The sequence below is a fragment of the Beta vulgaris genome, chromosome 5 (genome assembly GCF_026745355.1).
Source record: "Beta vulgaris subsp. vulgaris cultivar EL10 chromosome 5, EL10.2, whole genome shotgun sequence".
Classification (NCBI taxonomy): domain Eukaryota; kingdom Viridiplantae; phylum Streptophyta; class Magnoliopsida; order Caryophyllales; family Amaranthaceae; genus Beta; species Beta vulgaris.
In genome coordinates this window covers 63871197-63932024 of record NC_079206.1, presented here as the reverse complement: position 1 = coordinate 63932024, position 60828 = coordinate 63871197, and the positions used below count along the sequence as shown (strand labels likewise).

Genomic DNA, 60828 nt, shown 5'->3' with positions numbered 1-60828 from the left:
ATGATGAAAATTCTTAAATATTCAAAATTTAGAAGTTAGACAAGGAAAAAAAACTGAAATTGCATTATACTTTTCGGTTACAATTTTGGGATCATAGAGAAATTACTGAAATTCATATCAAAAACTATTATAAATTACAAAAATGAATAAAACCAACAAAAAAAAAGAACATGACGACATTTAGTAAAGAACATCATATTGATTATAAAAGAACATGTGCATATAAGACTTGAGAAACAAAAAACTATTTAAAATCACAAAAATGAATAACAACATAAAAAGAACATGGAAGAATCTTATTCACAAAATGAAGGTGAACTTAAATACTAACTTGCATTTTCAATTTGTCTACTAAGTAGTATTAGGCCTAAAAATATCATCGCACGCATCGCGTGCACAAAAGGCTAGTGTAAGTAGAATCGAAGAGTGATAGTAAAATTTTTTTGTTTATTTAAAGAAATGTTGTATGGGAAGAGATGATTTTAGGAGAGAGAATGGAGAATAATTGGTGAAAGAGCATTAATTGTAACATTTTGGTTGAATAAACAAAGGAAAAAACAAAATTCAAGAAGCAAAAAAATGATGGGACACGGTTTTTCTAGACAAATTACGGAAAAATGTGGAACTAAATATGAAAATGAAAACTATATTTTAGGACACCCAAAATAAAAATGAAAACTATATTTTGAAACGGATGGAGTATTTAAAATAAAACATAGGAGAAGTATAAAAAAAAAAAAAAAAAACAAGAAAGGAGCAAGAATTAAAGGTGGATGTGTCATGCAACCACCATCAAAGTGCTCAACCCTAGAATGGAACATGCAGTCATGCAGATGCAGTGTTCTCAGACAATGTCAATGACTCAATGTGCAACTACCTTTTATTCTCAAACCTCATTAACCAACCACATTTTTGACTGGACTTACTACTCTTATACAGGCTCTAAATGGTTGTTTTTATGAGACCTAACACAAACAACCACCCAACTGTAAAAACTTAACATGAAACCGACTAATCACATTTTTTAGTTAATGTTGAGGTGAAAATGTTGTATTACCGAGACATGAATTATTACATTGTGTTAGAGTGAACTAGTGAAACTGTCTTATCTAAAATTAGTTAATTTCACAGTTAAATATGAGACTGTCTCACCCAAAACTTGCTCAATACAACGATTTTTTTTAAGTTGAACATCTAGTAATGCAATTTCATCCTATCTAAACAATTATGTAGGAAGAGGTAAATAAACTAAGATGATTATAGGTCAACTTACTGTGTAATTCTATAATTTAAATAGGTAAATATCAACGAATACATGCATAAGATTCTGAAGATACACTTGTAGGAAGGGAACAACTCCTTTTGATTTCTGACACATTTAAAAATTGGAAGAGTTGATCCATGATCATGTGCAACTTCATACAGCTGATACACTTGGTTAACTTATGAATAAATCAAAGGTATAAGAAAGTGGTTCTGTTATATTGTTTTTGCAGATACATCATACATGTGAATGATATCAGAAGCATCACATATTTTACAGTAAGACAAATCATTTTATGATGGCATACATAAGCTTCTGTAGCCTGCTGTATCCAGTTAGGAGTAGTATTGTTCGTATAAAAGTAGTGTTTCAATTGTTCTCACACTTGCTAACTTGCAAAGCCTTTGCATCCTTACGCTCTAAGATATGACGTGCTTCCTCTTCAGTGGCTACTACGACGTTGCGAATGCTAACTTTGTTTTTCTCAGCCTTCGCTTCTGAACAGATGGTGAATGTGAAGTAGAATGTGTTGGACACCTGTTTTACAGATAGCAAAAATATGGATTTAGCATGACATTGATGTACTTCATCTTGAGTTCATCCTAGGAGATGCAAGAGTGTAATGAGATCATTCCTCTACATGGAACGGAAAAAAGGAACGAGGTGTGCTTGCCCTCATGAAAGCACCTAAGTGATTATTTGATTCGCATGGGAAGTATGACTCAGTGTTACCAAATTCGCTATCTAATTCGCCTTTTGAATTCGCCAATTCGCCCAAAATGAGCCAAAACTGACTATAATCCGCTTTTCTCAATTCGCGATTTGCGGGGGAATTAGGGAATTAGGTAACACTATGACATGACTTCTCAAGAATAGACAACTCGGGAAGTTGTTGGGTAGACAAAAATACAGGAAGAAAGTTCCGATTCTCAAGAAGTACTACTCCCTAGGCAAGTTGAAATTCCAACATAAATTAACTTCTTGTAGTCGACCAACAATTTTTTATACATCTACTTTTGGGACTTGCAAGTCCCAATCAAACCACCACTAAGTCTAATATTTGATCATTGAACTATTCATGTCCTTCCCTGCTTAATCTACCTATATGAGTGAAGGGAAAATTATGCTAGTAAAAGATTATGAATCTATTCTTATATGGCTATATGAGTAAAGGGAATTTGTGTTATTTATAACATATTAACATATTGTGAAACTATTGACCGGTAACCCCCACCCCCATGTAACTAGTAAGATTGTTTGCAAACAGTTAAATTTATCAAATTGGCTCTTGATCCCCAATTAGAATCAATCGTGATCCACAATTCAAATCAATCGATCCCTGACTCGTAAGTCACTCCAGATGAGGGAATTCTAATATATCTGTGCAAGTGAAGGCTTACCTCACTTGACCTGATTTCAGGCCTAGTAACATGAGCTTCAACCTCAACATTTATCAAAGGATGTTCTGGATCTTCCAGTTCTGTGTAAAGAACGCATGATTTGAAACGCAAAAAGTCACCAACATCCACCTGAATAAAATAAAAATCAAATTAAAGAACTTGTTTAGTTATCCAAGGTAGAATTTCTCATAAAGAAGTATGAGTAAGTGTACAAGTAAAAATGACACTTATACAACTTGTCAAATACTAATGATAACGACCTATTGTTCACACGTCTAGATGTTCATAAACTACTTAGCATGTCAAGTAGTCAGCAAGTTGGTATCCTCTATGTAGGTCGCAGTCCCCAAAGAGAAACCTGATTGAAATTCTCTCAGTAGAATAACAGCTTTTTCACTGTTAGATTTAGAATTATTTGGAGGTCACAAAAGAAGGAAAGCATTAGCCTTCCTGTGTTCCAAAATAACCATCTCACTTCCACAAGTACCATGAAGAACTAAAAGTAAAGATGTCAACTAATAGGTAAGTGTGAATTCCTTGGGACTTCCACAATGAAAGAGCCAGGCAATTCAAATCCACAACCAGGAACTGAACTAAATGCAATATGATAAGATGATAAAAAGAAAAAGAAATTCGCTTACAGGTTTCAAGAAGTCAACATGATCAACTTCTAGAAAGGAAGGTCTGACACCAGCAAATGCATATGCTGTAGAGAAAGCAAGCTCAAATGCTCTGTGCATCAGAAACCCTCCAAAGATCCTACCGTGGATGTTTCTCTGCTGAGGTTGGCATATCAAAGAGTTTGCAAGACGGGTATCCCTCAAAAGAATGCTATTTCTATCCGCCAATGCTGGCATATCACAGAAGATGCGTCCCTCAGATAAAAGAGCTTCTAATCTATTTACTTCTCCATTGGCATGCTCCCTTGTGTTTTGCCCTCTTTTTCTTTTCCTAAATTTGCTTCTTGCTTCCGCATCGTCAAACAAGAGTTTTTCTATTTCAGATTCAGGAGAGATCCTGTTGACCGGAGCAGCTTTTCGTGTCTTTGAGTCCCGGGCCACAAATATGAAGTTAGCTGTAAGAGCAACTGAATCTGAAGCAGGTTAGTGTTGAATCAAAAACCACGGAAATGTTACAGGAGATTATAGTAAGTGCAGGTGATCCCATGCTTGGGGAGTAGTAATATGATACTATCAACTCGCTATTGAGTCTTAATATATCTGGGCAAGGATGTAATTAATTTAATTTTGGGTTTAAGAATAACCTAAGCAAGCAGAGATTCACATCAAAAAGAATTCCTCACAAAAATTTTACAGTTCGTTTTAAGTCATGAAAAGCAATGAAGTGAAGATTCACAGCATCAGTTTATCTTGGAGCCATTTTTTCATTCCTAAAGTGCACTTCAGAAGCAAAAATGAATAGATGCAAAATTTGTGTCAGTACCTTCAGCGGCCTGACTGACGTCCAGCTGAATCTCGATTGAGGACCAACCAACCCATATGACTGAGCCAGATATCCTCAAATCACTGTCTACGCTGATTGGCTTCTTCAAAACAATCCTGTCTACAGAAGCAGTAACGAGCAATAATGGTCTTGTAGTGTAGTCATCATCAGAACAATGCTGAACCAACAAAATGTGAAAAAGTCAGAGAAGTTTTTTATTTTGGGGGTGGGGGTATTAATCATGATTCCTTAAAACAGAGGGCAATGGACGAATTCAAGATGAATGAGGTTCTCTGACATAGGAAATGTAATCTAACATAACAAAGTTTTTCAGAAGAAGTCCCAACAACATTATTCATCAGTACTTTGAGACCCCAGAATATAAGTACTACAATTAAAGTGCATAACATTCTTTCAAGTTTCAACGACTGCTTCATTAGCAATCTTTGTTTACAGTTCAGTCATAATAACATCTTCTGTACAAAATATCTCAGGAAGTCTGTTAAAATCTGTCAGAGTTGGTTATAGCCAAGGCAGCATAAATAATAAGGGGAGAAAGGAGAAGTGTATCCAGAAAATTGTTGAGAGAAAAATTCACTTAGGAGATATCCACATTTTCTTGAATGAGTGCGGGATGTATTTGATTTTCTGCTAAATTAATACATCAATTATCTGGCTACTTATTTTGTTCTTGATTTATTTGCTTGATAATCCTAGTTCCTAGCAAACTTGGTCTTAGAGCAAGTTCAGTATGGAACCGAGAAAAAAAGGTGGGAGGTACCAATACTCAGAGAGAAAGCCACGAGCGAAGAAAGCATACCCTAGATAGACCAATAAAGATGTTTAAACAAGACAAATCCCCTTTCACCTATCTTAGCTTTGGCTCATCATCTATATAGACAATCTAAGCAATATTGGCTTGGTTGACCTTTGCCAATCAACATCCTAATTATATGTAGGCTCATCAAAGGGTATTGTCATCCGCTTCAGCCAAACAGAAATTAAATGTGAATAGAAAAATGCCATTCTTGTGCTTCTTCTTCCTTCAAGACATCTTGTAAGTTGTAAGGCCTTTCTACTCTGTCATCATAGAGTTTGACTCGACTGGATCCATTTTGTCAAGAATCAAGATATTGTAATTGAAGTCACTTAGAATTGGGACAAATATGGTCCAAACTAAATAAGGATATGTAAGGAAAGTAATTACGCTAAGTAAGTCCCCTTTTCCCATGACCTATTTCAAGTTTATCCTACTTTCCGAAAGAGATTAAAAAAAACCTTCCGTTTATGGAAAGATATATCCTCACATGTGGAAGCTTCCAGGAATTTAAATGAGACTGAATATAAATTAAGATTCATCGACCCCAACAAAAACCATAAATGCATAAGAGACTTCTCAAGACAATGGTGAAAAATCTCAAAAACACATTTAGATAAGCTTTCCTATCTTATAAACATCTTCCTAAAGCCCCCTTTGATTCACATAGATTATATATAAGTGACATTAAATCAATTTTGACTTTACGTAATTCCATTTAACTTGCGCTTAAGAGACTGACTGATGGTAAATTCTACTGAAAGTTAAAAGTGTACGAGAATCATACGGCATTAGCATCATGGATTACCCAAACTGATGAATTGTAGGAGTCTAGGAGATCCTCCACAATTTGGTGGATAATCTTGAGTGTATTGTAATTTGTTGGTAGTTTGAATACCTCTCAAACTTGTTGTACCGGTCTATTTTCACCACATGGAACATAGATTATATTATACCTAAAATCGTTAATAGAGCACCTTTTTATAGTCCCCTAATAAGCTACCACTAATATGTGAAAGAATTATCCTCAAATCTAACTATGGTAAGTGCTTGGCAGGACTCTAAATGAGACTAGATGGAACAATGATTATCCATACGAAAACCTACAAGTCATACCTGCATAATCCATTTCAAAACAAGCAGAAAATCCTGGAGAAGTCTCCCTCATGGGTCCCATATCGATAAAATAACAGTTGACATCGTTCTTAAGATTGTCTTAGTGAATGCCATAATCTTGAAGGCTATAACTTAAGCTTGATGAGCATTCAAGGATCTAAGGTAAAGCTTAATGGAAATAGGAAAGAGGCCACCTTATGTAGTCAATAGCCACTTGAATCAAGCATCATGAACTCAAGATAGATTGTTGCTGGGAAAGTCCTTCAGTCCTTTTTAAGTTACCCTTGGAAAGTTATTAAAGAAAAACAAAAAATAAGAAAGTCTTCACAACACTCGAGTATCAATCGAACTTTGAAAGGTAGCGAGGGTCTACATTGAGTTGGTATCTGCCACATGAACTATAAGCAATACAGCTCAAAATCAGCTCTATAAAGCGTACTTGGAAGGTTATAAATAAAAGTATGAAGAAGCATCCTCAAGTCTTAAAGGCTAGCAATTGAAGATGAGACTAGACCCAAGATTAATTCAACATGATCTAATAGATTGGCATAGGGGGAAGGGGCACTTTTGGTAATGCAGTTTAGTTTGTTATGAGTTATCTTGAGGAATAAGGCACTAAGTTAGTTAGAGAAGAGAGTAGGGAAAAATCTTCTATAAATAGAGGAGAGTAGGGAGAAGAAAAGCATGTTGAAAAATTTGGTAAAAGTGGTCAGTTAGATTAATTGGGAGAGTGTCATTCCTCTCGAAAGAGTGGCTAGGTTGTAATTGGTGATTTAATCATCTATTCAATCATTATTCTTCATTTGTTTCTTCCCTAAATCATTTTTCTCACTCCCCTAATCTTTCGTTTCTTCCATAATCTACTATTTTTGGTCTGTTGATGATGTTAGTTCATCACACATGACGAGAGCCAAAATAATTCCGGGAGACCTCTTTTAGTGTATGAGTGTGATATCTCAACCATTCCAGTTTGGTTATCTTGGCTCCTGAGGTTGTTTCTAATGAATCTAGTCTATATAAGCGATATGGACCATAAATGAAATTGTACCAGAAAGAATGGCCTCAACCCATCCTAACATTGAAGATTATTGCTCACGTTAATGAGACATGTCTCCACAATTAGATTGTTTTGCAAACGCCGTTAACTAAGAACAGATAGGGTAAGAGATTTTCTTTTTGGCAAATAAAAGATATTTTATATACAAAACATGAAACATTACAACCTAGCACCAGAACAAACAAAACCCAAGACACGCAAAGATCCTAGAGAAGCAGCAGTATTCAGACCTTCCCACCTTCTAGGAAGGGTGAAAGGCAGAACTCTTCATCTGCAGGACCTAAGTACAAACAGACCTCAGCTCAGAGGAATTTCTACAGCCAACTCTAAAACAAAATATTATGAATAACACTCTGAGAACTACCTAAGGTTCCTATTAATATCGTAGCATTTCCTCGAACCCATATAGCATATAAAATTTCACAAAACATAGCCCTCTAGATGATACTCCTAACAGTCTTCATGCGCAGCATTCTCCTGGCATGATCAGTCTCTCTGCTTAGACCTTCCACATATATGCTAGACAGTTTTTAAGGGTTACCACAGGACAATAGAGCATAGATGTTAGACAATCCAAAATGGATGTATTGAAGTCCACAAGAGTATTCTATTAGACTCTTCTATGGACAGATCGAAAATCACCATAGACACAAATGCAAAACTATCTCCTCAATTGCAAGTGTACATATATCTAAGACAAGATCTAAGATTGATAAACGTTAATAAAGGCTACAATACAATTGTTCATGAAACCATCTTCAAACTGGTGTACAATCACGAAAAGATATTGTTCCGAAGCTCCAGATCGTTGCTTGAGTGAATACTAACAATTTGAACCATAGATGACATCGAACCCAATTTTACCTCAATGGATCCCCGTTTAAAGGTTATATATCATACTCATGACCATTTAAGGATCTATAATATATCTTAATAGCAATGATAGGATAGTAGATTCCACATTGTGGACCAATAATAAGTTAAATGTAACCCGAAATCACCTTAGTCAAGTCAATATTAAAGGTCTTAAGTCCGCCTATGACAATATTGGGTTTCTTAAAGGCTAGCAAAATAGTAAATGAGATTGGACACAGATTTGTCAATCCCAAACTCCTTTTATAAGTTGGTGGCAAATCTTGAAGAGAACTCTTCTTAGCTCACAGGTATCAGAAGAGGGTTGTGTGAGGCCATATCAACAATATGAACTATAGATGATATAGTATTGGAGATCACCTCAAACATTTTTAAAGGCTATAACTCATGCCCTAGATCTCTCTTTAACCTAGCTAAAGTCAAAGAAGTTTCTTCAAGTGGCTTAAACCATGCCATGGGTTGAAAACTGCAAAGACCATAGTCCTAGTCTACATCATGGTGGAATTTATTGTAAAGTGTTATATATATGTCTCTAAAACTTCTCAGCAACCTAATAATCATGTGCAGGCAGCGCCTATCCAATTCCTAATTTGCTGTGACTAACAAGGAAACTAAAATTGCTAAAACTAGCAAGTTCATAGTGTATTTTTAGCTAACTTGCAAGACCTTTAGAACATATATAAAAAATCCAACAAAAAGAAAAGAGAGTACCCTGAGGCCTCGTAATTACAGGTAGGATTGTATATACCAAATTAACTGAAGGCTATAAGTCATATAAGAGACCCCTGGTTGACATCGGTTAAGAACAAGAAAGGGAAATGGAGAAGTACCTAATTTTTAAGCATCCTCCTGTGTCTGCTTTGAATGCATATGGAGAATTTTGAATCATATATGACATTCTACCAGAACTCGCACCAAGATAAAATTTATCTGTTAAAGGATGACCTTATGCTAATGATAGAAACATTAGCGGGCACAGTGTGAGTTAGAGTTTTACCGTCAACAATGAAAATGAGGCCTTCCATAACCAAAAGAAAAAAGATTCAAGAAAAATTTCAACTCAAAATAAACTGCCCAGCTGTAAGTAACTGAACTTCAATAGATTTTTTAACTTATCTTGTTCGGCATCAGAGTCTTGATCCATCCTTCGATGTACCTTTATACCAATGACTAGCATTATGGTATTCTTCATAAGAAAGAATCCAAGACTACTAGCTAGCTTAGAGTTGAGGGGGAGGGAGAACTAGGTGTTTTTTTTTTCAATAGAATTTCCTTGAGATATAAGGCTTGTTTATGAAGATCCGTGTCAGTTGTCAATCAGAAATAGGTCTGGAGAATCCTATTTTTTAGCTATTGATGGATTTGTTTCTAATGCATCCGTTCCTTACTCACTCTAAAGGCCTCATCCATTAATGATGGCTGTTACTGTCTACATAATGAAGGCGACCTTATATTACCTTGAATATGGAAAGGAGCAATATGACTGACTTCAACAAGAGCCAATGATTAATGAGAAAACATTTGCTCAGAGAAATAGTATTCAAGATCAGTCATAGTAGCAAAGTTGTTCAAGGGGTTGAAGTTTGCACTGTGATTAACTTATTTCCAACTATGGCAGTTCAGCACAGAAACAATACAATGAAATGGCAAAAGAGATTGCACAATCAAAAGTATGACCAGTGACTATGGAAACAATACATTAAACAATACTTCAGTAACTGGAAAGAAATAGAAGGAAGTCTGCGTGATATTCAAAGATAAAGTACATCAGAGCAGAAAGAGATGGAAATCTATTCAGCAAACATATCGCATCAAAAGATAACCAAAGATAAAACTGTGATTTGTGCTTCATTGGATGTAAATTGCATTGCCAAGTGGGTCAAGATCATGCAAAATATTCCCAATCAATATCATCAATCCAAGGATTTCCTTAAAACGATCTCCGGGTAACTTGGGTGTATCTATCAGTAAACATGAAAGGTGGAGAGAAATTTCGTCCAATATAAGTTAAAATTTTGATAAGTTCAAATTCAACACTAGAGAAAATCTTGTTAGTTTTGAAAGTGCAAAGATACCAAATTTCAAACTAATTTCACAACAGCTTCTTCCTAATGTGATAGAATCCCTGCTTACAATCAACAGGAAAAGGGTCAAATTACATGTAGCCTGTGTATCAGCAAACTTAGGGGTACATGGTTTGCATATCAATGGCTAAAGGCTATGATGTCTATTAAAGGCTATTAAATGTGCATTCTCTTCACCGAATTTATCTTAAAGGCAATTTATTAAAGGCTATATATCTTAAATGAACTTATTAGACCCGATCATCCTCAATTTTACCTTATATTCAAACATAATTTGTACCTGATCAGACCTAAAACTTTTTCTTACGGTGAAGAGAACACACCCTAGGTCATCTTCGACTTCAGCAAGAATAGTTTTTACAACATTACAGTGTGTCTCACGTTGATTGAACAACTATAGCATATACCAATCCATGGCTAATAGTAACACAAGCATTAACCCAAATATACAAACCTACATTTTCATACAACTAGCAGCTAGAAATGCAAACCAATTAAACAAGCAAAGTAGCACAAAACAACCATAGAATAACAAAGTATATAACTTGGTTAATGGGTTACCTTGACAGAGATAGTACCAGCAAGGGCATCAAGGTCTTCAAGCAATTTCCCAATCCTCATCTCATTCCAAGGATCCCTATACTGCTCTCTAAGAATAAAATCAGAGGAGAAATTGTAAAGAACAGTCATTCTAGATTGAGAAGGAGTTTTAGTAAGCAAATTAGTTTGTGGAGGATGATCAATTGATGGGTCATTCATGATCTCAAACATTTTAGACCTTGTTTCCCATAATGCAATTGTTACTGGTGAATGATACATTCCTGGCCACAAACTTAGTGGTTTATGATTCCCATCACCTTCACCTTCAAATGGTTTTGGCAAATTTGAGAAAACTGAAATGAAATTTGATGATGGTGAATTGGGTTTTTCCATTTGAAAAAAATTAAACTTTCTCTGAGGCAATTCGTCGAACAGTTGGCGAGAAATTTGGTGAGCAAAGAAAAAGGTTGTTCCTTTTTTATGTAAAGATGGGGTTTTTTTTGGGAAGATGTTCAAGTGAATTTACAGATGAAAGTTTGGTTTAGTTTGGTTTTTGTAAAGAGGGTGAAAAAGTAGTTGTTCATAATTTGGGAAAGAAAGATTGGTTGAAACAATGATATAAAAATTGAAGTCAAATGCTTTCTTCCGCCATTAATTAGTTTATGAGCTATTACAATTTACAACGGTCATGTTGAATGTGTGTTGTATGACTGTGTGTCTGTGTGCTTGTGTCCTCCAATTCTTTGGATGGCGTACACAGTTGGAGAACCAGCTTAGAGTTGTTGCATGACAAATAGTCAGAATGTCAAATACTACCAGTTATACCAAGATCAAAGAACATGACTGAAGACCAGTAGATCACAAAAAAGCGAAAAAGAACTCGGCTGCACGTCTGACGTCTGCACGACCACGAATTCACGATCATCAAATATTCACTACTCAATGCTCGTTTTTTCTGTTGATATCTATCATCAAATATTCTCTAGTATTTTTTTGGCGGGGTTTGTTGAACGTCGTCTCAAAAGTCCTTAAAGTCGTTCCAAATTTATTATTATAGACTATTTCACCCTTTTTCTTTTCCACACCACCCACCACCACTTGCCACCCTTTGTAACCACCCGACATCACCTACCTCCCACTGCCACCCGCGACCCGCCACCTCCTCCACCACCCACCTGGAAGCAGTGGAAATATTTTTAGGGCGATAGGTCAACGTCTAGCCTGGACGTTCGCTCCATGGCTCGAACGTCCATAGAGCGAACTTCCAGGCTAGACGTTCGCCCATTGCCTTAAAAAAGATTCGACTCCTTCCATGTGGCTGGTGGGTGGCTGTGGCAATAGGGTGGTGGTGACAGGAGGTGGATGGTGGTGGAGTGAGGTGGCCGATGGTGTGGGTGGTGGTGCTTTAGGGAAAAAGAAGGAAAAGGTTAGAGGTGTAATTTCAAGTACTTTTTGGGGGCAATTTTAAGTATTTTTGAGGCGATGAATAGAAGTTCAGTTTTTGGCCCCTTTCGAAACTCTTGGTAAGATGAATTTTCACTTAGTTGTCCTTGCACAGGACCACTCACCCAGACAGAAAGTCATATAATTGAACCAAAGGGTCTTTGGTTATCTATTATAGTATATAATAACACATAAGGGACACAAATAAGAAAGATAAAAAAAGAAATGACTTTTCTACGTTATATCACTGTATTCTTCAGTTTGTACGTTGTAGCCCAACCTTTTTAAAATTCCACACGGTTCTTTTTTTTTTATGTGCAATAACTCTACCACTAATTATACGTCATTGATTTCGTTCACTTTTTATAATCAAGTGGAACTAATCTAATTTGTAATGATTCCCGCTAAGGGTTAAACCATGTATAAGTAAAATTAATTGCACTAACTTTAAAAAGTAAACGAAATTAACAACGTATCAATAGCGATAGGGACATTATGCATTAAAAAATGTAAGTTTAAGGGTACTATATAATTCTTAAAAGATTGGGGTATAACCCAAAAATTGAAAAAACACAAGGATATAACGAAAAGGGAAAAAAATTTCACATTTAAATAGAAAAGCAATTTTTTAAAGAACATAATGTAAAGACAATTTGCACGCATTGCGTGCATATATATATGGGTGTGTTGGTAATTATATATTTATAATTATCTTTTGTCAAGTACTCTATAACATTATATATTAGGAAAATTTGTGATTATCCATTAGTTTACACTTTTTGAAAACAATTACTTAATGACCAACAATTATCTCCAACAAACACATAGTTCATCCCTCACACCTTCAAGAAATATGGACCACATAGTTTATCGACTTATCTACATAGTAGACAGATTTTAATTGCTAATCATGCTCATTATGAGGTTTAATTGATAGATGGCAAATGATGTACCCCCTCTATTTTTATTTTTTTTAATCTTTCTCACTTTCCTGTGTACATCTCTCAATGCACAGCTTTGAACTTAAATATTTTTCATCATATATTAGTAAAAATTATAATGATTGAATATTAATAATTTACTAATTGAGACGAATCAAACAAGATACCACATGACTATATCTATATATCTATACAAATATATTAAAAGGCGTGTGTGACAATGTATACACGCCACATGTCACCTCTGTTACTCCACTAGAATTGTCCAATGTGTACATAAGTCATGCCGATTAACAAAAGTTAATTTAGCTTACAACAATATTTGAACCCGTGACCTCTTGCTATTATAACATGACACAATTACCATCTCAACCAACTTTTAATCATGCTTTAAGTGACTACGATAAATATTTAAATTACCATCTAGGTAAAGACATAGTAATACAATAAGAAGCCACGCACCAGAGAATCAATCCTCTTGGTAAAAATAAACTCGGAGGCCATCACTTTTATATATGAAAAAAGAAAACCTCACTTGCAGAACTACAGAAGTGGAAGTAAAGATGTGTAAATCAATAAACATAAAAAAAATCTAAAAATCTATTTAGCAGGAAAACTCTCATGAAGATCATGTTTCCCATTTTCGAAACTCAAGAGGACAAAATTTCTTTGAAAGACCACCGAGTTTCCTGCCTCAATGGTCTTCGGTCACAAAATGATATTTTCCTAACTAAAAATATCTTAGCTAACTTTATAGTCCATGTCCTATTATATACATCTTTTGTTGGTAATAAACAAAACTACAATAGATTTCTATGCAACAATAGTTATTTAATCCTAAATTTTGGCTTTCACGAGAAATGAACAAATGGGTGTTCAGAGACTTTTTCGAGGCAACACAAATGTGTCAAACACCGGTGCAATGTTACAAATCACATCGGCTTTCCTAGGAATATTTCAGGAGAAAATATGACCAGGTCCGGAGAAATCCAAAAATGTCCCAAAAATAGCCAAAATTGAAAGTTATAACGCACGCTTTCGTATTTTCGCGTGGCCCGAGATCCGGACGGCACGGGGTGCCTTATAGGGACATGAGATGTCATTGGAAAGGAGTCAAGTGGCTTGGAACGAATATATGGATGCCTTTAGGTTCATTTTGAGACAGTTTTGGGTTTCACTGTAAATGAACAAATGCGGTGTCCAAAGGCTTTCGAGACAATGCAAATGGTGTGAAATACCCCGCGTAACGTTACAAGTCATGTTGACTTTCCTAGGAACGTTTTCGGGAGAAAATATGACCATGCCCGAAAAAGTCAAAAAACTCTAAAAATAGCTAAAATTGAAGGTTATAATACACAATTCCGGACTTTCTCGGGGCTCGAGCTACGGATGTCACGGATTGCCTCCTAGGAACATGGGTGGTCATTGGAAAAGAGTCATGTGGTTTGGAACGAATATGTGGATGTCTTTACATTTATTTCGAGGCAGTTTTAGGTTTCACGAGAAATGAACAAATGGTTGGTTTAGAGGCTTTTCGAGGCAACACGAATGGTGCCAAGAACCTGCGCAACTTTACAAGTCACATCATCTTTCCTAAGAACATTTCGGGAGAAAATATGACTAGGCCCGGAAAGTCCAAAAATGTCTAAAAACATCTAAAATTGAAGGTTATAATACACGATTTCGGACTTTCCCGGGACCCGAGCTCCGAATGCCGCGGGATGCCTCATATGGACATGAGGGATCATTGGAATTGATTAATGTCGCTAGGATAGAATATGTGGATGTCTTTACGTTCATTTCAAGGCAATTTTGGGTTTCACGAGAAATGAAAAAATGGGTGTTTAGAAGCTTTTCGAGACAAGGCAAATGGTGCCAAACCCCGCGAAACTTTACAAATCACGTCAGTACTCCTAGAATTGTTTCGGGAGAAAATATGACTAGGTCCGGAGAATTCCAAAAATGTCGCAAAAACAACCAAAATTTGAAGGTTATAATACATGGATCGGACTTTCCCGCGGTCCGAGTTCCGAACGCCAGGGGATGCCTTCTACATACATGAGAGGTCATTAGAAAGGAGTCATGTGGTTTGGAACGAATATGTGGATGCATTGATGTTCATTTCGAGACAATTTTGGGTTTCACGAGAAATTAACAAATGGGGTATTCAGAGGCTTTTCGAGGCAATGCAAATGATGTCAAGCATCCACGGAACATTACAAGTCACTTTAGCTTTCCTATGAACGTTTCTGGAGAAAATATTCTCATGCCCGGAGAAGTCCAAACATGTCCCAAGAACATCCGAAATTGAAGGTTATAACACACGTTTTCGGACTTTCCCGGGGCCCTAGCTACAGATGCCAAGGGATGCCTCCTAGGGACATGTGAGGTCATTGGAAAGGATTCATGTGGCTTGGAACGAATATGTGGATGCCTTTACATTCAATTCGAGTCAGTTTTAGGTTTCACGAGAAATGAACAAATGGGGTATTTATAGTCTTTTCGAGGCAACACTAATGGTGCCAAGCACCCGCGCAACGTTACAAGTCACTTTGGCTTTCTTAGGAACGTTTCGGGAGAAAATATGGCCAGGGCAGAAGAAACCTAAAAATGTCCCAAAAACAACCAAAATTGAAGGTTCTAATACACGCTTTTGGACTTTTCCGGGGCCTGAGCTCCAAATGTCGCGGGACGCCTCATATGGACATGAGAGATCATTGGAATTGAGTCATGTCGCTTGGAAAGAATATATGGATGCCTTTACGTTCATTTCGAAGCAATTTTTTATTCACGAAAATTGAATAAATGAGGTGTTTAGAATCTTTTCGAGATAATGCAAATGGTGCGAAGCACCCGTGAAACTTTACAAGTCACGTCGGTACTCCTAGGAATGTTTTGGGAGAAAATATGACTAGGTCCGGAGAATTCCAAAAATGTCGCAAAAACAACCAAAATTGAAGGTTATAATACACACTTTCAGACTTTTCCGGGGTCCGAGCTCCGAACGCAAGGGGATGCCTCCTACGGACAAGGGAGGTCATTAGAAATGAGTCATGTGATTTGGAACGAATATGTGGATGCCTTTATGTTCATTTCAAGACAGTTTTGGGTTTCACGAGAAATGAACAAATGGGGTATTCAGAGGCTTTTAGAGGCAATCCAAATTATGTCATGCACCCGCGCAACGTTGCAAGTCACGTCAGCTTTCATATGAACGTTTCGGGAGAATATATGGCCATGCCCGGAGAAGCTCAAACATGTCAAAAAACAGCCAAAATTGAAGGTTATAATACAAACTTTCGGACTTTCCCGGGGTCCGAATATCGAACGCCACGGGATGCCTCCTAGGGGCATGGGAGGTCACTGGAAAGGAGTCATGTGGCTTGGATCGAATATTTGGATGCATTTACGTTCATTTCGAGGCAGTTTAGGTTTCACGAGAAAAGAACAAATGAGGTGTTTAGAGGCTTTTCGAGGCAACACTAATGGTGCCAAGCACTCGCGCAACGTTACAAGTCACTTTGGCTTTCCTAGAAACGATTCGGGAGAAAATATGGTCAGGCATAAAGAAGTCCAAAAGTGTCCCAAAAAGAACTAAAATTGAAGGTTATAATACACGCTTTTGGATTTTCCCGGGGTACGAGCTCCGAACACCACGCTATGCCTCTTAGGGACATGGGAGGTCATTGGAAAAGAGTCATGTGGCTTGAAACAAATATGTGAATGCCTTTACGTTCATTTCGAGACAATTTTGGGTTTCAAGGGAAATGAACAAATGGGGTGTTCATAAGCTTTTTAAGGCAATACAAATTGTGGCAAGCATCCACGCAACGTTACAAGTCACGTCGGCACTCCTAGGAATGTTTCGGGAAAAAATATGACCAGACTCGGAATAGTCAAAAAATGTCCCAAAATCAGCTAAAATTGAAGGTTATAATACACGCTTTCGGACTTTTTCGGGACCCGAGTTACGGACGCCACAAGATGCCTCCTACAGACATGGGAGGTCATTGGAAAGGAGTCATGTGGCTTGGAACGAATATGTGGATGCCTTTACGTTCATTTCGAGGCAGTTTTAAGTTTCACGAGAAATGAACAAATGGGGTATTTAAATGCTTTTCGAGGCAACACTAATGGTGCCAAGCAACCGCGCAATGTTACAAGTCACTTCGGCTTCATAGGAACGTTTCGGGAGAAAATATGGCTATGCACGGAGAAATCCAAAAATGTCCCAAAAACAACCAAAATTGAAGGTGTTATAATACACGCTTTCGGACTTCTCCGGGGTCCGAGCTCCGAATGCCGCAGGATGCCTCCTATGGACATGAGTGATCATTAGAATTGAGTCATGTCGCTTGGAACGAATATATGGATACCTTTACGTTCATTTCGTGGCAATTTTGGGTTTCACGAGAAATGAACAAGTGGAGTGTTTAGAAGCTTTTTCAGACAATGCAAATGGTGCCAAGCACCGGCCGTGAAACGTTACAAGTCACGCCGGTACTCGTAGGAATGTTTCGAGAGAAAATATGACCAGGTCCGGAGAAGTCCAAAAATGTCGCAAAAACAACCAATATTGAAGGTTATAATACACGCTTTCGGATTTTACCAGGGCCCGATCTCCAAATGGCACGGGAGGCCTCCTAGGGGAATGGGAGGTCATTGGGAATGAGTCATGTGGCTTGGAACGAATATGTGGATGCCTTTACGTTCATTTCGAGGAAGTTTTAGATTTCACGAGAAATGAACAAATGGGGTGTTTAGTGGTTTTTCAAGGCAACACAAATGGTGCCAAGAACCCGTGCAATTACAAGTCACACTGGCTTTCCTAGGAACGTTTCGGGAGAAAATATGACCATGCCCGAAAAAGTCCAAAAATGTCTAAAAACATCTAAAATTCAAGGTTATAATACACAATTCCTGACTTATAGATGGTAATGAAATTCATGAAGAAAGTTACAAGTTTGTGTGCATCACAATAAAACATCGTCATGTTATATTTACCATTCATTACCATTTACTAGATTTGCTAGATAATGTCGCCAAAAAGTAAAGTTCCTTAGACAATTGGTACACCGGTCATTAGATCTGTATGTTTATACCATATTCGTCTGTCTGATTATAACGTAGAGGCAAAAGTACTCCATAAAATAATGTAAGATGAGAGTGGAACAACACTTTAATATCACGCCTAGCCGAAGTGTGGTAACCGAAGAGTGTAAGAAAACATCCGAGGGCATTTGCTTAATTGCAACAAGTATAGGAGAGCTAAGGAATTATTACAACTTGACCTATAGAATGAATACTTTGTACATTGGTGATACATTAGTCTGTTGTTCGTTTATAAATAACTTTAAAACCCAATACATTAGCTATTAAAAATCGAAGGAAATATATTATTGTTGGTATTTCTTTTATGGGTAGAGAAAATATCATTAATAATAAGCCATATGATACATATATGATAAATAAGATTTGAAAATATAGATTTAGCAAACTACAACAATTTTCACAATGAAATCAATTAATTTTAAGCATACTCGGCCATAGATCCAACTCTACCACTTCAAGTTTGACGCAAACAATGTTTTCCGATATTTTTGCAAATATTCACAATAATAAAATTATTTTCAATAACGAATTGCTGAAAAACCCTAAACCCTCGTGAATTCATATCATCTTCCAAATTATTAATACCACGAAAACAAAACAAAACAAACAAAAAAAACTCATACAACATGCTAGTTCATAGAGTACCATGTTTGGCCAGTTTGGGCCTATGCTCACATAACATTGCACCTGAGTTCCACCTTCAACAACCCTAAACTCCTCCCAATCTTTCTCTCTCCTCCAAACACTCATACTCTCACTCCAAAATAAACCTATCATCCTCCCAAAAACAACAATGGAGTAAACACCCATAAACCCCTAAAACCTCTTAAAAACTAAAAAAACCATGAACAAATCAAAGCTTCCACTTTCATGGCTATCACGCATAATCCTCACAAAACCCTCCAACATTAAACCCACAAACATCAATCCTTCACTCTCTCTCCTCCGCCCCATCTTATCAACACCCACCACATTCAAATCCCGCCATTTCTGCTCTTACACCTTCACCCCAGAAGAAGAACAACGTGCACTCGATAATATATTGAAAGAGATTGAGAAGGAGAAGCTCAAGGAGAGAGAAGAAAAGCGAAAGTTGGGTATTTTAGTTGATGAGAATGCTGAAGAAGAAGAGGATTTTATGGGGGTTAATCCTTTGATTGAGAAAATGGAGAAATTGAATGCGAAAACTTATGGTATGCATGATAAAATGAAATTTAATCCTTATTGGGAAGATGATAGTGATCTTGATACTGATGATGAAGAAGCTGAAGATCCTGAGTTTATGGAGGAGATGAGGAAACATAATTTGGTTGCTGATAGGAAGATTAAACGTTACCAGGAATTGCTTAAGGAATTCGCCGTTTCTAGTACGTTTTTTTTTTAATTTTTGATTATTCTATTATATAGTTACCATTTTTATATGTGTTCTTGTTTTGATTATGAGCTTGATGTTTTTTTTTTGGCGAATTCGCGGTTAATTGTTGTAGTAGCTCTTAGATTTTAGGTGTCATAGCCTTCTATTGGGCGGATTTCGCAATGTTGTGTAGATATGGATTGGAATGTAATGTGTCATAGAATGCTGATTAGTTTTATGAAGTAGTATGCCTGTTGATTCGTGTATTTAGACAAGACATACTTTCGAAAACGGCAGTAGCCTAGGTGGGGTCGGAGACATTGGGAATTTGGGGTAAACAGCTGAATGTAGTATTCGGCTGATTTCGCAATGCTGTGTTGATATGGATTGAAATATTAGAATGCTGATTAGTTGTATCATGTATGTATGAACAATTCAGTATGAATTGATTTGATCAAGAAAGAAGAGAGAGAGAAGAGAGAATTTAGAGAGAGAATACAAGAGAGAAAATTATATCTCTCAATGTAATGATCTGCCTTTCATATATCATGAGGATGAATTTATATACAAGTATACTGATTAACTACTTCAAGAAGAGAGAAGCTAACTAACTTGTAATACAATAACAGAAAGACTAACAACCATAACAAACTTAATTTACAGTGTAACAGCTTATCACCCCCCCTTCAAGTTGGACATGGGGATGAAACAAGTCCAATCTTGGAACTAAGAAAGTGATGCTGATCTGATCCCAATGGTTTTGTCATTATATCAGCAAGCTGTAATCCAGTTCTGATGTGAAACAATTGTATAAACCCAGAGTGAACATTTTCACGAACATAGCATACATCCAATTTCAAATGCTTAGTCCTTTCATTGACACAATGATTTTCAGCAATGTGTTTGGCAGCCTTATTGTCACAATACATAGGAATTGGTTGAACAACAGAAACCTTCAAGTCTTCTAAAATGCCTTGCAACCATGCCACTTCACTAGTTGTTTGGCTAAGACTCCTATATTCAGCCTCAGCTGAACTCTTAGAAACAACCTTCTGTTTCTTTGTTTTCCAGGAAATAAGAGATTTACCTAGAAAAATGCACCAGCCAGTTAAGGATCTCCCTGAGTATGCACAAGTGCCCCAGTCTGCATCACTAAACCCAGTAAGCTGAAGATCAGAATTAGAAGAGTAGAAGAGACCATAGTTGAGAGTCCCTTTAAGATATTGCAAAACATGTAGAGCTGCTTTAAAATGAGGAACTCTAGGAGTATGTAGAAATTGATTGAGCTGCTGGACCGAATAAGAAATGTCAGGCCTAGTCATATTGAGGTACAACAATTTTCCAACTATTCTTCTATAGGACTCTGCATCAGAAAGAAGCTCTCCATCATCAAGACTCAATTTTAATCCTTTTTGGTAAAGGAAAGGAAGAAGTATGACAGTTGGTCATCTGAGTATCTTGCAATAAATCCAAGATATACTTTCTTTGATTTAAAAGAATACCAGTAGAGTCTCTGGTGACTTCTATACCCAAGAAGTATTTAAGTTCACCAAGGTCTTTAATAGTAAAAGCACTGTGCAAACTATCTTTGAGATGTTGAATAGCAGTAGCACTATCACCAGCAATCAATAGATCATCTACATAAGCCACTACTGCACTGAAAGAGTGATCATCTTGTCGAGTAAACATAGAAGAATCACTAGCTGATTGAACAAAACCAGGTGCAAGAAGAAACTTGCTGAGTTCCAGATTCCATTGTCTGGAAGCTTGTCTCAATCCATAAAGAGACCTTTTTAATTTGCAAACAAGACCTGGTAGAGCTTTAGAATACCCTGGAGGAGGAGACATGTAGACTTCCTCATCAATAAACCCATGTAAAAAAGCATTGTTAATGTCCAATTGATGAAGATGCCAATGCTTTGCTGCAGCTAAAGCTATAAGAGTTCTGACAGTGCTGAATTTTGCAACAGGACTAAAAGTAGACTTGAAATCTTTGCCCTTGATTTGCTTGTCTCCCCTGGCAACCAATCTAGCCTTGCACCTTTCAACATTCCCATCAGGTTTAAATTTAACCTTATAGACCCATTTACAGCCTATAACATGTTTATCTGGTGGTAAGGGAACAAGATCCCATGTTTCATTAACTTCCAAAGCAGAAATTTCATTTTCCATGGCTGCAATCCATTGTGGATCATCTTTGGCTTGTGAATAACAAGAAGGCTCATAGGTGTGGGAAATAGGAAGAACATTAAGTGAAAGAGAAGTATTAGAAGGAGGCAGATGTAAAGTCAGGTAAAACATAATCAGAAAGTTTTGTAGAAAGAGATTTCAATCTAGTAGATTGTCTGAGTGGTGGAATGAGAGGTGGTAAATCTGTATTGAGAGCAGGAGTGGTATCTGGAACAGAAGGTGAAGAAAGAGAAGGAGAAGTAGAATCAAAAGGAGGTATATTGTGATGAGAAGAAGATGAAACAGAAGTAGGAGTAGATGTAATTGAAGGATCAGAAGTAGAGATAGATGAAGGAGTATCTGGTGAAGGAAAGGAAATAATAGGTAAAGAAGGAGAAGATATAGTGGTAGGAGAAGAAATAGAATGAAATGGAAACACAGTTTCATCAAATATGACATCTCTACGTAAAAACACTTTGTGAGTTTGTAAATCATAGAGTTTATATCCCTTTTGAGCATAGGGATAGCCTAAAAGAATGCATTTTCTGGATTTAGGTGCAAATTTATCAAGAGTTTTTATGAAAGGATAACATAAACAATCAATGACTTTAAGATGTGCATAACTAGGCTTTTTGTTCATGAGAACTTCATAAGGAGAAAGCCATTTGAGGACTGAACTAGGCATGAGATTAATGAGATATGTGGCACTCAATAAACAATCCCCCCAAAATTTCTTTGGTAAATTTGCATGAAATTGGATGGCCCTAGCAGTTTCCAAAAGATGTTTGTGTTTCCTTTCCACCCTCCCATTTTGTTGTGGGTTATTAGGAATAGATTTTTGATGAACAATGCCATGCTGAGCAAAAAGAGAAGAACAGGTCTGTTGAACAATTTCAGTACCATTATATGGTTTTAATAGAAGTGTGAAAATGATTTTGAACATAAGCAAGGAAAGCAGACACAATAGAAGATACTTGTGTTTTAGTTGTCAATAAGTGTGTCCAAGTAGTTCGAGTACAATCATCTAATATAGTTAAGAAATAGGTAGCTCCAGTATAACAAGGTGTCCTATAAGGACCCCAAAGGTCAATGTAAACAAGATCAAAAATCTTAGTAGCATGGGAAGAAGATAAAGAAAATGGAAGTTTATGATGCTTTGCCATTATACAAGCTTCACAATGCATATTATCTGATGAAGAAAGATCAAGAAGATCTGTTACATGTTTCATCTTAGAAACAGACATATGACCTAGCCTTGCATGCCAAATACTCAATGTTGGTTTTACATGTGTTACATTGACAGAAGAATTATTAGCCAAAAACTGAGAATTATGTACAATAGAAGATGAACTAGAGTAGGAAACATTGAACTTGTAGAGACCTGAATGTCTGATCCCAAGTGCTGTGACCTCTTTAGTTAAAAGGTCCTGAAACAAACAGCAAGTTGGTTTAAAAATGGCTATAAGATGATTTCGATCAAGAAGTTTGCCTACTGAAAGCAAATTGTGTTTGAAAGAAGGAACAAATAAGACATGTTGTAATGTAATTTGAGAAGAAAGAATAACAGTTCCAGCTTGATGTACTAAAGTGATAGTACCATCAGGTAAGCCAATTTTAATTGGATGAGGAAGAAAAGATGAGATGCAAAAAGATGTACATTATATGCCATATGATCTGCTGCACCAGTATCAATAATCCAAGCATCAGAAATAGGAGAATTCATTATAGCATTAACAGAAGAAGCAGATGATATACCTGCAAAATTCACTGATGTTTCAGAAAGAGAACCAGAACCTCCAGTAGGTGTATTATGAGCAATTTTCATTACTTCTTGACAAAAGCAGAAGTTTAGGATCAATGTGAGCATGAGAGGTACTTGGCTGCTGAGAAATATCAAAATCCAGAGGAGTATGACCAAGAATGCCTGGTTCATGGACAGATACAGTGGCAGCCATTTTGTTCTTGCCTTTGAGAACTGAATACCAGTCAGGATAACCAACAAGTTTGAAACATTGATCTATTGTATGACCTTTCAGTTTGCAATGATCACAGAATTTGTCAGATTTATCAACCTTAAATTTCTTGTAATCTCGCTTTGGAAGAGGTTTGACAGAAGGTTTTGAAGCCATATAAGCACTAGTTTCTGCTGAAGTGAAATTAGTGGAAGAAGAATTGAGTTGTGATTGTTTTTCTATTGTTGTAAAGTATAGTAGACTTTGTTAACAGGAGGAAGAGGATCTGTACTAAGAATATTTGTGGTGACTTGGTCATAAGAAGGATTCAAACCAGTAAGTAACTGAATCAACTTCAAACGTTGATCAGCTCCAAGAATTTTTTTCAGAATACCACAAGTGCAGGAATTAAGAGCACCACAAGTACAATCCGGTAAACCTTCCAAAGCATTCAATTCATCCCAAATACGTTTCATCTTGCTATAATATTCAGCTATTGAGGCATTTTCTTGTTGTAAAAGAATAAGAGTTTTATGGAGTTCAAAAATCTGAGGCACATTAGAACGTCCATATCTCTCAAGAATTTCAGACCATAATTGATGAGAGGATTCAAGAAACAAGAAATTTTCAGCAATAGACTTTTGCATTGAGTTAATCAGCCAAGAAAGTACCATATAATCATTGCGAATCCATTTGTGATGATTACTGGATGTAAGAGGTGGCTTGACAAGAGTTCCATCCAGAAATCCAAGCTTATTGCGTGCAATCAACGCCATCTTAACACTTCTGCTCCAATTTATGAAGTTATGACCAGTAAAAGTATGTGTTGTTAAACACATTGATGGAGAATCACTTCCACTTAAGAAGTATGGATCATCAAAATTAACAGCTAATTGAGATTGCTGTTCGTTTGAATTTCTAATATTAACATTTGAATTTTCTGTTTCAGTGTTTTCAATCGCCATAGAAAGTGATTGAGATTCAATCAGTTTAATTGAATCAGAATAAGAAGAATCGATTGAAGATTATCAATCAATTAGAAAGATAATCAAACTGAATTTGTTTATCAGAAAACAGTTTGATTAAAGAAGAAGAAATCAGCTACAATCAGCTGAATTTTAGAGAAAAATTGCGGAATTTGCTACAAACGTAGCTCTGATACCATGAACAATTCAGTATGAATTGATTTTATCAAGAAAGAAGAGAGAGAGAAGAGAGAGAGAAGAGAGAATTTAGAGAGAGAATAAAGAGAGAAATTATATCTCCAATGTAATGATCTGCCTTTCATATATCATGAGGATGTATTTATATACAAGTATACTGATTAACTACTTCAAGAAGAGAGAAGCTAACTAACTTGTAATACAATAACAGAAAGACTAACAACCATAACAAACTTAATTTACAGTGTAACAGCTTATCAATGTAGCATGCCTGTTGATTGGAATATATAACAAGAAACACTTTCGAGTACTGCAGCAGCCTAGCAGGATAGGAGACATTGGGGATTTGGGGGTAAACAGCTGAATGTAGTATTGGGCCAATTTCGCAATGCTGTGTTGATATGGACTGAAATCTAATGTCTCATAGTGCTGTGTGCTACAATGTGGAACGGTGGAGAACAAGGAGCACTCGAAATTATAGCGTATTGAAGGATGCATACCATTGTCTAATTTTGCCACTTGTTCTTTTTCCTTTTCCCCCGAAATTTAACCTTCAATTGGCTTTTATTATAAACAATAATATAATTGTCTGTATCCTTTCCTGTTTTGCTATGCAATTTTATCATCACTTTAGGCCTGCTATGAAACGAAATGATGGGCCTGGCTGGTAACAGCTGAATGTAGTAGTTGATTTGACCAGTTTCTCTAGGTTAGATGCTGATAACTCCTTCCTCCCCGCGGCTATCATCTATGCAATTGTTTTATATTTACTGAATTAGATGGTCTTTGACTCTGATTATATCTTTGTATGTGAGAAAATGATGACTTTGCAGAAGTTGTGTTTACAATCTCAAAAATCTTACAGAAACTTTTGATGATGGCTTGAAATGGATGAAAAAGATTGATAAGTTTGAGGAGAAGCATATGCGTCTTCGGCTGGAGTACAGAGTCATTGGTGAATTGATCAATCGTTTCAGGGAATCCACTGGAAAGGACAAATTTCTGCTTGCTCAAAAGTTGAACAGAGCTATGAGGTTGGTAGAATGGAAGGAAACTTTTGATCCTAAAGATCCTGCCAATTACGGCATCATACAAAGGGAGGAAGTGGCTTCACCAGAAGTCGCCGAGGATGAAGAAGTTGAGAGAGAAAAGCCAATGATAGAAGGCAGAGTCGAAGATTCTGATGAAGAAGAATTTGATGACATGAAAGAGAGAGATGATATACTTCTTGAGAAGCTTAATGCTATTGACAAAAAGCTAGAAGAGAAATTAACAGCGTTGGATCATACATTTGGAAAGAAAGGAAAGCTTTTGGAAGAAGAAATCAGGGATCTTGCAGAGGAGAGAAATTCCCTGACAGAGAAGAAAAGAAGACCAATGTACAGGAAAGTAAGTGCAAGCATCATCTATATCACAAAAATATTTATTTTCCTATGCCACCTTTAATATTTCACTAAAATATCTAGTATATGCTTAGCCCTGCAATGCGCTCTTATATTTTGGATTTACATTCCATTCTTATGAAGTTGATATTCTCAGATCAGTCTGTAGCTCTTTAGAAGGCAAGCTGAATGTGCTCCATTGTTACCAGTTAGAAGTTCTGGTTAGAGTCTTATAAGCACATCCCATGCGTCTTATCCCCTTGAAGCCTCAAGGAGGTGCAAACTTTTGAGAAAGGGAATATTTCATTTATTTGATGAGTGACTGTATTTAGGTTGGGAGGTGAATTCGGATTAGGTTAGCTGGGTATATGCTAGTTATACATGTAATGGTTATTTTTTACTTGCGAGTTTCAGCTGCAATGCAGTAGAAAGATGTGTCAAATTACTTTCACATCCTCTTGAAAGAAACTCTGTTGAACAACATAGGTTGCATAGTTTGGTCTATCTAGTATTTGAAACACTGTATTAAGCGACTCTTTGTGACTGATTTGTAGGGCTTTGATGCACAACTGATTGATATGAACCGCACGTGCAAAGTGACAAAGGTATAATTACACCCTTCTGTTCTTTTCTCTCTTTAGCTGATTGATTTCTCTTATCTAACCATGCTTCACACTTTATAGGGTGGTCAAGTGGTGAAGTATACAGCGATTATAGCATGTGGGAATTATAATGGAGTAGTTGGTTATGCAAAAGCAAAAGGTCCAGCTATACCTCTTGCTCTTCAGAAGGTATGTTCTTATCAAGTTGTTGAATGACTTTCTCATGCAACTTTGATGTTTTGTTTGATTATTTATATTTATAAATGCAAATTTATCCCGTCTAATCGTATTCACAAGTTGTCGTTAACTGTGTACTTGCTAAAATCTGTAATCCAGTCTTTCTTTTCAGCTTTACATCATAAAAATGATCACAGAAATTAAAAAAATTCTCAAGTTCAATACTTGCTGGCTTCCTGGGCCCTGGCAATAACTATGTTGTACAGTTTGTACTGTAAACAGGGAATTGTCTCTTTCAGTTAGCCTGGATAGATATTAGGTCATTGTAGAGCTCAGCAAGTGTTCTTGATGATTGAAGTTTTGGCCACTAAGTGTCATAGCGTGAAACTTTCATCCAATTCCTGCTAATTGCTTCCAGATTCTGAATTTGCAAAAAGAAAGTTCTGAATTCCGACGGTAATGATTAAGTCTGCAGTACGATAGTTTTACTTTGTTTGAGGTTATAATCATTTGTGTGATCTGTAACATGACGCTTGGCTTTGGATTTTAGAAAGCTAGGTTAAAGATCTTGGAAACTGTCAGCCAATTCAAAACTTCCACCAGCCTCTCTTTTGGGACATTTGGTTCATAGTGTGGTATGAGATTGGAACTTAATTCATGATACCATGTCATTGATTCGATTTAGGAGTGAACTATTTCTCGTTACTCATTGTTTGGATTGAAACTGCAATGAGCCGATATCAAGGGGAGGGGTGCTTTAGACATTATCTTTATAAGTTAGTGATGGACCTTATGGTTATGGCCTTATGAGTAGCTTGGCAAAAAAGTTAGGTTAGGGGAAAATCAGTATATCTAGTGATAGTTAAAAAGAGGGAAAGCATGTTATACTTGTGTGAGACCAAGTTTTTTCAATTGGCAACTAGAAACCCTCGCTGTTTTCCTTCCCTCTTCTCTCCCTTTCTTTTATATTTACTTTATGTAATACCTTATCCTACCATATCCCAATCTTTCTAAAACCCATAAGTTACCATAATTATCCTACTCTTCCCACCTAACACTTTTTATAGAGTGGCGAAAAGGGAAACAGTAGGTGTGAATAGGAGTAGGGTGGTAATTGTATAAGAGTATGTGGTAAGAAAAGGGCGTTAAGGAGTGAAAATAATAAGGCTTCGATTTTCTCATGTTTAAGCCTAGGGGGAGGGGAGGTTTTGGAAGTGGGCATTGTTCTTTTTATTCCACTACTACTCGTATGCTAAGTGAACTACTGGATATTGTTATGGGTTCCCTCAATCCCACTTATTTGTTACCAGTTACTACATACCTTAGCTCTAAAAAGTGCACCTGCACATGCTGCTAACCTTGTCGCCTCATGCAATCCTACGTTCAGTGAGAAAAAGGAGGCGCACCTAAGGTGTGCAAGTCCCTATCCAAGGCACAACTACATGAGTTGCACCCTCTTCTTCATCCTTCTATTTGGTCGGCTCTTCTCTCTTTCCAATTTTTCTCTCTCCTGTTTTATCTCCCCGCCCCTTCTGGAATATTATCATACAATAAGGTCAAGAGTCAAGGCACTATATGAAGTAACATTAATGTGTAGGCTTGCAGCAATGTGAAACTTGCAGGACTAGCCAATATGCTTATTCAAAAGAAAAATTGACAAGACCAATCTCAAGCTTGGGAGTTCTGCCCATATTAATCTCAAGTTTGGATTATTTTTTGAAAAATCCAAAATTTGGGGATGACTTTCTCAACTTGGTTCTTAGTCCAAGTTTACACTGTTAAACAGGTCAAAAAGTGTGGGACGTTTCTATTGGTCTTCTTGATGTTTTTCATTATCTCAGAAATTCTCTTTCCATCCCCTCCCGTGATGCTTCCTTCTCCTTCTAGGCTACAGCCAATTTCCCCTCCCCTCTTATTTCTGACAGCCCTTCCGCCTTCCCCTGGCTGTCCACTGTTGATACCTTATTTGTTGGGTCCATGCCTGAAGACGCAGTCTCCCATCTCCGTATCTCATTCTTACCATTTGTCATTATTTCCTGCAGTGTTGCTGACCCCCCCCCCCCCCTTTATCCCTTACTTTCAAGTGGGTTGCTGGGCTTTGGGGACACACCTAATTATAAGCTAATCTGTCCAGAGAGCAAAGCTCTGTTTGCTTCAAATATATGGGGAACAAAGGCAGTATTTTACTCAACTTGAGCCAATATCTTTAAAGTTTGATGTCTATAGTATTTATACTAATATTGCAGAGTTCTGTTTTTGGTTGAAAGACGTGTATATGGAAATACACAATGAAAATGATTAGGAGAAAACATCCGGATCAAGAACCCTGTATACTTCTGATGACATTGGAATATGTGCTCTTTTTGTTTTATGTTTTTCTCTTCCAGTTATGGCCAAAGCTTACACTATTGAGAAACTTACTTTTAAAATACAGTTTGTAATTGTATATTATCTGAGTGTGGCACAGTTATAAATACCTTGGCATTGTGGATCAAATTCTGGGAATTCCTATAGATTCACATGAGCAAACTAACTTACGATCATAATGAAAGACTGGAGTTGCTTGGAGATTGGGCTGTTATTGTCATGGCTGATGAAGGTAGACAGGTAGTAGGGGGAGGGGACTGAGTTGTGGATTTTTGGTGTTGATGAAGGTAGCAGGGAGCTGGATTGTCTACATGAGAAGATAGAAGAAAGTTAGAGAAAGGGTGAAATAGTGGGATTTATCTGGTTAGTTGTTGATTACCATTTGAACCGGACAACTAAGTCACTTGGACTATTCCCAAATTTGGACTTTTTTTTTTAAAAAAAAACTCATACTTAGGATTAATATGGAATAACCTCCAAAGGTGAGATGCATCCTGTCTGTTAGATTTGGGCAAAACTCCCTTGATTGGAGTGTATTCCATTGATCATATATATAGGTTACAATAAAGAGAATCCTAACAATATTAGGAAACCTAACTAAAGAAGTGTAAATACAAAATATAATCCTAGTATATTTGATATTCCATCACTGTCAAATTTTCCTTATTTAAACAATTACACCGCGATGGTGAGGTTCTTCTCCTCCCTATACCTTGCTCTTGTGGTGTGCATAATATGGTTAGTGGTATTGGTAGTTGGCGGTTAGTATTAACAGTCTGACAAGCATATGCCTTGCCCTGTTATAAACCTCATAGATGAAGTTTTTATTTCTTAATGATAAGTTAAATCTGATCAATTTATTTGCTGCATATGGTAAATGGATGCTTTGTTTCACTACAACCTCTCTGAAGGAAAAGAGTGGGAAGTATTGAGCTCTGGACAAAAATGCGTTATGTACAACTGACTATAATAGCCTATGGTTGTCATGAGGTGATAAAAATTTCCTGTTTGCCTGTTTGCACCGGCTTTTTCTCTGTTGCTGAGCAACATGATTAGAGTGCCCTGGTCACCTGCCTTCTTAATTGTATGTCTATTTCTGAATATCATATACTAAACGGCTCGTGAGTCCTGAGTTTCGTTTTGGCATACGTCTTTTTGAGCAAGACTTCAAGCATAGAATTTATCTAACTATTAATTCTTTTCCATGATTCAGGCCTATGAGAAATGCTTTCAGAATCTCCATTACATTGATAGATATGAGGATCATACAATCGCGCATGCTGTACAGACAACATACAAGAAAACCAAGGTTCTATATCTCCCTAACAATCTTACACTCAACTTCCAAGCTCTCTTAGTCGTTAACTCACTATAGTTACTGAATATCATATTATCCCTTGAATGCTATATCAGGTCTATCTATGGCCTGCAAAAACTGCAACAGGCATGAAAGCAGGCAAAACGGCACAAATGATATTGACATTAGCTGGCTTCAAAAATGTAAAATCAAAGGCATGTATCTAATTTACTTGCTGTATTGACATACATGAACCATTTGATGATGCTTTTACGTTTCGTGAACTTAACCTGCTTTGTTTATAGCAGTATGCTAGATATAGGAACCTTTGATATCTGACTTGTGTTATTGTTCCGCTTAGGTTGTTGGTTCAAGGAATCCACATAACACTGTTAAGGCTCTTTTCCAAGCATTAAACGCGGTAAGTAGTAGATTTAGCTTGCATATTAGTTGTCATGTCCCTGTGGTGGTGGTGCAAATCTCATTGCTGTTTTTTTTTATACTGTTCTTTGCACAGGTCGAAACTCCAAAAGATGTTCAGGAGAAGTTTGGCCGAACTGTTGTTGAATCTTACCTTCTATAGTTGAAGTTCCTACCATTTTCTTTCAATCTTGCCCTTTTTTCCCTTTCTAAAGGTGGGAGAACAAAAGTGGGATGGGGGGTGGAATTCATCTTGTCCACTCCCCTTAAACATAGTGTTTTGTTTTTGTAGCTTTGGCCTTTATTCAATCAGATAGGATACTTTGCTATCGATTAGTATGTATCGTGGGAATGGATGCCATTTTTAGGAAAATAAGTTCAATTTTTCGTTCAATTGATTTGTAAAGGAGAGAAAATTTCCTACAAGTATTCTCTAGCTTTTCCAGGAGAATTCTCAGTATTTGAGGAAAGAATATCACCTTTTCGTCGCGTGCCTTGTTGTCTTCTCCACCTTAAAAGGAGTATTAGTGCCCTAAGTTTGCTTCTGCTAGTGCCTTGTTAATTGTTATGTAGCTCTGAATGCATAATAACGTGCAGGTAGAGAACAGATACACTTGAAATGGAGAACTCTTACAAGTTTTGACAAGATATTATATGATGCTAATGTTATTCATACACCATTTATTTTGGAAACTTTGTAGGAATGATACTATAGATATTTCACCGCAAAATCCAAACTTGTTATAGGAGGAGAGAGTAGACACCTCTTGTTGCGTTAGCTACATTTTGATGAGGGACGAATAATCACTATGATCATTTTATACATAACCCGAAGGGTTATCGAATAGCGGCATCGAAAATGCCTATAAGAACTCAATTCATTATTTCAGGATAAGAATGTAGAATTAAAGGAAATTGGATCTTTTGGATAAAAACAAATAGACGTGTTGTTAATTCAGTGTGGAAGTATATCAATAAACACTACATCATTCATATTTGAAGTCACTTGTACAAAGATTTAACTGAGCATTTATGTAATGGAGTGAAATCCGCTGTAAGAGGGAGAGTGGAAGAAATTTCTTTGTTTGGTTACAACTTACAAGTCCATTGAAAGATTGTTTGCAACAATAAAAAAAGCCTTTAAGAGACTGTAAGCTCAACTCTTCAATCAAACTTAAGATAATGATTTTTTTCCTTCTTATTATTGAAACTCAAATCCATCAAGTATGAAGATTGCAACAGCAAATCCCTCTTGGTAGTTGGTAACAAAGTCATAAAAATGACAATTATCTAACCACGAACATACTCCCAAACCTAGCTTCAGTCATAGCAGCAACTAGAATTTAGACAACAATATGTACCTATCTTTGGATTGCACCCATAGAGTTGGTGTGCTAACTCCTCTAAAACATATTGTTCTCAATATATAAATTGATTAAAGACGATCGAATAAGAGCTGGCTGCAAATAACAACGATTGTGGAGCGTGTTAGATATTTGCTCTCAGAATTTACTCTGGGCTGCCCTCGCACAAGGTCACTCATCCAGCGACCCTACAAGCACCAATCCTCCCTCTCCCCAACATTGAAATTTTTGCTTCCACCAAGATTTGAAACTTAGTCTCCCATGTGGGAAATAGGAAGTCATACCATTGGATCCAAAGATTCTTGATAATCCATCTTTCTTGTCATCACGCTCTTATAGAAGCAGGTAGAAGTATAATTTGAATGACAAGTTATGATTGTTGAGACTTATCTCAAAACAAAATCAAAGTAAATCGTCAACTACCATGCATATACATGTCTAGAAGTAGTTAAGAGTCTAATCACATACAAAATTGTCTATAACAACCTACTAATATTTGTTTTAGTGGCAAGATTTGTATCTTTCCTGGATCCGAAGTCATGGGATCAAACGCGACTAAAGATTTAGCTTCAGCTTAGCTGATCACATACAAAATCACTCCAGTTTAGCTTCAGCCGCGGGCTGTTTCCTTCTGTCTGAAACATGGTTCTTGCTGGCTGCTGCCTGATCACCTCTGTCCTTGCGTATAATAGCCTCCAAATTACTCACCCCCAGCTCACCCATAATTCTTAACATCCACATCTAATTTGTGCATGTTGTCCAGTTGAAGAGGAAATTCGTTAACATTCTCACGCAATGACGCATCAAGATATGCTTACATACTCTCAGTTACATTGAATACATAAATTACACTTCTAAATTATTGCGGGTAAACCAAACAACTAGATAGGTACAGTAGCAACTAAGTGGTCTTGACATAGTAGTTGTTCACTTTGTCCCTTAACCAATTAGTCAGGGGTTCGATCTTCAACCTTTGGGAATGAAAAGAGATTCTTGACCAGCTCTTTACCCTTAAGTAGAGCACCCAGAGTGAGGGGATTAGTCACCGGCACACCGCTATCGGTAATGGATACCTTGATTGTTAAAAAAAATGATAGGTACAAGTACAATAGCACTACAAATTTAAAGTTACTATGTTATCTCAAATCATTACTTGGTCAACTTTTTTTTGAGAGGAACTTTGTCAACTTTTCCCACGAAAAAACGTGTGGATTAAATCGAACTTCTTTCTAATAAACCAACATGCCAACTGCTAAGTAGTAAGTATAAAGTAGTAGTATACACGGTCCACCAATCCACTTTTTGCTCTCTATATTATTGTTCGTCGACTTTTGCTTTTAGGCGTCAAGTTCTTTTATGCAATACACACGCACACGCACACGCCTTTCTATCATCCTATGGAGCCATTTACTACCAAGGGCAACGCAGAGCAGCGTAACAGGTTTTTTTTTCCTACTTAGTATCTCTGTATTTTACGAAATTTATGTTGTACCCGACCTTTTTGAAATCCACATTGTATCCCTAAACTTTCTAAACTTTACACGAAACATCCTTATACACTCACTTTCTACCATTCCTCCTTGCATTAATTCCATTTTATTTTACGCGCAAAAGATTATGATCCAATAAAGCTCAACACCAAAAAGCGCGTGTCTCTTACAGGACCATAAAAAGAAGTATAAGTCAAGAAACAAGAATAATAGTTGTCAATATGACAATATGTCATATTAGCCCCATTTCAGCACTTCCACCTACATAATCACCATCCTAAAAAAAAGCTTCTTCAGTTGACTTCATAAGCTCCAAAAAAAAAACAGTTATGGAGGATGCTAAACAAGCCCATAAGGCCCATGTTCTTGTGGTTCCATATCCAAGCCAAGGCCATATCAACCCAATGCTACAATTCTCCAAACGCTTGGCCTCTAAAGGCATCAAGCCCACCTTAGCCCCAACTATCTGCTTCTCCAAACTCATGCATACTTCCATCAGCCCAACCCACTACGGCCCAAAAATTCAAGTTCGGCCCATTTCAGATGGCTACGACAATGGTGGGTTTCTTTCGGCCGAGTCGATTTCGGCCTACTTAGATAGCTTTCGGACCAACGGCCCAAAAACATTGGCCCAGCTCATTAATAAGCTATCTGAGGAAGGTGATCCAGTTAAGGCAATTATTTATGATGGGCAGTTACCTTGGGCTTTGGATGTGGCCAGACAGTTTGGGCTTGTTGCTGTGTTGTTTTTTACTGAGACATGTTCAGTGAATAGCATATACTACCATGTTCAACGTGGGCTGATCAAGCTCCCACTTATGGGCCCTGGCCCAATTAAAGTGTCTGTTCCGGGTTCGGTGGAGCTCCAACCGTGGGAGGCTCCATCACTTGTGCAAAATTATGATGCATTGCGGGTTTGGTTTGATGAAATTTTGAAGCAGTTTTCTGATATTGATAGAGTAGATTGGGTGCTTTTCAATATTTTCTATGACATGGAGAAAGAGGTAACTCAACTTATACATCATTGCACATGTATTTTCTATAAATGTGAGTATGTGACCAAGTAAAGATCTACCTGTTTGTCTTGAAAATCTACCACTTTTTCCGTTTCAATTTAGTTGTGATACTTTTATTTTGGGTAATAACTTCTCTCTTATTACACGGGACCCTTTTATTATCTTTCTCTATCTCTCTTCTCTTCCGAAAATTGTTTATGAGTCCGTGATTTCAAAAGTGTTATAACTAAATTGAAACGAAGGAAGTAAGATAAATATTGCACTGAGTGGTACTTATATACAAGGCCTAAATGAGCTGGTTAAAGGATAAACAAAACTTTTTATTTAGTAGACTATAAGAAATGTGTGGGCTTAATCCAAAATATAGTCGTTTTTGTCATTATAACCAAACAATGGATTTCATAACTTCTGTAAACCTGCTTTAAATGTGACCAAAAAGAATAAGAAAACAAAATAAGGTTGCATATATGTGATTTTTCCTTGTCTAAAATAAGTATATCCTTAGAGACATTGAAAAGATGTTGATGTTAACATAAAAATGGTAAATGGAGAACTTGTTCAATTTGCTAGTGAACAATTTATTAAGAGCAAGATTTAGGGTAGCACATGGTCCAAATTAAGTGGATCTACTAAATTGTCCCTTCTCACTTGTATATAACTGGAGAACTGTTCACCAAATAGCCAAATTCTTAATATTTTATATTTTTCGTGCTTTTTGTTGTTCAGGTGGTTGATTGGATGACGAAAATGTGGAAAGTAAGAACCATAGGACCAACAATTCCATCATACTACCTAGACAAAAGACTAGAAGATGACAAAGACTACAACTTCCATCGCTTCAAGCCAAACGCACCCATATGCAAGAACTGGCTAGACACCAAGCCAAGACATTCCGTCATCTACATGTCCTTCGGAAGCTTAGCAAAGTTATCCGAACAACAATTTGAAGAACTAGCATATGCTTTAAAAAACACCAACCAAAATTTCTTATGGGTCGTAAGAGAATTAGAGCAACCCAAACTTCCTAAGGGGTTCATAGACCAAACTTCAGGACAAGGCCTAATAGTATCATGGGCGTCTCAGCTAGAGATATTAGCCCATGACGCGATAGGTTGTTTCGTGACTCATTGTGGATTCAACTCGGTGCTCGAAGCATTGTGTATCGGAGTGCCGGTGGTGGGGGTGCCACATTGGGGTGATCAAGGGACTAATGCTAAGTTTGTGGAGGATGTTTGGAGAATTGGGATAAGAGCTAATGTAGATGAGAAGGGAATTGTGAGAAGAGATAAGTTGGAGAAATGTATAAAGGAAGTGATGGAAGGTGAAAAAAGGAAAGAGCTTATGATGAATGTGGCTAAATGGAAGAAGTTAGCTAAACAAGCAATGGATGAAGGTGGAAGTTCTGATGAGAATATTAATGAGTTTGTGGGTTATTTAGCAGGATGTTAGCAGTAGGTAATCTTTTAATTAAGCTTTCATTATTGTATGATCATTGATGTTTGATTAATTAATTTTTCAAAAGCCTCTCAAAGAAAAAAAAAATTGTCAAAACGAAAAATATGCAATGCTTGAATTCAATTATGTAAGTAACGAACTTTTCAAAGTTAAATATATGTCTAACTCAAGAGAGAAGAGACAGTTTTTAATTTTTTTAAGAGTTTTTACACTAATTACGTCAAAAGTATTTTTGTTTAATGTATACCATTTTCACAATCAACTTCCCAACATAAGAACACACTTGAATAGGGGATGAAACCTCTCGTTTTAAAAAATAACACGATTATGATTTTACGAGCATTCTGAATAGCCCAACATAGAACCACAACACGGACTCGCAGATGTTCATCCAACCTATGAAACACGTCAATCACCCCAGCCATGAAACTATGAGAAGCGACACTCTACTAGCCAAGCCCACCCGGCATCATCCCATATGCTCGCAGTCGAAACGCACACCCTAGAAGTGTTGGGTTTGTGTCATAAATCCCACATTAATTAATTCAAGCTTGCTTTGTAAGCCTTAGAGGAAATCACACATACCGTATACTTGAACACTCTTTTGAATATCCTTGGGAATTGGGCTCCAAGACTTGTACTAATATGCTTGGCCTCCAAGCTTGCTTGTACTATAAATTTCCAATTACCATAGACTTACATTTATACCAAGTGTACCAAGAGTACCATATACACATATTAGCTCTTAGAAAGAATACACTTATATATCTCCTTTGTGAGATTACCAACTCTCTTTGAAAATTAGATTCAATATTAGTTAGAGAGTCATACCATACTCTTGTTATCTTTCGGGGTTGTACTTTCATACCCTTTTTTATTTATTGGATTAGTGCTCGTTGTCGTGAGTTTTTTTACCTCTTTTGAAAGTTTTTCCCACGTTAAATTGTCTATATTTATTTCTACTCATCTTATCCATCTTCTTCCTAATTTTCTCATTATCACTATTTACTTCCGCTTGCGCTCCTAACCCCAATAACAATAGCATGCTGGCAGCATTCCTAATGAGCCGCACACAACCCACATTCCTCCGTCAAACTAGGAATGCGCCTATGTTGTCGTTGGCAAATCATCTTTTACTTCCGTTTATTGGTAAAAAAAAAAAAGCATGATAAAAGATATGATATATAAATAGAAGCATAAAATAAAAATAACCATTGAAAAAACAGAGGAACTATGTTCTTGACCTAGTCTCCTTCGACAACTCCACCTGTCATGCTATCTGAAAATTCAGATTTTTAGTGAATACATCATGGCTGATGTCAGGGCAATTAAGCTAAGGTAAAAAAAAACACAGTAGAAACTCTTCTTATAAATACTCCTAATGTGAATTCTATACTTCTACTTAAACTGTGAAACACAGCATATTGTTATTCGTTCACCTATTTTTAAGCTCTTCTCGTTGTATTGAACAATTCCGGTTGCTTTATTTCTCCCCCGCCCCTTTTTCGTAACACACAAAAAAAAAAAAAAAAAAAAAAAAAGGTATGGAGGATGCTAAACAAGGCCAAAAAGCCCATGTTCTTGTGGTTCCATTTCCAGGCCAAGGCCACATTAACCCAATGTTTCAATTCTCCAAACGCTTAGCCTCCAAAGGGATTAAGCCCACATTAACCCCAACAATCTACATCTCAAAATCCATGCAGACTCACACTATTCCAACCCAATATGGCCCACCAATCCAAATAAGGCCCATTTCCGACGGCTACGATGATGGTGGTTATGCACAGGCTGAGTCCACTAAGGCCTACTTAGATAGCATTGCAATTGAAGGCCCAAAAACACTGGCCCAACTTATTCAGAAGCTAGCTGAGGAAGGAGATCCAGTTAAGGCTGTGATCTATGATGGGTTTGCTCCTTGGGCTTTGGATGTGGCGAAGAAGTTTGGGCTTGTTGGGGTTTTGTTCTTTACTCAGTCTTGTTCAGTAAACAGCATATATTATCATGTCCAACGTGGGCTGATTGAGCTACCACTTTTGGGCCCTGGTCCAAGTACGGTATCAGTTCCTGGGGTTCCGGAGCTCCAGCCGTGGGAGGTTCCGTCTTTCGTCGAAAATTACGGGTCGTACCCGTTTTGGTTTGATGCGGTTATGGAGCAGTTCTCTAATATTGATCAAGTGGATTGGGTGTTGTGCAATATTTTCTATGACATGGAGATAGAGGTATGTGAACACTATGCATGCTTTGCATCAAAAGGAGAAACTATGCATAGTACTATAACTTATTAAGTACATGTTTGATGTGTGTTCAAAATTTAGAGACATGACATCTTACGTTGCTAAAATGTGTTATATAAAAAAGTAAATTTCTGAATTTATTTTCACTTCAATTCAATTCAGTTGTCTTATGCAATTCAGTTCAGTCTAAAAAAACGTGACCTAAGAGTGAAAAAGTTTTAATACTAAATAGTATAAAAGTCAAAATGTATCAACTTAGAAATTTATTCACTCCTCGCCTGAAGTAGAAATCTCTGCAGAAGCAATGAGGCAATGTTGATTGATGTTCGTATAAACTGTGCGGCAGTTTTCAGTGGCGGATGCATGTTGATAGAAGTGTGGTCACTTGATCCCACTTGAGGAAAAATAATATGAGAAAAAACCTAATTTTTAATGCATAAATGTAGATAAAAGTATTATTTAGTAGTAGAAGAGACCCCACTCAATACTGTTTCGGGTACTTATGATTAGTGATCCGTTGCATATAATTTCTAGATCCGCCACTCCTTAAAACGTATGTTTTTGCCTCTTTACTTGTTCAGGTGGTTGATTGGATGTCGAAAATGTGGAAAGTAAAAACCATAGGACCAACAGTACCATCATATTACCTTGACAAAAGACTAGAAGATGACAAAGATTACAGCCTCCAATTTTTCAAGCCAAACACTGTCTTATGCAAGAACTGGTTAGACTCCAAACCAAAAGAATCCGTCATCTACATATCCTTCGGAAGCGCAGCCGAGTTATCTGAAGAACAATTTAAAGAACTATCATGTAGTTTAAGAAACAGCCATAACAATTTTTTGTGGGTTGTAAGAGAAAAAGAGCAAACCAAGCTTCCAAAGGGGTTCATAGATGAAACTTCTAAACAAGGCTTGGTGGTAGGGTGGGCTTCTCAGCTAGACATATTGGCGCACGAGGCGACGGGCTGCTTTGTGACTCATTGTGGGTTCAATTCGGTCCTCGAAACTCTGTCTCTTGGGGTGCCTGTGGTGGCTGTTCCACAATGGACAGACCAAGGGACTAATGCTAAGTTTGTGGAGGATGTTTGGAGAATTGGTGTAAGAGCAAAGGTAGATGAAAAGGGGATTGTGAGAAAAGAGATGTTGGAAGAATGTATTAAGGAAGTTATGGAGGGTGAGAATAGGGAAGAATTTAAGAAGAATGCTGCTAAATGGAAGAAGTTGGCTAAAGAAGCAATGTATGAAGGTGGAAGTTCTGATAAGAATATTGATGAGTTTGTAGCTTATGTTATTGGATGATAATAGTTGTAATTTTAGAAAGTAATTTACTCTTTTTGTTTATGTTTTTGGTGTTAAGTTAGAAAGTGATTAAGTATAATGATGTAGACGAGATTTGATCGTAGTTTTTTATATTATCCCACAAGACTACCAATTTAGCTAGATGGGATATGCTTGCAATATATGTATTGTATCATTGTATGTATAAGAGTTGTGAAATAAGGGAAGATGCATGGATGAATTAATATAAGTACATTTTATCTTTCTCATCAATTCTTTCAATTTTCTAAAAGTATTCTGTTGCTAAACTTGACTTGAGGATAATTTATCTTTGAGAGATCAATCATAATTAGTGATAATAATTTTCAGATGGTTTTTAGAAAGGATGAGGGGGATGAGGGCGTACATTAAACTTTGTGTAAAGTTTTGGATTTTTGGGTAAATTAGGCCAGGTTATTCAAAACTCTATTATATAAGTGAAGGGGAAGAAAATAATGTCCTCTTTATAAAAGTATGATATTATTATTAATGAATTTAAATTGTCATATATTATTTTCGTTCTTTTTTTATTGTAACAACGGGTTTGGACATGGGTTTTTAAGAAAGTGGAAAAGTGGCTAGTTTAGCAGAAAGATACCCCTTTTAATTAACTAGAGTAGGAGAAAAAATAATTCTTAATAAAGTAAAGGCAACCTTATAAGACAAAGTAAATAATTAATGATGGTTTTAGTAAGAAAAAAATAAGAGCAGCATTGTCAACTAAAATTGTTCTTTTTTTTTTTACCAAAATTGGAATTGTTGCAATAGATGTGAAAGTACCCAAAATGGTAATTGTTACAATAGAAAAAGAACGGAGAAAGTATATTAACTAATATTTTCTTCTTCCTACTTATCATATATATATTGAATAAGTTAACAATGAAATTGAATTTGAAAACAAGACTTACACTTATAGAAAATAGGCAAAATTGGCCTCAACATTCTAAACTATAGCGCGGATGCACCAAAAAAAAACCAACTAAGACTTAAGGCCTGTTCTCCCCGTCTTATTTTCAGTTCTTCAGTTGCAACTATTACTATTATAAATATTAATATCATGATTACAGTTATTATTATTATATTATTATTGTTATTATTACTCCTATTACTATTGCTTTTAATATTATTTTTATTAAAATTGTTATTATTATTATTCTTTTAATATTGCTAATTATTATTTTGCTAATACTTTTTTTCTATATGGTTTGGCTAATTATATTGAAATGATAATTCAAGCCTAAAAAATACACATTTCAATAATATATCATTATTATGAATTTATTATTAATTAAATAATATTATTTTATTATTGATACTATTTGTTGTAATTTAATTCAGTTCAGTTGTGTTAGTTGCAATCAGTTCAGTTCACCTATTTTATGCCGAAAAGAACAGACCCTTATATCTAGAATACCCCAAAGTACGGACATGGGTGCAATCCGTATCACAAATGAGGCCGGCGACCGTAATTCTCATCGACTATAAGTCGTGTTCTAGATATTTGGCAGCCATGGAAGCGTTTTCCTTGATTGTGGTTGAACTTCCAAGTAGTTTGGACTACCACAAGCAATCGATGTCGACAATAAATCCTACCATTATCTAAACTGGTATTTGAATTCTTCTTGAAACTTGAAGATGAAGCTGAGATAAGTGTTGTTATTCAGATTTTAGTTTTTGAGAATTTAGGGTTCATTTGAAAAGAAATAAAGAATTTGGGAAAGTAAGAGTAGGGAATTTGGGAAAGAAAGTCTTTGTCTTCGTTGGAGAGAGTATACTCTCATATCCGGTATGGGGAAACTTTTTCCATAACGGATACTTGATATGATTGGATGTAGCTCAAATATGATTTAATAGCTAACTGATATGATAAGATATTGTTAAGATATGATATAAGATTTCAACTAACAAGCCCCAAAAAAAAAAAATAAGAAAAAAAAAAAATTTATAATTTTTTAATATTACTTTTGTCATAATAATTACATAAATGTCATGGTATTGACACATATCCGGTATGGGAATATCATTGCTCGTCTTCGTTGAGGAAGGACAAAATGAAGTACGTCCCATCTTTTTGTTTAAGTAAAAAAATTAGGGTTAAAATGAAGAATATAAGAGAGGGGAGAATTGAGTTCACTCATGGTACACCCGAGTGTACCATGAGCATGGTACACCCAGGGGTATTTTCGTAATAAATTAGAACTTCGGGTGCTTATTTGACACCAAATTTGCTCATATGGGCATTTTACTCATTTGCTCATTTTGCTCCTTTTGTAATAAAAGTGTTTGCTCATTTTCTTGAATGAGTAGAAATGTTTGTTCATTCGCTCATTTTGCTCATTTGGAGAAAATAGTCTTGGGTGTACCATGAGCATGGTACACCCAGGTGTACTATAAATATTCTCGGGAGAATTTGGTGAGGTTCGGAGACCGACCTCATTTATAGTGAGGAACGCACCCATGTCGGGGTGTTCTGGCTATAAGTCGTAATTAGGACTCTTTAATGTACCCACACTATAGTTCGACCGTTCGTATTTAATTAAAATAACTTGTAATTCTGGATGGTACTTGACACATGCGGGTCTGCGGCGGCCGTCATTCACTTATTTGGCATGTTTTTGGCAGATAAGAATAATACTTTCGTTTTTCTTTGGGCATTATCATTTATCAGCATATGCATATCCCTTGACCCGCAAGTAACTTCACTTTAGAGTTTAGACTCGTGTGGAAATTGTTTACTTCGGTCTTTTGCTTGATGAGCAAGAGTATTTAATTACACATTTTAACAATGATTGAGGAGGAACCCACATTGGACTGTTATACTTATACCTTTCTTACTCTTTGTTGGTTCACAGTCTTTATAAGTTTCAAGTATTTAATTATGTATTACTAAAAATAAATAATGATATACTCCCACCGTTCTTTATTAGTTTACCCCTCTTGACTTTTCATATTTATTGATGTAAAACTTTGAGTAATAATATCTCTAATTATGTATTTGTAAAAATAAAAATTTAATATTCCAAAACTACATATTGAGACGAATCAAACAATATCACACATGATTATATTTCCTTACATAAAAAGTATAAATGACGGTCAAAATAATAAAGATGAATAGTGTTATAAGTCAAAATAGGTAAGCAAATAAAGAACGGAAATAGTATAAAAAATAAGAGGAACTCAGTCACTGTAGTCTGTAGCCGTTGTTAGAATACTGATGCATAGAGGTCACATACTCACATGATGTGACACTGACACATGAGTTGTGAGGATACAAGTATTGACGTCATCGCTAATGTCATCCTTGACTACAAATATAATCGATGCTAGGCTGCTATAAGAATCCTTCAATTCCTTCCAACTCCAAGTTCCAACTTCCTAGAGCTGATCAAAACTATCCGATTCGGTCCATGATTACCTCTATAACTACAAGGTAACAAATTGTTCACTACATTTCACCCTCAAAAACTTCATCTGTAACTTTTAAATCTAATTCCGAAATCAGAAATTATGGAGGCCTCTAAACAAGCCCATAAGGCCCATGTTCTTGTGGTTCCGTTTCCAGGCCAAGGCCACATTAACCCAATGCTACAATTCTCCAAACGTTTGGCTTCCAAAGGCATCAAGCCCACTTTAACCCCAACTGTTTACATTGCTAAATCCATGCACACCACTACCATACCAACCCTCTACGGCCCACCAATCCAATTACGGCCCATTTCTGACGGCTACGATGATGGTGGTAAAAACCAGGCCCAGTCCACTGCGGTCTACTTGGATAGCCTCCGAGTCCACGGCCCAAAAACACTTGTCCAGCTCGTTAAGAAGCTAATTGAGGAGGGAGACCCAGTTAAGGCTATCATCTATGATGGGTTTTTACCTTGGGCCTTAGATGTAGCCAAGCAGTTTGGGCTTCTTGGAGTGGTGTTCTTCACTCAGTCTTGTTCGGTAAATAGCATATACTACCATGTCCAACGTGGGCTGATCCAGCTACCACTTCAGGGGCCTGGCCCAAGCACGGTCTCGGTTCCTGGGGCTCCGGAGCTCCAACCATGGGAGGTTCCGTCGTTCGTCGGACAATACGGGTCATACCCGTTTTGGTTTCATGTGGTGTTGGAGCAGTTCTCTAATATTGATCAAGTGGATTGGGTGCTGTGCAATATATTCTATGATATGGAGAAAGAGGTTTGTAATCCTATAAGTTACTTCCTCCGTCTTTTTTTAATGCTTCATTTACCTTTTTGATAGGTGGATTACAATAATTAAATGCAAATTTTGCATCTATAAAACAAGAAAGGTAGTACTTCTCCGTTTCATATTACTCGCTATACTTCTCAATTCACGGACTCCTAGGTAATTTTTGGATAAGAGAGAAGTAGAGAGTAAAAAAAAAGGGACCCATGTGGAAGGAGAGAGATAGAGAGAGTTTATTGCCCAAAAAAAAAGTGTAGCAAGTAATGTGAAACTTTCCATAATGGAAAGTGTAGCGAGTATTTTGAAACGGAGGAAGTATTACACTATTATCTGCCCACATATTTCATGAGATGAGATATGTACTTATAACCTTAATTTTTATATTGTTTTGCTTTGAATTGCCTATCTTTTCAGAGCATGATATACATTATACTCATTGTTGTGCAATTATACAATGTTAATTTGAAGATGATGGCAGTCAATTAACACATATGTTTCTGGGTGATTGTTTGTTTAGGTGGTTGATTGGATGGCGAAAATGTGGAAAATAAGAACCATAGGACCAACTGTTCCATCATATTACCTTGACAAAAGGCTAGAAGATGACAAAGACTACAACCTTCAATTCTTCAAGCCAAACACAATCTTGTGCAAAAACTGGCTAGACTCCAAACCAAAACATTCTGTCATCTACATATCCTTCGGAAGCGCGGCCAAGTTGTCTGAAGAACAATTTGAAGAACTAGCACAAGGTCTAAAAATCAGCAACCAAACTTTCTTATGGGTGGTTAGAGAATCAGAGCAAGCCAAACTTCCAAAGAGGTTCATAGACGAAACTTCTGAGCTAGGCCTAGTTGTAAGCTGGGCCTCCCAGCTGGAAGTATTGTCCCACGAGGCGACATGCTGCTTTGTGACTCACTGTGGGTTCAACTCGGTGCTCGAAGCATTGTGTATCGGAGTGCCGGTGGTGGGTGTTCCACAGTATACAGACCAAGGGACTAATGCTAAGTTTATGGAGGATGTTTGGAGAGTAGGGATCAGAGCCAAAATAGATGAGAAGGGTATTGTAAGAAGAGAGGAGGTGGAGAAATGCATAAGGGAAATGATGGGAGGAAGGAAAAAGGAAGAGTTTATGATGAATGTGGCTAAATGGAAGAAGTTGGCTAAACAAGCAATGGATGAAGGTGGAAGTTCTGATAAGAACATTGATGAGTTTGTGGCTTATTTAACAGAATGTTAAAAGATCAAGAATTTGTCTTGTAATAGACCGTTACTTTTAAATTAAAATTAGGCAATGGTAAGTCCAATATTAAAAAGAAAATTAGCTTAATAGTGACTAGGTTAATTTCTTTCGGTAATTAATTTAATCTATTTAGTGTCTCTTTTAATAATTTTTGAAAGATCAATTCTCATTGTTGCGTTATCTAAAATTGGTTTCCCCTTCGGCCTTAATAGTTCAAGCTTTTGTTTGAATGGTTGGGAAATAAATTTTCATGAATTTGTGAATTTCCTTTTTGTTTGGACCCTTGCAAGTAATAAAAAGATGGAGAGAGATTGAAATATAAAATTGTTGTACATGAGAAGAGAAAAAAGGATATTCAACGAATAATAATGGACTATACTGTATTATCAGATTTAGTTTTTTATATCATAGTTATATTGTATAGGAACTTTATTTGACTAGTTAAGTTGTATTTCCTTTTTTTTATCGACAGTAGATGTCGTAAGCTTTCAATTTATGTTATTTATCTTTTCCCTTAAAAGAAAGAAGCTAATTAATGATATTTATCTTTTAAGAAAACTAGACATCAATAATCTTAAATGCGAACTATCAATCAAAAATAACCCTATTTGACATAAATATTCCCAAGTGCAAACCATATAAATTATGAATAATCCCAAGTGCAAAACATATAAATTACAAATGATCCTAAGTGTAGGCCATTAATTAAGAATATTTCTTAACTTTATTAAATGGATCCTATTAAGTCACACATAACTATTTGGATTAATAAAAAGAAAAACTAACCTAGAGCCTAAAAGGGCTCTAGAGTGGCCGGCCAAGAGGGAGAGGGAAGGGGATTCCTAACCTAAATATACTCTCATATTTAGTTAGGCAATCACAAGAAAAGATACAAGATCTCTCTTAATATTCTTCTCTCTCTAATTCTTCCCCAAAAGTTACGGTTACTCCATTAAAGAAGAAGAAGAATTTCTTCCTTCCAACTAGCATTGATGGAGTGTTAATCCATTGGTGGACCGAGTAGAGGAATCACAATTGCGGTTCTTTTTCCGGATTATAACAAGTTTTGTGGAAATTACGATTCAAAGGTTAATTCTAAACTATTATGTGATCCTTGATTGTATATGCACATGATCCTGTTTTAAATGCTTATGAATTTGATTCATAAAATTTCGCTTATAGCATTATAGTACTTAAAATTCCTACCTTTTGAAAATAATTTCAAATTTACTATGCTATCACATTCACATGAGTAAACTTTCTATCACTTAAACACCCCCCATCCCAATAAAACAAAGGATTTTTTGTTCATAACTACCTTACTTATACTCTTTTTTGTGAAAACTACCTTATTTACAAAATTTTGTACAAAACTACCTTTATGACATTATTGTTTGTTGACCACTACCTAAAAACTTTTTCGATATATGATTGTAGTTTTCCGATGAATAAAACTCATGTGCAGGTCACGTGACTCCTTATTTTCCTTATTTTATTTCATCCTTCTATTTTCCCCTCTTTTCCAAACTAACACTCTCTCTCCTACCTAACGAAGGATGCACATGGATTTTGTACAAAATAGAAGGGAGGAAAGATATAGAAGGGTGGAGTAAAAAAAAAAGGAAAATAACAAGTCATATGACCTGCATATGAGTTTTACTCACTGGAAAACTACAGCCAAACGTCTGAAAAATTTTGTAGGTAGTGGTCAACAAACAATAGCGTAACAAAAGTAGTTTTGTACAAAATTTTGTAAATGAGGTAGTTTCTCGCAAAAAAAGGAAAAAAGAGGATAAGTAAGATAGTTATGGACAAAAAATCCTAAAATAAAAAGGTATTTCTTCTCAATCTAAGAAGATAAAGCTTTAGACTTAGAGTGAGGGATAGCTCGGTTGGTTAGTGTTTTCCTCCCGGTTTCAGGTGATCATGGGATCGATTTTCATTCCTGTTCTTGTGGCTCATTCGTACCGGGAGAAAAAGAAGAAGATAAAGCTTTAGGTTCTTAAGTGATGCAGAACTATTAGAAAAAAGAAGGGTTGTACGATTGGAGAACAATAGCATCACATATTGCTTCGCTTTGGCTATACCTTGATTGCAATCACATAAAAAATAGGATACTAATTTCATCAGTATTACCCCACTCCAGATTTCTCCCCTCAAAAAATCTCCTACATGATTTTTTTTCATTTAAATATATCTCCTTTCCCTCTCATATAGGTTTGCATCACGTATTATATTTACATAGCATTACTTACACCCCAACAAACTGTGCTCCTCACATTACCACCCATAAAATATTTCATCTGTAACTTAAGAAACTCCAAAAGAAGAAAACATAGCAGTTATGGAGGATGCTAAACAAGGCCAAAAATCCCATGTTCTTGTCGTTCCATTTCCAGCACAAGGCCACATCAATCCAATGCTACAATTCTCCAAACGCTTGGCCTTTAAAGGCATCAAACCCACCTTAACCCCAACTGTTTACATTGCTAAATCCATGCAGACCACCACTATCCCAACACACTATGGTCCACCCATCCAAATACGCCCGATTTCCGATGGCTACGACGATGGTGGTTTTAGCCAGGCTGAGTCCACCAAGGCTTACTTGGATAACCTCCGAACGAACGGCTCAAAAACACTGGCTCAACTCATTCAGAAGCTAACTGAGGAAGGGGATTCAGTAAAGGCTGTCATCTATGATGGCTTCTTGCCTTGGGTTTTAGATGTAGCTAAACAGTTTGGGCTTGTTGGAGTGGTGTTTTTCACTCAGTCTTGTTCAGTAAATAGCATATACTACCATGTCCAACGTGGGCTGATCCAGCTACCACTTTTGGGGCCTGGTCCAAGCACAGTCTCTGTTCCTGGGGTTCCGGAGCTCCAGCTGTGGGAGGTTCCGTCGTTCGTGGGACAATACGGGTCGTACCCGTTTTGGTTTGATGTGGTGTTGGAGCAATTCTCTAACATTGATCAAGTGGACTGGGTCTTGTGCAATATCTTCTATGAGATGGAGAAAGAGGTAAGTGAAAGTGTGAAACTACACATAATACATGTACCATAGTCTACAAGTATAAACATGACCTTCTAGTTTCTAAAGAACAATAATTGATTGCTTTGATGTCCTTAAAACTGAGTAACATTATTGATCAATAAATAACTGGAAACTTAAGCTTCACTAAGAACATTTTTTTACAAAATTGTGAAACTTTAGAGGGTTGAAAGTGATACCATATCACTTTCTTCTAGTTCCAGATAATTACGAATAAATAGATAAAGTTTTGGAAAAATTGACAAGAATAATCCAAACTATCACCGTTTCGCTCAAAATAATCTCAACTATGGGTTATTCTAGAATAATCCAAACTATTGGGAGTACTTTCTCATAATAATCCAAACTTTTAATTATCATATATATAATAGACCCAAAATGGATCATTGAAGGGAAGAAAAATAAAAATTTGGATTATTTTGGAAAGGTACCCCAAATAGTTTTAGATTATTTCAGAATAACCCAAAGTTGGGATTATTTTGAACAGAACGGTCATAGTTGGGATTATTTATGTCAATTTTTCGAAAAGTTTCTTATCACTTGCTTCGTATTTTAAAACTGAACCGAAAGAACTCAAGAAGAGTTAGCTATAACATAGGTTGGGTGGATACTGGATAGATGAAGTGTGTCCTTGAGGTGGACCAATAATGAGGGGAAAATGTTAAATTGAAGGCATTGGGTACTGTAGTGTTGACATTAATTGGCATGAGCATCTAAAAGTAACACGTCTGAGTATGTTTTGGGTTACATGGTGTTTGTGTAGGTGAGTGATTGGATGGCTAAAATGTGGAAAGTAAGAACCATAGGACCAACAGTACCATCATATTACCTTGACAAAAGACTAGAAGATGATAGAGATTACAGCCTCCAACTCTTGAAGCCAAACACAGCCTTATGCAAGAACTGGCTAGACACCAAGACAAAAGAGTCCGTCATCTACGTCTCATTCGGAAGCATGGCCGATTTATCCGAACAACAGTTCGAAGAACTAGCATGGGGTTTAAAAAATAGTCACAAAAGTTTCTTGTGGGTGGTCAGAGAATCAGAGCAAGCTAAACTACCAAAGGGGTTCGTAGAGGAAGCTTCTGGACAGGGCCTAGTGGTAGGCTGGGCATCGCAGCTGGAAGTATTGGCCCACGAGGCAACAGGTTGCTTCGTGACACACTGTGGATTCAACTCGGTCCTCGAAGCCCTGTGTCTCGGAGTGCCGGTAGTGGGAGTCCCACAGTGGACAGACCAAGGGACTAATGCCAAGTTTGTGGAGGATGTTTGGGGAGTTGGGATTAGAGCCAAGGTAGATGAGAAGGGGATTGTAAGAAGAAAGGAAGTTGAGGAATGTATAAGGAAAGTTATGGAAGGGGAGAAAAAGGAAGAACTTGGGAAGAATGTGGCCAAATGGAAGAAGTTGGCTAAAGAAGCAATGGATGAAGGTGGAAATTCTGATGAAAACATTGATGAGTTTGTGGCTTATCTAGTCGGATGTTAAAGAGGGTTAATCAGATCAAAATCATTATGTAATGCTTTGCTTTACAGAAGTGTCTCTTTCTTGTTACTACTTGCTCAGTTCAATATACTACATTATGCCACATTTGACTGTTGCAATGAAAACAACCATCTTATATCATACTACACTACTCCCGTTTTTTAACAAATGCTCTATTTTGACTTGGACATTTGTCAATGTACAACTTTGAAGATATACGTCGAGTCACATTCAACAATATCTTATATGCTAACCATGGTTTTTATTTTTTAAAAACAGAGGGAGTTTAATTTATGACGTAGATATCTTACAAAAATCCTATTGGGATAACCAACAGTAATATTTTCTTTAAGCTTGTAAGAATATCATAGTACAAATTCTTATATGCAGCACATCACGCCAGCCATTAGTTGATAGTGCAATGTGAGTTGCCGTTAAGCATATACTACTAATAAGAATTACTAAATTTGTAATAAGGTTATTGTTAAAGCATATATGGGGTAACTGACAAGTAAAAATGCAGTCATAAAATCACACCATCATTTGAGCACGTGACGACGTCACACAAAAGACAGACTAGTGTCTTCTACTGCATCTTTTAATAGAGTTCAGCTAATGAATGTTAGAAAGTTTGTTAAAACTCGAGCTGAAATATTCTATAAAAATTAAATAGAAAAGTCATGGAAGATATTATACTTCCTCCGTTTCTAAATAAGTGCAACATTTGCATAGTGTTTACTATTCACAGTTTAAACTTTAATTAGCTTTGGTGATTTACATTTTAGGAAAAACATAGTCATGTGGGATCTTGTTAGAATCGTCTGAATGTGAATTTTTTTAATATCAACTTTTTATAATTTTTACTTATTGATAATTGAAGATATTAATGGTTAAAATAATGCATTGGCAAACGTGAAAACAAGAAATGTTGCACTTATTTAGAAACGGAGGAAGTATTAATTAAAGATCAACGACAAGTTAATTAAAATTTTATTAAGATAAAAAAATAATCGGCATGGAGTCAAAAGTAGGACAATAAATCAAATTAGAGTCTGATTATGCATAATCTGATCCGAATTCAGCTAGTTGCTAAGTTGGATAATATCTCAACAAATCAACGTTATATTCTTCTTTCACTAACATCTAATCAGAAATTGGTAGTCTTAATATTCAAACCTGTACAGGAGATTGGATCAAAGGTCTATTAATGAAGACTTTGTACAGGGATGTAATAGAAGCTGAGATCACAGCAATTAACTGGGTAGTAATAAGGAAAAGGGGTCCATCAGAATAGCTAGTGACTTCAAGTATGCTATGATGTAATCAACCAAAAGGAGATGATCAATCACAACTAACAATATAATTGCAATGCAATGCAGTGATCTCCTAGGATAGTTGTCAACAAACCAGTTGTAGGCTTGTAGCTTTAGTTTGAGTAGAAAGAAAAGGTGAGGGATGCACAACAAGACTTCACCCTTTCAGTCCTGTTTAACTGCATTAGAGAAACAACATAAAAGGGAAAGACCTTAAGGCCCACTAACTTGTGGTTCTGTTTTCAGTCAAGGAAATCCTACGCTCTGACTCCTGAAGCCTGGCTTACGAAGCAACAGAGGAGACCAACGCTAAGTTTTTATATGATGTTGAGGGAAAAGGGGTGGGAGCTCAGTTGGATGAAAAAGAAATTGTGAGGGGAGATAAAGCAGGCGAATGTAACTAAGAAATCAACCGGGGACAGGTTGAAGAACACTAATAAGAAGAATTAGACAGGTTAACCAAACAGATATTATATGAACTACGATACTCACAGGCATTTGAACCAAAAGAAGTCATAGAAGCACAGAAATTGACAACCTGACTGTTTGTATTATATACATGATAGTTATTCCAAAAACAAAAGAACCATTTACACGATCATATGAAAGAAAACAGACCATGGGATAAAGAAATGACACAATTATAACATATACGACGTTTAGGTGTCAATGGAAATAATACCTTGTAAATGAAATATTCACTGACTGGATTATGCTTCTTCTTGAGCAACAATGAGCTCCCGTATGTTATCAGCATCACCACTATCCGTAGGCAACATGATTTCAACATCAGTTGAGAAGTGATACCTCTCGCCAATTGCTCTTAGAAGTTGGTAAACTTCAAACATTGAAGGCCTCTCCTTGGGATTTGAGGATAAGCAATTATGAGCTACTTTGAGAAATTGGAAGACTTCATTATCCACACCCTTCCCAAGCAATGATTTATCAATGGCATGTTTTAGTTTGGAGCTTTGTGAGAGTTCTGTTACCCATTCCACCAGGTTACCCTTGAAGTTTTCGGGGGCTTTAGTCACCTGAGTTGGCCTCTCTCCAGTAACCAACTCGAGAAGGACAACTCCAAAACTGTATACATCTCCCTTTGGGGTAGCAACCAAGGTTCTTGAGTATTCAGGTGCCACATAACCCAAATCCCCGAACTCTCCAATCACGACAGTGCTCAAATGTGTATCAATAGGATTCATGAGCCTTGCAAGTCCAAAATCAGATATTTTTGGCTCAAAATCAATATCTAGTAAGATGCACTTAGAACTTATGTTCCGATGAAGGATGCGAGGATTGCAATTATGATGAAGCCATGCTAAGCCTCTAGCTGCCGCAATAGCGATTCTAAGACGTGTTGTCCAATCCATAGAGCAACCATCTTCTCCCTGATGCAATTGATCATGAAGTGTGCCATTCGGCATATACTTATAAACCAACAATTTTTCCTTCCCAGCAAGACAAAAACCTAGGAGGGGAACTAGGTCTCGATTTTTAACACTCCCAAGGATAGCCATTTCTGATATAAATTCTTCTTGGGAACGTTGAGTGTCCTGCAACCTCTTCACCATGTACAGACTGCCATCTTCCAGTTTTGCTTTATATATAGTCCCCATCCTTCCTTCACCAATAATATTTTGTTTGTTGAAGTTATCTGTAGCCTTCATGAGATCACTCAATCGCATTTTTGAAATAGACTCCCCAAACATGGACACCTATTCATCAAAATATATTTTCTCAGCATCATGAAAGGTGGAGAAAAGTATGTTTCAGTAGTAAAATCAAACAATAATAAATCCAATCAGAACGAGAGCAATGAGAAACTTGAATCAAATCACCTTGATTTTCTTGGTCCCTTTGAGACTCTTTGCCCATTTGTTTCCTTCAGCATCTTCTTCTTTCTTCTTTACTGAGACTCTACGTCCAAGGAAGAACATAACTAGGCCTAAAGCTATGGCACCAGCAGTCACACCAGCTACTGCACCGGCAACAATAACCCCGGTTTTGGACTTTCCTGATGATGTCTGACAAGGGCTCTGTGAAAACCCACAGAGTCCCGGGTTGTTGGTAAAATCAACATCACTAGTAACATTACGAAAGTTTGGGATAGGCCCAACCAAGAGATTATTGGCAACGGTAAATCTTGTAAGCCGGGAAAGCTGGCCAAGTTGTGGAGGAATTTGCCCTGAGAATCTGTTGTGGTCAAGTTGGAGAGAATTGAGATAGCTACAATTAGCAAGGTTCACTGGTATCTCACCCGAGAACCTATTTGAAGATAGATCAAGTACGGTCACATATGGTATAATGAACGAGATATTAGCGGGAATAGCTCCATCAAGATCATTAGAGGACAGGTCTAAGTGCTGCAACGAGCTGCAGTTAGATATTCCAAGAGGGAATCTGCCTCTCAATCCCATATTTGACAGTCGGATGTTTAACACCCTGTACTCATTCGGAGCCCAGCAATCTATCCCGGTGAATGAACAAATGAAGCCTTGTGTAGCATTGCTAAAATTCCAGGTGGAGTTCAATATATTATTGGGATCATGCAGGGATTCTTTTATAGACCTCAAACAGGACACATCATTCTCACTTCCATAGCTCAAACCACTAAACACCAACAACACTAGATATATTCCATGCATAACCGTGAATAATTTTTTATTCAACCCCATATGACTGAATAAGTCCATTAGATCTTGAGATTCCTGTGTAATTATATATATATCACAGATTCAGAGCTTATGACTGAGACCAAAAAGGCTAATTAAACTCCATAATTCAGAAAAACCTGCAAAATTTAGAATAAAATTATAAATTGTTTATATGCACGATGCAGTATCACTTCCTCCGTCTTTTTACTTGCAACATTTCCTACTTTTGGCAATTCTCTTTTACTTGCAACGATTCGATTTTTAGCAATATGTTCTCTCTTTCCTTCTCCAAGCACATGGGGTTCTCTTTTATCTCTCTCCTCTCATTGGTCTTGTACAAACCCAAACGTTGCAAGTAAAAAAAAACGGAGGAAGTATAAACTATAAAGCAAAATAACATTAAAACGTACACTCTTGAAGATTTGAACTAGCCAAAAATCATCAAATATCTTGAATTACTTATAAACCTTCAATTAACATAACTAAAATTCAACAATCATAAAATGGAAACAAATGTTACCTGTCCTAATTCTCGTTATAAACACAATTCTCTATGCAGTTTTCTTGAATTAGCCCAACAGCATACCACTTGCACGTACCAATTCGCCTTTCGCCGGAGTTTAATTAAGTAACACTGATAGAAACCAAAAAAAAATTGTGTTCAAAGTATCAGAAAACTTAAAGAACATACAAACCCAGAAAAAAAATTGAAGATTCAAACTCATAAACACAGGAACAACTTCAAATTTTAGGCAAAAAAAACTAGAAACATGAATAAAATTGCAAAAACCCACCACAATTTTGGCAATAAACCTGCATCAAACTGAAATACCCATAAAATATGTAGATTATAATTATATACAAGATATTAGGATACTTTTATAGGGTAGTATAATGTGAAAATAATGTTATTTTCACATATGACGTTGAGTTTGGACAGTTGACTAGTCAAGTGCGTAGACTTGACTTTGTGAGAGAGAAATTCCATCATACATTTTAACATTTATCTTCTCAGCAAAAAAAATTTGCTTACAATTGATAACTAGTAGTAATTAGTACTAATTAGTGCAGTGATCAAAGCTACAAGCAGAATTAAAATGGAATCTATTTGCTAATTTTACCAACAATCAACCAAGTAACAAACTTATTGCAAAAATAAGTACAAGATTAAAATGACTTACATGAAATTAGAGCACAGAAGTTTAGTAATTAAGGAGGTGAAGTTTCTGCAAGTAGAGCTTGATGTGAGAAAAGAGTAACGGCATAAATAAATGGAAATAAGAGAGAGAAAGAGTGTGTGTGTGTTTGTATTTTTCCCTCTCAATTCCGAAAGGAAGAGGGTGGGTCGCTGGTCAAAGAAACGATGTTTTGCAATTTGCACTGCACTCATATTGATATTATCATATAGGCTATGTTCAGTTCACCTGAAATTTTCTGATCTGAACTTATCTGTTTGATCTGATCTGAACTTATTTTTTGTGATCTGATCTGATCTGAACTTATTTTTTCTGATCTGATCTGATCTGATCTGATCTGATCTGAACTGATCTTATCTGATCTGAACTTATCTTATGTAAAATATATTATTACTATTATATTATTACTTTGTAAATCATTATTATGCAATACATTATAAGATCTTCTTTATAGTATTACTATTATTATCATTTTATTTCTATTACAACTTTTACACAACTTTTATTATTAATAATAATAATAATATAATCATTATTATAAGCACACCAATAATAATTATAATCATAATTATTATTATTACTAAAAATAATTATATAACTCAAGTCATTATTTTATAAGAGCACTTATACAATGTTATTTCACACTTTCCCTTAAAAAAAAGTTTCACACTTGAGAAGTCGGCAAACTCAACTCTTTTTTTCCATATAAAATAGAACTAGGTTTTAGGCCCGTGCATAATGCACGAGAACTATTTGGTATAATAACAATGTTTATATATCAGCTATAATGAAAACGTGTAAACGATTCTTACATTAATTATAAAGTTGTTTAACACATACATGATACTCATATGTTTTGGAAGACTTCTTTTTAGTGCAAAACGAAATTTATTAAGAAGTTACTCCCTCCGTTCTATTTCTATAATATTGCAAGATGAGATTTTTACACTATCATTCACAATCATAACCTTTCAGTGTATATTATGATTTTTATGTAAGGAAAAATATTGTCATGCATGTGGGGTCTTGTTAGATTTGTCTCCATATATACTTTCAGAATATCAATTTTATATAATTTTACTAAAAAGTAATTAAAGATATTAATAGTTAAAATAGTGCAGTGGCAAACGTGAAAAGTACTCGATTGTTGCAGTAGAAAAAGAACGGAAGTTGAAGCAAAGCCAACACCACCTTAAGAGGAACTTTGGAATTTCATATTTTCTCCACACTTTCGATACAATTGCACAGCTAATAACTTATGTATGAATCTCTTTGAAAAATTAATAAAGTGATGACATGATTTAATATAATATACCAATTTTGGTATAGCCCCACAAAGCTATCATCTAAGGGTTGAGATGACAAAGGTAAATTAATGATCTCAACTGCTTCAAAAAGGGAGAAAAGTTGCAAGAACTTAGTCTTATCCTAGTAACCACTTAGGGGTCAATTGTCTTAGAAACCCTCTCCACATTACCGTCTTCATTTTTTACTCGAACTGGCCTTAAAGTGTTAGTCTTCCCAAGTTCTTTCTCATAAATTAGTACTATTAGGCAATTTTTACTCGTGACTGATAAATGGCTACATAAAATTAGCCATGACTAAGAACTGATCTCGGGAGATACAAACCTACCATGTGATAGGGATTGTCCTTGACTTTTAACACATGGCCGAAAAAACTGTCTTTTTTGAAACTTCATAAGAAATTTTGTTCCCACTGACGGAATAAGTACCATATGGGTATAAATACCTTATTCCCCGTTGCTACCTGAAATTACCATAATTTTGATGATATATTGTATCATACCTTATTCCCTGTTCCATCTGACGTAATGAGTATCATACGGGGTTTCCCACTTTATTTTTTTGCCTAAATACCTTATTCCCCGTTGCTACTTGAAATAATCCTTACTCATTAGTTTCTTCCTAAAACCAATTTTAGAATATATTAAGCCACCACAATTTTAATATTAAGAATAATTTAGAAAATGAAAATTTTGTATAGTAAATAAATATAAATACAGTACTTGTATAATGTATGTGTGTTTTATAAGTTCTCCATATGATTTACATTTCAATATTATCTTTTACATCAAAGAAAAAAGAAGCTGTCAAAACAAAGTGCATAGGCAAATTAACAACTTTTCTAATTCGATAACTCCTGATCTTTCAACAACAAATTTACTCTCTTATAGACCAACTAAAACTGAATACTTATAAATCCTTCTTTTGATATATAATTAACTCATTTTATTGATTCATCTTCTCAATTAGTGTCTCGAAGCTATATTTTATAATTTAAGCACATGGGCCATGTTCACTCTCTCTGCTAATCCTTTATTTTAGAGTTTTTATATAGAATGGGCCAAATTCAAAGCGTACATTTTCTTTAAAAATGATATTAATACCAAGCGTAAGTTCATAAGTGGATGTATTTATAATTTTTGTTTCATTTGAATGTAAGAGCGTGGGAAAATTTTGAGTGATCCTAAGGTTAAACCCTCTTAGGGCCTGTTCTCTTCAGCATAAAACAGCTGAACTGAACTGAATTGAACTAAACCGAACTAAACTGAACTGAAATGAATAGTGATATGTGAGAGTAAAAGCACTGTATAGAGCTGAACTGAACTGAATTAAATTAAACTGAAAATAAGCTAGGGGAACAGACCCTTAGACACAATAAAATAATTATATTAATATATATACAATAAATTGGAGAGAGAACAATCACAAAATTAATGTCTGAATGTACTATTGACCAAGGAAATTTCAATAATTAGAGGATTGGCAACCCGTTGGATCACCTAATCATCTAAATTTTTTCAAACTTATATCGTCATAGTTTTGTCAAAATAAGTTGAAGTGAACGACCGACCCTTATATATTGGTTTTCACTTTTTTTTACCTTATTTAATTTCTTGTTTCATATATTGTCTCTTGTCTTACTTCTCTCACTTTAAGGTACTGTTCTCCCCAGCTTATTTTCAGTTCAGTTCAATTCCTAAATTATTATCATTATTATTAGTTATAATTTAATTCAGTTCAGTTCAATTTAGTTCAACTGTTTTATGCTAAAGAGACCAGGCCCTAACTCTGTTTTTTTTTTAAAAACAAAATTACTATGTATTGGTCGTGGATATGATTTGTTATGATGTATTAGCCCACCTTAGACCACTTCGGGACTAACGATTGAGTTGTTATTGTTTTTGTTATATGTAACCTCTGATCATAGTCATGGTGTGACATATTTTTTTTTTGAACAAAACATCTTTTTATTCCTTATTTGGTAATAAAATCGGACCTACTTTTTACATCTTAAGTATAAGGTATCCTCGGGATAATTCAAATCAAAGCAATTGGATGTCCAACCCGGGCCCATATGACCTCAATATAAATATTCCAACACTCCACCTTGGGGGAATATTTTATAAATTTAAGATTTTAGGACGTTTCTCCTAAAATCATGGTTGAATATTAGCTCATGAATTATTATAATAATATCGTGTAATTAAAAATATATTTTAAAGCCGACTTATGACCCGTGTGTTCAGTGAATGATGTAACTAATGTCATCATAAAATGCACGGGAAGTTTTTTTGTTGATTAGAAAACTAAAAAAATCTCGATTGACTTTTTTATTTATACAAATTCTTTAGTACCACAAATATACAATAAGTTATTGTTACATGGGGTTAACTTTTTGTCATAAATACATCAGATTTCTTAATCTATAAGTGATCCATTTAAGACAAAGTTACCACTTTTACCAATAAATGTTATTATTCATCTAGATATAATAGTTGGAAACAATTATTTTTAACTTGTCGAAAAATTAAATTTTGAACATATTGCTTTAGACCCTTGTAGATTATACGCATAATTTTCATATTTTTTGTGTGAAACGGAGGGAGTATTATTTATCCAGTATAATAGTTGTAATAAGTTTGTTTCTAACTTGTCGAAAAATTATATTATCCAACATATTGATTTTTACCCTTGTAGATGATATGCATAAAATATAATGACATGGCAATTCTACGTGGCGCGCTCTATGCTCCCGAAAAGTTCCTCCTTTATATATATACTTACTACACTTCGTTTGAAATGTAACAAAAGGGTATTATTTGTGAGATATACAACATTCCTTTGTTGCAATTAAAACGAAACGGATGAGTATATTGATTTGGGGTGAATTGTGTGAAAAGTTGATATCTATGTTTTTATCTAATAACTAAACTAAACAATCAAAGCTAATGAGTTCCTTCTTGTGCGTGTTCTCCTTCCATGTGCCGCCATAAAAAATTTCTTTTTCCTCTTTGCTTTTCTTCGTCATTCTCTCTTCAAAATTAAATCCTCATCCATTCATTTTTCTAACAAATAAATACTAAACAACCACAACAAAATTGGTAAAAGGCAACACATTTACACATTATACATCAAATTATTTAAACATTACACCATTTCTATCAAAATTTAGTCAGAGCATCAACACCTGTTCATCAACTCTATTGCATGTTCGTCGGTTTGTGAAAAAAATCATAAAAAAGAAGAGAAATATGTGAGTTATAAGAAATTTATCTTCACTTGGTTTTGGAATTTTTTTCCCTGAGGGGACTTTGTTTTTTGGAATTGATTTGATAGGAAATTGGATGGAGGTTTTGAGATGTTATCTTCAATTCTTTGGGGTTGATTGATTTTTTGCTCACTCAAAAACTCCATTGATTAAATTTGTTGTTGGGTTTGATCCTGCCACCAGTTAGAAAAATTGTATGCTACCTGTTGCGGGCTATTGCATGTTGTTTCGGGTTTGGACCACCACTATATTGCTGCTGAATTGTCGTTGGTATTCTCTGGGTTTTTTTTTTGTGAAATCCTTATATCTTGATCGAGCATCATATATGAGCATTATATAGTAAGGATTTTTTTTATTTTATGAAAATAAAGTGAAGAATCAATCTTTGATAGCCGAAAATCAAGGGATATAATATTATATATGCTGCTTGATCAAGTTTTCTGCTATCAAACAGGTTTTGTGAATGTTTTTTATTTCCTTAAAGGTTACACTTATGTGGCAAGTAATTGATTTAATTTTAAAATCCTAACATAACTGATTCATCTAATTGATTTGTTGCCTAAAATGCTAGAATGATGGATAAAAAAGGAATTCAATTACGCTAAAATTATGAGTTGAAAATGAGAGATCTCAAGGCTAGTGACACGTGGCAGATTGATGAAATGCAAAGGAGAAATCGAGGAGCAATGTGAGCCTTTGAATAATGGTGGCTTGACACGTAGGCAAAAATTTTCTTCCTTTAATATTATATATGATAAGATATACAAACAACTATGACTTGAGCAAAAAATAAATAAATATCGTGCAACTTCAAATAGCTAGAGAGATTTGGAATTCGGTAGGAAAAGGTATACCGAATCTAAATTTATAATTTGTATCTCACACTTAGCTTATTTTGAAATGTAATCCGAACTTAGTAGTTTCGTTGTCATGAATTTGAGATATCATATTTTATATATTTCTTATTTTTGCGTCAATCTTATGTTCTTAACACGTGGCTTTTAATTTTCTATTATTTAATAACAACAAAATAACTTAATATAATAATAACAATGACATTTATAATGGTAACAACAAGATTAATAATAATTACCAATATTAATAATTAATAAGTACAACAACAACAACAATAATAATTCTTTTGAACAAATGTACTAGTAAATAATAATACTCCCTTTGTATCTTTCTCACTTAGAATCTTGACACTACTCACAATTAGAGATAATCTTTTTAGATTTTTCTCAATATATAAGAAAAAATATAGTCATGTAG

The 60828-nt window shown here is 35.9% G+C and overlaps 7 protein-coding genes across 11 annotated transcripts; 5 read left to right on the top strand and 2 right to left on the bottom strand.

Moving 5' to 3' along the window:
- Positions 1–1339: 1339 nt before the first annotated feature.
- Positions 1340–11567, bottom strand: LOC104894473 (acyl-coenzyme A thioesterase 2, chloroplastic). 2 transcript variants are annotated; one of them, XM_048644012.2, is made up of 5 exons: positions 10616–11567; positions 4108–4285; positions 3306–3757; positions 2665–2793; positions 1340–1801 (listed from the first exon to the last, which is right to left on the bottom strand). In XM_048644012.2, the coding sequence occupies exons 1-5, from the start codon at positions 10985–10987 to the stop codon at positions 1634–1636; spliced, it is 1299 nt and encodes a 432-aa protein (XP_048499969.1). In that variant the 5' UTR covers positions 10988–11567; the 3' UTR covers positions 1340–1633. The 2 variants fall into 2 exon arrangements, with proteins under 2 accessions (XP_048499969.1, XP_010679013.2); XM_010680711.4 differs by having other exon boundaries at positions 3306–3751; positions 10616–11565.
- A 7191-nt stretch (positions 11568–18758) lies between these two features.
- On the top strand, positions 18759–31462 carry LOC104894472 (uncharacterized). The gene is made up of 8 exons (XM_010680709.4): positions 18759–19457; positions 25594–26117; positions 26665–26715; positions 26794–26901; positions 30470–30565; positions 30670–30768; positions 30915–30974; positions 31071–31462. Exons 1-8 carry the CDS (start codon positions 18935–18937, stop codon positions 31134–31136), a joined length of 1527 nt encoding a protein of 508 aa, XP_010679011.2. The 5' UTR covers positions 18759–18934; the 3' UTR covers positions 31137–31462.
- A 2251-nt stretch (positions 31463–33713) lies between these two features.
- LOC125491517 (UDP-glycosyltransferase 74G1-like) lies at positions 33714–36332 on the top strand. Its single transcript, XM_010680707.4, has 2 exons — positions 33714–34831; positions 35570–36332. The coding sequence occupies exons 1-2, from the start codon at positions 34157–34159 to the stop codon at positions 36290–36292; spliced, it is 1398 nt and encodes a 465-aa protein (XP_010679009.2). The 5' UTR covers positions 33714–34156; the 3' UTR covers positions 36293–36332.
- Positions 36333–37813: 1481 nt separating this feature from the next.
- LOC104894471 (UDP-glycosyltransferase 74G1) lies at positions 37814–40085 on the top strand. The gene is made up of 2 exons (XM_048644014.2): positions 37814–38517; positions 39114–40085. The coding sequence occupies exons 1-2, from the start codon at positions 37843–37845 to the stop codon at positions 39831–39833; spliced, it is 1395 nt and encodes a 464-aa protein (XP_048499971.1). The 5' UTR covers positions 37814–37842; the 3' UTR covers positions 39834–40085.
- A 3103-nt stretch (positions 40086–43188) lies between these two features.
- On the top strand, positions 43189–45614 carry LOC104894470 (mogroside IE synthase). Its single transcript, XM_010680705.4, has 2 exons — positions 43189–44036; positions 44563–45614. The coding sequence occupies exons 1-2, from the start codon at positions 43362–43364 to the stop codon at positions 45283–45285; spliced, it is 1398 nt and encodes a 465-aa protein (XP_010679007.2). The 5' UTR covers positions 43189–43361; the 3' UTR covers positions 45286–45614.
- Positions 45615–47368: 1754 nt separating this feature from the next.
- On the top strand, positions 47369–49961 carry LOC104894469 (UDP-glycosyltransferase 74G1). The gene is made up of 2 exons (XM_010680704.4): positions 47369–48307; positions 49101–49961. The coding sequence occupies exons 1-2, from the start codon at positions 47633–47635 to the stop codon at positions 49821–49823; spliced, it is 1398 nt and encodes a 465-aa protein (XP_010679006.2). The 5' UTR covers positions 47369–47632; the 3' UTR covers positions 49824–49961.
- A 1702-nt stretch (positions 49962–51663) lies between these two features.
- LOC104894467 (probably inactive leucine-rich repeat receptor-like protein kinase At5g48380) lies at positions 51664–55160 on the bottom strand. Of its 4 annotated transcripts, none has more exons than XM_048644015.1 (4): positions 54969–55160; positions 54308–54421; positions 52972–53841; positions 51664–52848 (listed from the first exon to the last, which is right to left on the bottom strand). In XM_048644015.1, exons 3-4 carry the CDS (start codon positions 53824–53826, stop codon positions 51844–51846), a joined length of 1860 nt encoding a protein of 619 aa, XP_048499972.1. In that variant the 5' UTR covers positions 53827–53841; positions 54308–54421; positions 54969–55160; the 3' UTR covers positions 51664–51843. The 4 variants fall into 4 exon arrangements, with proteins under 4 accessions (XP_048499972.1, XP_010679004.1, XP_010679005.1 ...); XM_010680702.4 differs by having other exon boundaries at positions 52972–53924; positions 54969–55159; XM_010680703.4 differs by lacking the exon at positions 54969–55160 and adding an exon at positions 54582–54680 and having other exon boundaries at positions 52972–53924.
- Positions 55161–60828: the final 5668 nt, after the last annotated feature.

Bases quoted from the DNA above. Each gene is read 5' to 3' on its own strand.
- LOC104894470 (XM_010680705.4), top strand. From the start codon at position 43,362: ATGGAGGCCTCTAAACAAGCCCATAAGGCCCATGTTCTTGTGGTTCCG. The intron at 44,037-44,562 runs GTTTGTAATCCT...TTGTTTGTTTAG, and splicing joins TCTATGATATGGAGAAAGAG to GTGGTTGATTGGATGGCGAA.
- LOC104894471 (XM_048644014.2), top strand. From the start codon at position 37,843: ATGGAGGATGCTAAACAAGGCCAAAAAGCCCATGTTCTTGTGGTTCCA. The intron at 38,518-39,113 runs GTATGTGAACAC...TTACTTGTTCAG, and splicing joins TCTATGACATGGAGATAGAG to GTGGTTGATTGGATGTCGAA.
- LOC125491517 (XM_010680707.4), top strand. From the start codon at position 34,157: ATGGAGGATGCTAAACAAGCCCATAAGGCCCATGTTCTTGTGGTTCCA. The intron at 34,832-35,569 runs GTAACTCAACTT...TTTGTTGTTCAG, and splicing joins TCTATGACATGGAGAAAGAG to GTGGTTGATTGGATGACGAA.
- LOC104894469 (XM_010680704.4), top strand. From the start codon at position 47,633: ATGGAGGATGCTAAACAAGGCCAAAAATCCCATGTTCTTGTCGTTCCA. The intron at 48,308-49,100 runs GTAAGTGAAAGT...GTGTTTGTGTAG, and splicing joins TCTATGAGATGGAGAAAGAG to GTGAGTGATTGGATGGCTAA.
- LOC104894473 (XM_048644012.2), bottom strand. From the start codon at position 10,987: ATGGAAAAACCCAATTCACCATCATCAAATTTCATTTCAGTTTTCTCA. The intron at 4,286-10,615 runs GTAACCCATTAA...TTGTTGGTTCAG, and splicing joins CTGGTACTATCTCTGTCAAG to CATTGTTCTGATGATGACTA. The intron at 3,758-4,107 runs GTACTGACACAA...AACCTGCTTCAG, and splicing joins CGTCAGTCAGGCCGCTGAAG to ATTCAGTTGCTCTTACAGCT.
- LOC104894472 (XM_010680709.4), top strand. From the start codon at position 18,935: ATGAACAAATCAAAGCTTCCACTTTCATGGCTATCACGCATAATCCTC. The intron at 26,902-30,469 runs GTATGTTCTTAT...TCCATGATTCAG, and splicing joins TACCTCTTGCTCTTCAGAAG to GCCTATGAGAAATGCTTTCA. The intron at 30,769-30,914 runs GCATGTATCTAA...TGTTCCGCTTAG, and splicing joins TCAAAAATGTAAAATCAAAG to GTTGTTGGTTCAAGGAATCC.
- LOC104894467 (XM_048644015.1), bottom strand. From the start codon at position 53,826: ATGGACTTATTCAGTCATATGGGGTTGAATAAAAAATTATTCACGGTT. The intron at 52,849-52,971 runs GTGATTTGATTC...TTTGATGAATAG, and splicing joins AAGGGACCAAGAAAATCAAG to GTGTCCATGTTTGGGGAGTC.